At 38.9% G+C, this 72089-nt stretch overlaps 2 long non-coding RNA genes across 2 annotated transcripts; one reads left to right on the top strand and one right to left on the bottom strand.

Moving 5' to 3' along the window:
• Nucleotides 1-2809: 2809 nt before the first annotated feature.
• On the bottom strand, nucleotides 2810-8919 carry LOC107783819 (uncharacterized). Its single transcript, XR_012710296.1, has 2 exons — nucleotides 8760-8919; nucleotides 2810-3452 (listed from the first exon to the last, which is right to left on the bottom strand). It is a non-coding gene; the product is annotated as an uncharacterized LOC107783819 (long non-coding RNA).
• Nucleotides 8920-39189: 30270 nt separating this feature from the next.
• LOC142181601 (uncharacterized) lies at nucleotides 39190-53942 on the top strand. Its single transcript, XR_012710297.1, has 3 exons — nucleotides 39190-39676; nucleotides 47971-49765; nucleotides 53615-53942. It is a non-coding gene; the product is annotated as an uncharacterized LOC142181601 (long non-coding RNA).
• Nucleotides 53943-72089: the final 18147 nt, after the last annotated feature.

Here is a 72089-nt window from a genome sequence, read left to right on the forward strand (position 1 = left end):
TCTTCATAGTTTGCCATAGAAGCCTGATTGTCACTGATTCATCATTTTCTCCCTGTTGATTGTTTGATTTAAGTTGATCAGGATTGGTTCCCAATTTGATCAACATATTTCATCTGATTGACACCCCTTTGTGATCTGATTTTAAGTTGAACTTAGGCTGAGAATCGGATATAGCTGTAGAAATCTAGTAGATCAATCAGAAATCAGTGTTAAGTTTAAGCTTATATAGTTGGTAAGTTCAGACAAGTAAGGCTTAGGGTAATACAGTAATATGCAAGGGTTAAGGGGTAATTTTTGGGAGTTTAATAGGATTTTAACAGTTTGTAAGCTTACGTTTTCCTAGTGGTCATTTGTTAACCTTAGTTTAATTGTCAGTGGGGTGCATAACATGAGAGCATGGGTTTATTTGAATATTATAACCCCTCCCATAACTCTTGATTTAAACAAACAGAGACAATACATGCTAGCATGGGGAGCAAAATAGTTTACATCAAGAAAAGGCACTTAGGCATGGGAAGTTAAGGGGCAGGGGCAAATATAGATCTGTTTTGGTTCGAGGCAAACCTTAGAGGTCTCTTGTGGGTTATAAATAGGCTCATTTAGAACAAAAAAGGGGGCTGAACACTGGGATTTCAGATTTTAAAAAAAAACAAAAACTGGGATGGTCTTTCAACCTTTAGAAGGTCAGTTTATTTTCAGAGCACATAGGCTGGATTTTTCACACAACAAGTCTAGAGAATAGAGTTGAATAGGCTGGCTTTTTTTACCCTAAAAAGCTAAGTAATCAGAAGGTCATTTCTAGGCTAAAACTTTAAGACACTTCACAGAGATATAGAGTGAGATTTGGCTGGAATTTGAACATAATTTCCAGAGATATTGAGGGTTTGAGGCTGAGCTTTACACTAAGAGCCTGGATTGTTTCTCTTTGAGCTTTCAAAAATCAGAGGCTACTTCCTTCTTGCATCTGGTTCCTTCTCTGCTTTGCCTGTGCTTGTTTTTTTGGTATTGCTGGGCTGCAAATTGGATTTCCTGCTTGGTTTTAAAAATATGTCACTGGTTTTTGTTGCTGTTGATTGCTGGTTTCTGTTGTTGTTGTTGCTGTGAATGCTACTGCTGCACTGATTATTCCTTTTCATCTTTTGGCTTTCCCAATACCAGGTACACAACTGATATACTGTCAATGTAAGCTGAAAGTTGAAACATGAATATAGAAATGAAGAGCTGAAGTTGCCTCTTTCGAATTTGCTTTAGTTGTATATTGAACATTAAGTTGTATATATAATAGTTCATGTCTTCTATTAGGATAATGAAGGTATTTATCATGTATAATTAGACATCCACATATGGTAACTTAATGGCTCATCATCTGTGTATGCCGGTAGCTAGAAAAGAAGTGATGGTGTAGTAAGCAATATCTTGATTATTTCAGTTGTGTTTGTTGAGTAGCATATCTTCCAAACGTACGTTAGGCACTAAACTGTCCATTGCTAGATAATCTTACCTCATTTAGCAGGCTGCCTCATTATAACTTTCAACAATACCGTTAGAGTAGATAGCACAGGTTTACATTTCAGCCTTATAAATGTCGAGCCTGAGTCGAATGAACTAACCAGGCCCCTATCGGAAGAGAAGTGGCCCAGGTCCAGTCAATATTGTGTGCGTTGGGCCTGGGCCCATAATATCCAAACGACTGCCCATATGCGCGTTCATGTTTCGGATTTTGCGAATCATATTCGGAACCCAACTATAACTAACTCGTATGCATGTAAATAAAGTTGGACCCTTTTCTTCTTTCATTTTTAGAGACAAACTTAATAGAAAACATAGCCATTATAGGACGACCTTTAAAATAAAATGAGGCGCGCCTCGCCAAATAAATTACAAATCGTGGGGGCCCTCAATAAACACATAACCATTGGTTAGACTTTGGAGTTGGCCGTTTAGTGAATTTTCACGGCCTTTTTCTAAAATAACAACACGTTAGTCTCTTTAGGAGGCGTCTTAATTAATCTTACCTTCTTAAATACGGGTGTGCATTTATGTGACTCAAATCCAAATCTCAACGGAGTCGAAATGTGTCTCTAATCACAGGTACATTGATTGTGATGTGGTTCGAGATGCGTGTCCACGACGTTGCAAATTCCTTTTAAAAAATAATAATGAATGAGACGAGCCTCGACAAACAAGAATACTCAAAGTGCGGGGCCCTCAACGGATAGTTTTTTCGAATGCATAGATTTCGAGACAGGCCGCATAGCGAACTTTACGGCTTTTTCTCAAAATAACAACGCGTTAGTCTTTAGGCGCGTATTTAATAACGTTATTTTCCTAAACTTGGGTGCACATTTATGTGACCCAAATCCAAATCTCAACGAAGTCGAAACGTATCAAAAATTACGGGTACATTTATGTGGCACAATTCGAGATGCATTTTCACAACGTTGCAATTCTTTGATTAAAATAATGATAATGATAAAAGCGGTAAAAGAGTTATAATTTGCATATTAGTGCACAATTGTTAAAACCAGATAATCAAGCCGAATATGACAGTTGAGCGACCGTGCTAGAACCACGAAACTTGGGAATGCCTAACACCTTTTTCCTCGATTCGGGATTAAACTGGTGACTTGGGACACTCTAAATCTCCCAAGTGGCGACTCTGAAATAAATAAACAAATCCCGTTTCGATTGTCCTTTAATTGGAAAAACTCCTTCACCCCCGCGGGGGCGGAAAAAGGAGGTGTGATAGTGCCTAAAGGCGAAACTATAATCTTAAAGGTAACTTGCCTTCCTATATGAGAACAACATCTTCATTAAAATTATTCAGAAACTTAGAGGAATAAATAGGAAGATAAATTACATATCTTGCATTATAGTTTCGCCAGTACGCCCTTTAGCAACTCGTCTCAGGAGAAGAAGACAGAGAAAAAAACATATCTTGCATCTTCTCCTCCTTCTCTACGCCCAACTATGCAGCGGTTCATTCACTATACCTGGAATCATCACTATACTCCAATCAACTAACGAACTGGATATAAATAGACGTGGTTGTTCTATTGCCACTGGAAGGCATGTATAAGTATAAAGTCAACAATACCCTCAACTATAAATTTAATGACACTAAGCTCACACGTCGAAACTCTAGCTCAATATTCCATCAATAATGATCGAATTAAGCCAGTGATACCAAACCATAGATCCAATTAGATGAACCAAAAATCCACTGACAGTGTACCCAATCAGTTGCCCGATTGAAGAACTCACTCCACACAAGCTTTGCATGTCACTGGCAAGAGAAGGATGGCTTATACTGTTCTCTGTGACACAGGCATCAATAGTAACATCTGCTATTGCCTGCGTAGCACTACCACCCATCAGGCACAACAAAGCAGATGCAAGTTGTAAGTTGTGGCCGAACGACAGACTGAGCATGGCAAAAGTACCAAGAAAACCTAAAGAAAAAAGGGAGGCAAGTCAAAATTCTCGTCTGTCTGTTATTTGACAACTCGACATCTGAAATTAGATAAAGTAAATTCTTTAAACCAACTACAAAGAAGCAAGATATTTCTACATTCTAGAAAAGATAATTAATCAGTCACTCAAAGATGACTCAATACCAAACTAATGGGGATCAATGATATGAATGATCTATATCCGTTCCACTCTATTTAGGATTTTTTTGTTTCAATACCATATAATATGTCTTTTCTATAGTACAGATGCACCAAGAAATACAATGTCATTTTTAGCAGAAGCACAACAACTTATAGAAATGTATATTTGCGATGATCACAATGAGCAATCAAATATTTTAGAATTCAAAATAGATATAAGCTGGTTTACAAAACAATGACAACAAATATCATCTTGCTCACCCTTTCGAATTTCCCTCTATGTCTATATGTGCATATCCAAAAGAAGCTACAATGAAAAGGTAAATCAGAGACAGTGCCGTTGGATAACACCATACAAATTCTTCCATCTCATAGTGATATCATCTTATTATTACTAATGCATTGGTTCTAGAGGTAGACAAGCTACCAGACGTAGACCAACTACTGGAGAATTAAGTATATAGCTTACATCTAGTATGAATAAGTCGAACTCTTCACAATTGCAGAACCAAGATCAACTTGAAAAAATAGAAAATATTAGAATCAAAGTAGGTTAAATCCATAATCACTGAACAAAGTAGCATGTCCTTGTCAAAAAGTAACTGATATTTCCTACCATAAGTGGACCAGAACAATAGCTAGCACGTGCTTTAAACTTATAATAGCATATTTAACCATAAATTTATGGTTTAAATTTAGTAATATAGAGCAAAGATTCCCAATTGAGTTCAATGATATTACTCATATACACTTAGGTTGTTCAATAGGTCATCACATAGACAATTAGGAATGATAAGTACAAGATCAAAGGCTCGAAATTACAATTCCAAATAAATAGTTACTTCAACCCCCTCATTCTTCAATCGCCCACTACACAAAAGAAAGGGCTAAAAAGGGTTTTAAAAGAATAAACTTTACAGCTTTATTGTATTGTAGCAAATAGCCATAAAAGATAGCTAAACAAAATAGTAGGAAAAAAGATACACATGCATAATCAGTAAATCAAAAAATTTCCTGTTTATGATTTAAGCACCTAATGTTCTTCTACTTAAACTGATGTTTATCTGGCTATGTAGAGGCATTGCCTATTCACCTAGTTGTTGTATTTGAACAAAGAATATCTTTGAAAGATAGGTCGGTATGCATCACATACTCATATAAGGGTGTATACTAAAGTAGAATATTCCTAATTCTATTCTTTCTTTCTTTCTTTTTTATCTAATTCTATTCGATGGTGGCTAAAAGTGTACTACTCTATCTAAACCAACATTCAATACTTTAATCTGGAATTATAGATCTCCCTTAAGAAGATAAATTAGGGTTGGCTGAAGTATTAATTTTGTCCTTTTTTTATTACCTTCATTTCAGATTATGTAATATCAAGAGTTCTAATCTAATCTAATGCACTTTTACTTGAAATAATTGTTTATCATAGCTCAAATAATAGAGGTTGATACATAAATCTGTGAGAACTGACAAGTGTATTGATTATGAATCTAACATAAGAGATTGAGTTTCATACCAGATATTTATGCAGTTCACACGGTGTGTGATCTATTTTGAACTTCTGAAAGTAGAAAGGCTATTCATGTCTTTTAAATCTTAACAGGTAAGACGAATGAGGTATAACGACCCAAGTCTCTATGTACAGTAAAGCAACAAAATTGCATTGGGTCTTTTAAGATATGAGGTGAACCTTACCTGAAACCTCCTAAATCCATCTCCAATTCTAGCAGTGTATTGAGAATTTCCAAATAGGAGTAAGCACAAGATTGGATAGTTGGATAGGAAAACTCACTTTGAGAGCGTTATAAGATCTGGTCTTTCTTCACATATTCAAAACAGTTCTACTAAACACCAAAAACACCCCAATCAAAACTTTTTGCCACAAAACATAAAGGTGAACAGAAGAAGTAACTAAAACAATTACTACTTAGTAAAAATTGCGGAAAAGATCCTACAAAGCACCATGTCAAAATAGGGCGTGAAATCTAATGTTGATGGATCTAATGGGAGAAGCATAGAGACGATGCGAGATGAGAAAATTGGCGTTTAGAACTTAAATATTGGTTTACCAAGTGAGAAAGAATCTTTGAGAAGATAGATCATACAGCAAACGTGGTGGTTCAGATTAGAAGACAGGTAACCTCACATAAGTGAAATGTATGTAGTACCCCTATTTTGTATTGTAATACCAAGAAACGCATCGCAGAAAAAGAATCACGGGAATCAAATTGAAGCAGATTACCTGAGCTAAAACCCAATAATTGAACCCTAAGGAAACTTATGTGATTCCAGAGGCTACAATAGAGAAAGAGTGAGAACAATGCTCTGGAAACCTAACAGACCACCAAGAGTACAGATATGACCTGAAGCGTAGAGAATGTATATATAAGATGAAAATTTCCACCAGGAGTATTAACATCAGACAACTTATTAGTGAGATTCATCCTCATAAATGCCATATTCCAAATAGACCGGATACATATTACTTAAAAAGAAATAAACCTATCAGCAAGTTTCAACTGTTATGATACTATCTTATATTAACCATCATATTACTTTCATATTACTTTATGCGTGAGGTAGCTTCTAAAATAAGACATACCTGCACGATCAAATACAACAAAGATATTGTTAGAGTCTCTTTAATCCAACATGAAAAAGGAAAAAAAAAAAGATATGCGAACAGGCAAGCCCTTACAGATCCTGATCATTGTATTCACATTAGCACCATGTTGGGTATGTTCAACCTCTTAATCTGCTGCGGAAGGGAAGATCTCTTAATAATAGAGAAATACAGTCTGAACTCATGGCTCTATTGGAAGGTCATAAACTTAAATGAGCCTTTACACAACAAAAAAGTTTATGACTACTATCCAAGGTATAAAGTTCTCGATTGACAAAAGTGACATGTAAGATGGCTATTTCAAATAGATTTTACACACAATTTTACCTTCATATATAAAGAAGACAGTCAAACAGGATATGGTTTGTGGTTGGATTGGCAAGATATAAAAACTAATTCTTTAACTTAAAGAGCAAATTGATAAACTCTAAAATGTATGGTATTCCAATGATCCTTTACAGAAGCACTTGATGCCTCACTGGACCAGACTCAAGACTCAATATTCTTACAAGAAAGAAATATCCTTATTAAATGTGAAGCTGACAACTAATTCTGTATGCATTACGGCGTAGTCCAGCTAACATAGTCAAGAAAATTAGCAAAAAATAGTTTTTCTTCTAGCCTCTAAGTTAAAACAATTGCGAAAATAATTAATTATGTTATTTGGAGGACCCTTTCAATAAAATCCATGGTACAAAGCATTCCTATATTTACAGTTATTAGAATAAATAAACTAAAAGAAGGCTTTCCTATCCACCTCCACTCTAAAACACACATCAAGAACCTCCAACCATAAAGATCAAAGTAATTCTTTTTCTTTTGGGATGTATGGAATATTTGCTAGTTAGGGACTAAGAACTATCAAAGTAAAAGTCACAAGCAACAACTATATGCATACTAAAAAATGTTCAACTGAGAAAGCACTTGTAGCTTCAATACTCATCAATACATATAATCAGCAAAATGATATCCAAAATATTGATTCAACATGTTGATTTCTTAATGACTAAAGTCAATTTTAATAATTTTCTAATCCGTTGTATATTCTCTTATTACTCTTAGCAAGTAAAAATATTCACTTTATTAAGGTCAAACTTATTTGCTTCATAATAGTCCAACATGCTGCATATAGGGACCATAATGGTTAGATTCACTATATAAAATTTGATATGTATCCAGTCTATTACCATTACTCTAAACGTCATTGTATGTAGGTATAAATCCATTAGTCATTCTCATTATATAGATCATCTCTTGTAACACATGAAAGAAAATTAGACATAGGTGAATAGTAATCCTTTTCAAATAAAGTTCTTTGTTCATCAACACAACCATAGTGCCCTATGCATCAACCATTTCAAGAAATTAAGAAAACTAATTACCACAGACTTTTTTATAATAACTAACATCTAACGAATACACTCACAGTAATCATTGACGCAAAGATAGATCATCAAAGTCATTTAACGGGAAGAAAACACACCAACAAAACATATATGAAACTTGGGAATAGACTACTATTTAATAATTAAAAACTTCCACATCAAAAGTCAAGATTTTCAGCCACATTAGTGTGTGAAAATACCTAGGACACCAGAAATTTACCAATGAAAGTACTCTGTTTCTTTAATCAAAATCAAGTTGCTCCTTGGGCTCATTGTTTTTGACTCTCAATTGCCATTTAATACTAAAAGGTTGTTAAAAAAATTATTAAGACAGTAAAAATTTTAAGACACTTCTTTGATAAGAGCTTTAGAAACACCTTCACCAAATTGATGCTTCAGTCTGTTAAAATATTATGATTAACCTTATTTTTCTCCCATTATAACAGCCTTCAAATTGCAAAATTAACAAGTACGTGAAGCACCCAGGAAAGCACAAACCTTCAAAACTCATCAAGGTTAGAGTTTAAAAATGCAGTTTTACTACACGATTCTATTACAAAATTAAAAATCATGAAAAGTACCAAAAAAAAAGAGAAGGGAAAAGAAAAAATCAGAAAAGAAACAGATGAAGAGAACATGCAATAACCACTAAACTTCAGAATTAGCCAAAAGAATACAAAGGGGAAAAAAGAGAAAAAATGAGAGAAAAAGATATCAGGAACCATTAAATTTCAAAGCTAACAATAATGACCCAAAGAAAAAGAAGAACCAAGGAAAAAAAAATACATACAGCTACACTTTAGAGCGAGAAGACAAACATTTGCAATACAAGTTTTGAAAGAAATTGAATACTCAAAGCTGAACTCTGAATTTCAATTCATCTCCACAAAAAAAAAACAAAGAACGTTCTCCCAATTTCATTCATCAAAACCCTAACTCGAAAATTTTCGGATCTTCTTGAATATAGACAAAATCTGTCTTTAATTCAGTTTATTTTCATGAATTTGCGGTAAACCTCTATTGCCATTGATACAAAAAGAATTGTATATGGGTTGAAACAAATTGGAACAAAAAAAGGAGAAAAAACACATAGATATCAACAAAATTAATTTTAAAGAGTAAGAAATTTACCTGCAAGTTGAAGAGATTTGAGAAGACAGTAGAAAATCTGAGTAAGCTCTGAGTAAGCTCTGTAACTCCATTGTATACGATATATTAGAAGAGAAAAAAAGTGAAGCATACATGTGGGAGTAGCTTAAAAACTACACGTAGTATCTGGGGAGCACACAAAAGAGCATGTATAAAACTGTTGTGAAATAACTGAATTGCCCTCAAGCTTCTTTAAAAAGATTTGAAGCAGACATGTCGAAAGTCTTGCTCTTCTAAAGTATAGAAATAATAATATATAATACAATAAAGTAATATAACCTTACTATTAATAAAGTTGACAGATTCACCCCTAACCTATGTCGAATGGGATCGTTCTTTTAAACCTGCATTTGGGTACCCACTACCACCTTCTCATTTACCAGCAGCAAGGCCAATATACCATCAAAAATCATAGAAACCCACTCTCTTCATCAATAACCCCTCCTTTTTCATCAAAAAGAAGAGGGAAGAAATGTATTCTATGAGAAAAAGAATTCCTGATGTACTTGTACTAAATGAGAAAGAACTAAAGAAATCGCAAAGTTACACAAATTTTGGACCTGATTTTGACATGAAAAGTAGCGACCCAGCTAAAAATGTTGATTGTGGAGGTACTGCAGCTTTTGCCTCATGTCTTTCTGCTCAAAAAATATTTAGAAACAAAAGTTTACTAATTTCCTGCTACAACCAAAAATGCACACTTTTATATAGAGACCAGTCTAAGGGTACGTTGAGCTTTTCTTGTCATGAAAATATAGGTAGTATGTGTTCTTGATAACCTCATTAGGGACAAAAAATAAAACGAATGTTTTACACCCAAATTTCTCCAATATCACCATAATATTAAAGTGCGATGCAGATGGTGCCGGAGCTGTCAAAATTCTCGGAGCAAATCAGAGAACTTATCTCTATACATAAATATTACGTACATGATTTGCTTAATAGATTTGGTAAATATAAATTCAAAAGGTAATTTTGAAGCAGCTGAGCCAAAACCACTTCACTCAAGTTGTTGTTAGCATTGCAGATGCTTTAGTATATAACACGTAGTGAAAAGTGTAGTGACGTTATATATATGGGTAAAATTGGTTAGTTACAGTTGGCGGAATGATGAGATGACACGTGGAACCAAAGATAGGTAAAATGTGAGTCAGCTGGCACCTGACGCGAGTGTGTGACTGGTGTTAGACGGATCCCGAAGGCAGAGTAGCTGACAATAAAGATTCAATGATTTGATATCGAGTAGCATTTAATGAGCAACCGTTATAAAGAATATAAACATTCAAGAGCAATTGTTATGCATATGTCAATGACAATTTTATTTTCATTCAAGAGGAACTTGATTTGAGGATCTTGTCTCCCTCAATAGGGCTATAAATAGGAGGATTAACAACCATTGTAGGGACATAAAACATTCTTCACACAAAAGCTATAATCTATTCTCTTATTACGCTCAATTGAAGCACTTAAACGTTGCATTTAGTCTTGTCATCGGAAAGGATACGTCCTTAGTCAAACTTGTTATCTTCTTTAATTTCATTTGGCAATCTTTTTTTCGTCCTAATTTATTTATCATCCTTGGGTCAAATTGATTCGCTTATCTATAAACCATGTTATAAATTCAATATACCATTTTACGGATAAACAGTTTGGCACCCACCGTGGGGAATAGGCAACTGCATAATTACTTTGATCCATTCGTTTTTTTATTAACAAGTTTTGAATTTTTCCAGAGTAAAAATCAGTTATGGCAGCTAACAATGTCAACGATATTTATAATGTTGGAGCATAAGATGAATGGAAAGATGTGTTTCAACATGATGATTCAGCCAACGAAACTTGCAACGAAGGGGATGAAGCAACCTTGGTTTGTGAAGGATAATATCCTCAGCATGTGCGGGGCCTAACTCCTGATGATGCAGAGGATGAGCATGTTGTCGAAACACTCAAAATCTTGAGAGAACAATAAAAGACGATTATGGATCACCTCTCGAAGCAAGATCGTATGATGACAGAATTAAAGTAGGCATTATCAGGTGCTTCCAATAACGTTAATGGAAGGGCTCTGGTTCCTCCCAATGTTCCCACAAATCAGATGGTTCAAAGGACCAATAACAACACGCCGAGGGATGAAGTCGATTTTGACAAAATGGGAGGGACCAGTAGCGGATCTGGGAACAATAACTTGAATGATCCTTTCAAAACCGAGATCATGAATTCATGAGAGAAATGAATGAATGAATGAATGAATGAATGAATGGACCATAATGCGAATGAGTTACATGCTCGGATGGATCAGATCCCAGGTGCGCCGCTAGTGCTAAAAGGGACAGATTCGAGGAAGTATACACAGTTGTCGTTTAAACCAAGCACGGTACCAAAGTTAATCCCAAAGAGGTTTAAGATAACGGATATTCCGAAGTATGATGGGACATCGAACCCATAGGAGCACATCACGACCTACACCACAATAGTAAAAGGAAACGACTTGGCTTAGCACGAGATAGAGTTAGTTTTGCTGAAAAAGTTTGGTGAAACCCTCACGAAGGGTGTCGTGACATGGTATTCTCTCTTACCCGAGCATTCAATCAATTCTTTTGAAATACTCGCAGATTCGTTCGCCAAAACTGATGTTGGAGCAAGAAAGTTCTAGGCCAAAAAAGCAGATATATTCAGAATTTCTCAAGGAGAATTCAAGCTGTTGCAGGAATTCGTAATCCAGATCCAAAAGAAAGGATGTTGCTACCAACGATTCCAGATGAGTGGGAAGTAGAGGAATTCATGAAGGGTTTCAATACACTAAATTCTGATGCCTCCCAAAAATTAAAGGAGAGCCTGCTCGAGTTTCAAGCAACCACATGGGTGTGAGCACGTGATTTTTGCCTTATATGAATTACTCCCATAAGTTCAAAACAAAATAATTTCTTTCAGTGTTTGCAGTTTTGGGGATTTTCGTGGCATTTTCTGTTAATTGTTTGCACTTTGTTTGTGCATTCTAATTAGTGAAAAATACAAAAAAAATATGTTGCATTTGCATTTAGGGTTAATTTTACATTTTAGTATCAATTAGAAAATTAATTGTTGCATAAAATGGAAAAATCACAGGAAATTTAGTTTAATTTGCACTTTTAATTTTAGCTTTGATTTTGAGTAGTGTTTTTTTGTTTTTTTTTGTTTTTTGTTAATTTGTTTTAAATTAATTGTGTTAATTATCATTCTAGGTTTAATTATTTTTTTAGTTTTAGGAATTAATTTTGATTTTAATTAATTTTCGAAAAAAAGAAGAAGAGAAAAAGGAAAAGGAATTTTGAATTAAGTTTGTATTTTTGGGCCAGCTTTCAAATTAAACCCCCAGGCCCAAATTTTCCAGTGCAAAACCCGGCTGACCCAGTCCATAACCCAGCCCCTGACCCGTCCAACCCGATCCGGTCACCCTTTCATCCGAAATGACATCATTTTGTTATTATTTGATCTCGACCGTCGAGGTTAGTTGATCTGACGGTCCAGAACTAACTTCATTTTAATATATAACGGTCCTAAGAGACTATTACCCCCTACCCCTCACTTGTCTCTCTCAATACCCATCCCAGAGACCAACGAGAAACCCTAGAAGCCGCCGGTGGATTCCCACCGCCATTGGTGGCGGCGCCACCTCAAATCGACACTAGACTTACATTAAATGTTCCCCTCTACCACCCCATCCCAGATATCCGTTCAATTTCCTTCAAATATACTCAGAACCTCTCGAATCTCAGTTTATAGGTGGAAACGTTAGCACCGCCACAGTTTCTCCGGTGGCGGCGCCTCCTTTGTTCAACCCCAAATTGACACCCTAGGACCGTCTTCCCTCCCTCATTCCAAATCCTCACTCTGTGTCCTTCAAATCACCCAGGAACTGTTCGAATCTTAAATCCAAATAAACCCCTGATTCCCAAGAGGTCCCCGGTTCATTTCTGCTTGAAGATTTGGGTCCGTTTCGAGGTTATTCGTGTGTTCTTATTAAGAACACACGATTAACATCGTAGCAGGCCAGAAAATCCGAAGAGTTTGAAGTTTCAAATCCCATTCCTCAAATCGCTCGAGTCCTAGTAGGTAATCTCGTTCTGTCTTCTTTGTTCAAATTAGTTTTCTTTCTGTTTTTCCCTCTACCCATTTCTCTAATTCTTCTTTTCTCCAGAATTCTTATTTATTTTTTATTTTTATTTCTTGTTTCCATTCAGTCATGCATGTTTAGTTTTGGAAATTGTTTTAGTCATTTTGGTTAGTGTCTGTTTAGCAAGACATTTGGTTAACTGGTTAATTGTGAAAATGTTCTTTGGGCCTACGATTTGTTTGAGCTTGCATATTGTATTCTGCTCATTAGTTCTACCTATAGTTCTTGTGTTGGGGCTTTTGAATTAGAATTGGGGCCGAGGGGAAGGGATTGGTCCAGTTTTGAATTGGAACCTTGGGTCAAATTGACCCCAACTCATATGAGTTCAATGTAAAAACAAGGCAATTAAGGGTTAGTTTGGGTAAAAGACATAGGGAATCTCTGAGTTAACTGCTAAGAAGTTGCCTAGAAGTTGCAGAATGTACTAACTTGATCCACAAGTCAGTAATTCGGGGCCCTTTTAAGCAAAAGGAAAAGCTGAAAAGGACTAAAATGAAATAAACTAAACCCCAAAGCTGCCCTAGTGACTTGCCTATAAAGGCATAGTTACTTGTAGCTCAATTCAGATTTTTAAGAGCTAAGAATCCTAAAAAATCCTCAACGGCTGAAAACTCTAGGAAAAACACTGTTCCATTGAATTTTAGCTTGATAATCTGAAATCCTTCTCCTATTGAATCAATTTCCTGAAGGTTTGGACTTCGAAATGGCTTGAGATTTAGTCATTAAGGCTAGGTTTTGGTGTTTGCTTGTTTGAAAGTGTGTTTGATACTGGAATCTGGTATGCTAAATTGTATTTTCTGGGTTTGAGCAGTTTTTGGTGCACTATTTCATTGGATTTGAGTTCGACTCTGCTGTTTGTTACTGCTGCTGGACCTTTGATTACCTTGCTGTTGTTTTCTTCACATTTTCAGGTATGTAAAGACATTTGAATCCTGAGTAAATGTAGATCTGAAGTTTTATGGAATCAAGCTGAAATGGCTGTTTTGTTCCTTCAAGCAGAGGCTATTGGTCTTCCTGCGATTCCTGCACATTTTTCTCGTTAATTATCATGAGTAGTTAGTTATATAGTTTATAGTATATTTCATTTTTAGCCTTTGAGTTTGCACTTATGTGTTGTAAGTGATGTTGGACTATTGGACTGTTACAGTGATGGTGTTGAATAGGTTTGAATATAGTGAATTGTCTCCTCTTTATTTGATATGAATAGTCATTGTTTTGGGGTATTAATCTCATGCTTAATTTGGGTTTGAAACGCTAGGGGGTAATCAGGGTATTACTGAAGCGGTATCAAATAACAAGTGGGTGATTCTAGACAGAGTGTATGTAGAAGTATAAAATATTCAGTCAATTGGTATATGTGCAATTAAGTTCATATAGAGTTTGTATGATGAAGTTATGGGGTGGTGACTATTTCATTTCTTTTCTTCTTCAATTCAAACTTTGCTGAAATGTTGACATATGTGTGTTTCATCCGTTTGTTTCAGTTCAAGTCAGTGCTAAGCTTAGTCATTATTCTCATAATCTGAACCTCTCACTTCAAATGTGATGTTGCATTAGCTTTTGATATTCAATTGGGGTGTGTGTATTCTTTTGTTAATACTGAATTGGTGGCTCGAAACGGGATAAACGAATACGTTGATTTTCTTTAATGAACATGTAAGTCTGTTGTAAATTAATGGATCTAAGAAGTTAATCAATGAAAAGGGGATGAAGGTTTCATTATAGCATAATATTGTGGTTTGATGGGGATTACCATTTGTCTTAGCTTTGTGTGTTTTTCTGGATCTGAGAGCCTGAGCTCTTCATTATTTGTTATGGGTTTGAGCTCCTGAGTTTCCATTTCTTGTTGGAACTGGGGCTCGTCCAGGCCCAAACTCGAAGGTTCAAATGTGGCTTTGCCTTATGTAGTTAATTGGATTCGATCTCTACCATTCTATTCATTGTTTCTTTTGAACGCCTGTCCTGGGGATTCAAACTAGGGACCTTACTCTTTGCTGAATCTGCTTGTCTCCATTTGGGCTCATTTCTGGGCCCAAGCCTCACAGTTTCTTTGAATATGATTTGGGCCGCAATTTCGACTCATGTAATGCCCAGTTCAAGCGCTAGCTGGGGAGCCCGTTTGTGGCTTTTGATTGTTAAATAAATGACCCTTGGGAACCTTTAACCATATTTAGTGTTAGTCTTTTAAATGAATTTGGGGCGTGCCATATTAGGGACAATAATAATTTATGGCCCTCGAAGTTTAGTTTGAGCTTTCCTTAATATTGGATTTGAGGTGTGCCGCGCCAAATAAAAGCTCAAATGCGTGGCCCTCGTCTAATCATTCCTTTTAAAATACTTAGAATTCAAGGCGTGCCATTTAGCCTATTTTCATGGCCCTCACAAAGTTAACACACACGTAGTTGCTTTAGGCGCGTGATTTTAATAATATTGCCTTCTTAAGCTCGGGTGTGCATTTCATGTGACCCAAATCAAAAATCATAAAACGTTGAATAAAATATGTTTAGGATTGCGGGTGCATTTCATGTGATGCGATCCAAAAACATATTTTAAACAACATTCAATCTTCTTTAAAATTAAATAAAAGCAGTTTTAAAGTTAAAATTTGCACATTGGTTCAAAATGTTCTAAAATCAAATAATTAAGCCGATTATAACAGTTGAGCGACCGTGCTAGAACCATAAAACTCGGGAATGCCTAATACCTTCTCCCGGGTTAATAGAATTCCTTACTCGGATTTCTGGTGCGCGGACTATGAAACAGAGTTAATCTTTTCCTCGAATCGGGATTTGAACCGGTGACTTGGGACGCCATAAATATCCCAAGTGGTGACTCTGAATCTTTTAACAATAAATCTCGTTTTGATTGTTCTTTAATTGGAAAAACTCCCTTACACCCTCGCTGGTGTGGTAAAAAAGGAGGTGTGACAGCTCTGGCGACTCTACTGGGGACCGAACCCAAAATCTCTAGTTCAGGGTTCAAGAATCTGAGCTTAGAATAATTGTTATAGTTGGCTTTATCCATTATTTGATTTTGTTACATAATTTGGGCCTAATGTGCTAATTGATTGCTTTTACCGCTTTGATATTCCGTGAACTATATATAAACTGTTGCGAAATCCCTCTTCTCTCTGAGTCTTCTAAATCATCAAGAAGTGTACACTTTGTGTGACTTCTTTTCTGTTAGAGTCATATTCCATATTTAGAACGAGGTTCGGACAAGTTGCAAAGCCGGTGAAGCTTCTGTATTCCCGGTACGCTGCCCCCCTTGGCTCGAGTCGTCCACTCGAGTAAGCCAAGTCTAGAACAAATAAACCCAGGTTTAAACCTAGTATAACAATACCTCATGCCGGATCCCTAGTAGGAACGTTTGTTTGCATCATGTGCATTTTGACTTTGGAGACTCAACACAGGGGTTGGGTCTGTGTAGGACAGGTGCACCCGAAACAAAAAGACCATCCTGATACATTTTACTTGCTACTTGTGCATTTATTTGCTTCGGACCTGCATACTGACCGGCGTATGAATATTGGGAAAAGTCAAAAAAAAGGAAATAGCAGTATAGAGGGTTAAGAGGATTGATCACCTGTTTTGAGAGAAACCAAATGTCCAAATAGTGCTGAAACTCTGCCGAATTTTTGAGAAAAATGAAATAAAAAAAAAGAAAGAGTTTTGTTTTAAAAATGGTTTGTTTTACTCGCCCGAACTACGCCAGTTTGATTCTCACAGGGTGTGAGATACGTAGGCAACCCCCACCGAGTCCAACTTCCTTTTGTAAAAATAGCCCGAAAGAACAAATTTTACTTTAATTTGAAAATAATTAGGGTGATGCCATTCTTGTCAGAAATAGCCAAATGTCCCTAAAAGGGCGCCGGAAGGCTGTTTTTGCAAGAACAACCACTTTTGGTCACATTTAAAGGTTTTGGCTGGTTAGCCGACACAGCCTTAAAATCTTCGTTTCCGAAGTGCTGAAAGGCCGTGTTGGCAAGGCTGGATGTTTTGTGAAAATTTTGAAAATGGTCATTTCTTTTAAGTCAAAATGAGTCATGATTTTCTTTTAATTAAAATTACCTTAATAAATGTGCAGGATGAGCACAAATCAAAATGAACCTTTCTCAGTCCGTGAAAAGATCCCTTTGGAGCTACATATGTGGTGGCATGATTTGGGGGGCGACAGAAGGAAAGTTGTTACAAAAGCATTGGGCGGTCTTATTGGGCTTTTGAATGTCAAGCCCAGAAAAGACGTGATTGAGGCCTTGATACCGTTTTGGGACCCAGCACATAATGTGTTCCACTTTGAGGATTTCGAGTTAACTCTTACGCTAGAAGAAATAGCAGGCTATGCCGGTTTCGAAGGGAATCACAGAAGTCAATACCCGGTAGAACCAAGAAAAGTGACCCCTCACAAATTTTTGGACTTGTTAAGCATCGGTCGGGACATCCGAGACGGAAATCTGGCCAAAGGATTTTGTACCTTCTACTTTCTGTATCGACGTTACGGGAATCCCCATGGCTTCGAAATTCCAGATACCGGTCTTCCTCATACTGGAAATCAATACAAGTGGGAAGCTCGGAGAGGATTAGCTTTCATAGTGGCGTTCCTGTGTATTTTGGTTTGCCCGAGAAACAACGGGAACATAGAGATGGGGCTAGTAGGGATAGCCGACTTTATGATGAAAAAGGCAAATGGGACTATAGTGCCGTTGATCTTGGCAGAAATTTACCGAGCTCTCACTCTTTGTCGAAAAGGAGCGAAGTTCTTTGAAGGGTGCAATATGTTGTTACAAATATGGATGGAGGAACACCTTTGCCACCGTCCCGGATACTTGAATTGCGGTATGACTAGCCTTGAGTGCATTGAAAAACATGAAAAGCGAGTAGAGGGTTATGCGTTTCCGGATGGTACGGAAGCATGGCATGCTCATTTGAGATCTTTGACCACAAATAAGATTGAATGGACATTCGGGTGGCTCTCGGTCAACAAAGTAATCTATATGTCGGCTGAGGTGTGTTTTTTGCTATTTATGGGTCTTCGGAGTATCCAGCCTTATGCTCCGCACGAGTCCTATGTCAGTTAGGCTAATACCAGACCATCCCACACAATGAAGACTTGAGTCGGCAAGTCATTGAGTTGGTGCCAAAAGCTGCCTTCCCAGAAGAGAAAGTGCGCCGGATTTGGCATCAGTGCAGATTCTTAGGGCCTAATAATCAAGTACGAGATCTATCCATAGGCGAGGTGGAGCCTAGTTATACTGCTTGGTATGGTAAAAGATCCCGAGTTCAACATGAACCTGATAGGTCCGCAAAGAGACCCCATGTCCAACAATTCACCGACGGAGCACAAGTGCAATGGGACTGGCTGACCAAAGAAAACGAGTACAGGGCTACCATAAGCAAATTGGAAAAGCAAGTCAGAGAACTTCAATTCGAGAATAGCTTGCAAGTCGCGGCGGATGAAGGAGAAAAGAAAAAGCTAGCCAAAGAAAATGAGGCCCTTCGAGCTAAAATTCAGAAAATGAAAGTAGCGGCAGAAAATCAAGCCCGAAGCGACAGAGATGAAAAAACTCATAACTAATCTGAGGCATAAAGTAAATGACTATAGTTTTGATTTGAACAAAGCAGAAAGTGAACTAGCCAAGGCTCGAAAGTAATTGGCTAAAAATGCAGATGAACGAGTACGCTTGGTTAAGCAGTTGAGAGAAAGGTACGACGATGAGGTTGCAGGGTTAAAGAAAAGGGTCATCGCCACGGAAAACAAAATGAACAAACAGGCAAAAGACTTCAAAGTTGAAAGGGAACATTATTATACAGCATTGGCGCAATTAGAAATAGATTTGCAACAACTGCAGGAGCAAAATCATGTGGCTGAGCAAACTTTGGAAGCCAAGGCCCAGCAGATTAGGCATTTGTTACAAGAAAAAGGTGTCATAAGAGAGAGAATTAGAAACATCGCTGACAACATCGTTATGAAGTGCCAGATCTGTGAGGATATGACTCGCACTACCTTCTTTGCAGCAATAATGACATTTGTTAAACAGATAATGAACGACTTGGATCGACTTCAAAGGGAGCTTGCATATAGGCCTGCGGCGAGACCGAATGATGTCCCGTGGGCACCAGGAGCATTGATGTATTCATGATTTTTCCGTTTGAGTCTGCATTTCCCTTTTGTTAGCATCTGTCAGTCATGTTGAGTTTGTATTTTCTTTCTGCTAGAGTCTGTCAAATTGTTTTCGATTCTGTATTTTCTTCTGTTGGAGTATGATGTCTATTTTCGGAGTCTGTATTTCATCTTTGCATCGAAATCTGTTAGTCTTTTGGAATTTATTAGTTTTGAGTTTTGTAATGGAAGCATTTGTTTTTTTATTATGAAAACTAAAAATCCCCAAAAATGTCTTATTTCACACTTATCTCCAAGAACTACGCTTGGTCTGATTTATGCGGGATCATGATACGTAGGCAATCTCCATAGGATTCGACCGTAACCAAATAAAAAGAGAGAGAGAGAGAAAATAAGAGGAAAAACTAGAGAGTAAAGAAAAGAAAAGAGCGGAAAAACAAGAAATAAAAGAGAAAAAATAAGAAATCAAGACAGAGTAAAAACAAAGAGAGAACAGAGGCAAGAGTGAAAGGAAGGAAATGAAAAAGAAAGAAAAAGGGGGAAGTTTGCAATTAAAAGTAAGAAAAGGCCGGGATGACAAATGCAACCGATCAAATACATAATAAAGACGGTTAACTATTTAGGTGCATTCATGCCCAATATGCGGTTACCAATCTGTTAAAGCCTAATCGCTAACAAGGTTGTTGTTTGATGCGTTTAGTTTAGGCAGGTGGTTAGTTGATTGGCATTCTAGCAACTCACTCATACAACACCCAATCGAAAGACAAGCTGAATATGGCCAACCCAGAACCGGAAACAAGTATTGTCGACCCATCGAAAGAAGTGGAAGAATTGGACGTTAATGCATTGAGGGAAGAAATGTATAAGATAAAGCAACATATGGCTGAAATGTACCAAGCCTGGGCGAAGGGGCATCCACCACCGGTTTATCCTGCAAACACTGCTTATATCCCACCATCAGCCCAACCTCCGGAGCCTCCTACTGTGAACTCATCTCCAGCCTTTCCCCTCTACCAACAATGCCATGGTGCCATTTCCCATACCTCTCAAGCTCCACTACCCAAACAAGTCCCATACCCTCCCCCACCAATTACACCTGTTTTTGTGGCACCTCCACCTGCTACATTACATCGATCTTCCAATGAACCTCTGTTCCAGACTCACGACAACTAGTACTATCCCCCCGAACCTACCTTCAAAGTTTCAGAACCATATCCTTACACCTCTCATCTTGATCTCTCGGTAGAGACCGAGAAACCACCCAAAAATCCCGAGCATGAAGATATGATCAGAAAGGTCAAAAGCTTAGAACAGTTGTTCCGAGATATGAGGGGGTTGGGAGGTCAAGTAAATGTGGCCTATAAGGATTTATGTCTGTTCCCAGATGTTTAGTTGCCAGCGGGGTTCAAAATTCCCAAGTTTGATCCGTACAATGGGTGTGGTGACCCAGTAGCACACTTCAGAGGATTTTGAAGCAAAATAAGAGGAGCAGGTGGAAGAGATGAATTGATGATGGCATATTTCAGCCAAAGTTTAAGTGGATCGGCCTTATAATGGTATACCAGACAAGATCACAACAGGTGGTACACATAGGACGATTTGGCCCAAGCTTTTGCTTACCATTTTTAGTACAACCTCGAAATTATCCCCGACCGTCTGTCGTTGACAAAGCTTGAGAAGAAGCCCGGTGAGAGCTTCAGGGAATATGGATTCCATTGGATAGAGCAAGCAGCGAGGGTTGACCCTCCGATGAAAGAAAGCGAGATGGTTGACTATTTCTTGCAGGCTTTGGAACCCACTTATTTCGGTCACTTGGTTTCAGCAGTAGGTACGTCCTTTAATGAAGTCGTAAAAATGAGAGGCATGATTGAGGAAGGACTCAAGTCCAACAAGATCATGAGTTATTCAGTCGGGAAGAAGAATAAGGAGGATGTTGCGACAATTGAGTCGGGAGCTTGGGTTGGATCCAGGAACCTTCCCCGTTACTACAACCAGCCGCGTCCCTATCCCCAAACTTACCCCCATACTCCATATAACCCACCACGATACTATTACCCACCGCTAGATCCCTATTTTTCTGTCCATCACGCACAAACCTATACCCAACCTCCCGCTCAATCGCAATGGCATGCGCCAACTCTACAAAACCCATAACAAGCTCCACAAAATAACTATCCACCCCCAAAAGCCTACAGAAATCCTCCTGAAACGGGTTTTCGACCCAACCAAGCCTTTAAGAATGAGAGGTTGCAAAAGCAAAAAACTTTCACTCCATTGGGAGAATCATATGCTAGTCTATTCCACAGACTGAGATAGTTGGGTATGTTGAATCCGATCGAGGCTAAATTGTCGAATCCACCTCCCAGAAATCTTGACCACTCGGTGAGTTATGAGTATTGTTCAGGGGCCCCAGGACATGATACAGAGAAATGTTGGAAATTGAAAACAACCATTCAAGAACTCATTGACACCAATCGGATTGAGGTCCAAGCTCCGGAGGTACCCAATATCAATCAGAATCCCTTGCCAGCCCATCATGAAACAAATATGATTGAGATAGTGCATAAGGGAGGGGAGCCTAAGAAGCCTTTGCAAACCGTCATGATGATTCAGGCTAGTGAAGCTAGGCCATTTGAAAAGTTAACAAGTGAGAAGTCTGTGATCAAGTTGAACAGGGAAAATAATGAACCATCTGTGGAGGTCAAGAAGGGGTCCTCAAGTGACGTTGCAGGAAAACATGAAAGAGCAAAAGTGGTTGTGCCAGGAGTGACGAACAAGCCTGTGATAATTGTGAAGGGCGCCCCTACAGATCCTGTCATTATCAAATCGGTAACTCAATTACCGATAGTCAACAGCAAGGTAGTCCCATGGAATTATGAACGAGTGACCGTGACTTACAAAGGGAAAGAGGTTAAAGAAGAAGTGTGTGAGACTCATGGTTTGACTTGATCGGGGAGATGCTTTTCCCCCGAAGAGTTGAGAAAAGCTAAGACCTAAAAAGATAATCCAGTGTTGGTGAAGAAAGCGGTGACCGAGGAAAAAGTAGAAGAGTTTCTAAGAAAGATGAAAGTGCAAGACTATTCCATTGTGGAGCAGTTAAGGAAGACACTAGCTCAGATCACGCTCTTGTCATTATTGATCCATTCAGACGAACACCGTCGGGCTTTGATGAAAATCTTTAACGAAGTCCACGTTCCTGAAAAAATCTCAGTAAACCACTTGGAAAAGATAGCTAGCAAGATATTTGAGGTAAACAGTCACTTTTTCTGATGATGAGTTGCCCGTGGAGGGTACCGAGCACAATAGAGCCCTCTATCTGAAGGTGAAATGCGAAGATTCCGTGGTTACTCGGGTACTGGTTGACAATGGGACTAGCACAAACATTTGTCCTCTCTCCACATTGAACAAGTTGAAAGTGGAGGATGAAAGAATTCACAAGAACAATATTTGCATTCGGGGATTCGACGGTGGAGGGAAAGATTCAGTCAGGGACATAGTGCTTAAGCTCACAATAGGGCTAGTTGAATTTACTATGGAATTCCAGGTGCTTGATGTGGCTATTTCCTATAATCTGCTATTGGGACGACCTTGGATTCATGCTGCCAAAGCAGTCCCGTCTACTCTACATCAAATTGTCAAGTTTGAATGGGATCGACAGGAAATTGTCGTACACGACGAGGATAATTTGTGTGTGCCCAATGATGCCATTATTCCGCTCATAGAGGTTGAAGACGACAAGGGGCCATGGGTTTATCAGGATTTCGACACAGTATTGGTAGAGAAAATTCCGGAAGGGGAGTGCGTTCCAACTCCAAAGGTAGCTACTACATCAGTCATGGTAGCCGTTGAAATGCTGAAAAATGGTTTTGTACCAGGCAAGGGTTTGGGTGCATCTATGCAAGGTGTTGTGCAGCCAGTTTCTCTTCCAAAGAATCTAGATACTTTTGGTCTGGGGTTCAAGCCTACAGTTGCAGATGTGAGACGAGCCCGCAAAATGAAACAGAAAGCATGGGCATTGCCAAAGCTAATCCCGCATCTGTCCAGATCATTCGCTAGGTCGGGTATCAGAAAGTAACTGTTGTCAAAGGTTCCTGGATCACTGATTGGTGCCGATGGAGACTTGGAGAAGGGGTTCGAAAGGTTATTTGCCAAGGTTAACATGGTTGAGGCTGGGGAAGGGTCCAGCAAGGCAGATGTGCAATTTGTGGGACCACATGCAAAAGTCAACAACTGGGAAGCTACTCCTCTTCCTACCCGGAGGGAGTCTTGGTAGTGGTTTTGATTTTCTTTTAGTTGTCTGGATTATTCCAGGGTCTGTAATTCAGATATTATGTTTCGTCCAGTTGGATATGTTAAAACCCTGTTATCTTTAAATTCAATGAAATGCAATTGTTCCTTTCCCTTCATTTCTTCTAATTTTATTTTTGTTTTCTTCTTTTGTATAGTTCTTTTTATGCTGACATCAATGACATGACATGCATGAGGAATCTTCAGCCCAGTTTTAAAAGCCGATCTAACTCTGAAATAATAATACAAGAAATTGAGTGTGATGACGAGTTGGAATTTGATGATGATGATGAGGCCTATGAAGAAATTAGTAAGGAACTAAGTCATTTCGAGGAAAAGCTCAAACCTAATTTGAACGATACAGAAGAAGTTAATCTAGGGGACCAAGATAATGTCCGTGAAACTAAAATAAGTGTCCATCTGGAACCTCAACTTAGGGAGGAGATAATTAAAGCACTGTTCGAATACAAAGATGTTTTTGCATGGTCCTACGACGATATGCCGGGTCTAAGCACTGATTTAGTGGTTCACAAGTTGCCCACTAACCCGGCATTCTCACCTGTCAAATAGAAGCTGAGAAAGTTCAAAACGGATATGAGTATAAAGATCAAAGAAGAGGTCACCAAGCAGTTCGATGCCAAAGTCATTCGGGTCACCCGGTATCCCACCTGGTTAGCCAATGTTGTGCATGTGCCGAAGAATGATGGCAAGACCAGGGTGTGTGTTGACTATCAGGATCTCAACAAGGCGAGTCTAAAAGACAATTTCCCATTGCCGAACATCCTTATCTTGATTGATAATTGTGTCAAACATGAGATTGGTTCTTTTGTGGATTGTTACGCGGGTTATCACCAGATCTTAATGGACGAGGAAGATGCATAAAAGACGGCATTCATCATGCCGTGGGGAACGTACTGCTATCGCGTCATGCCATTTGGCCTGAAGAATGCTGGGGCAACCTATATGAGGGCAATGACAACAATATTCCATGATATGATACACCAGGAAATCGAGGTGTACGTGGATGATGTGATCGTGAAATCTAGAAAGCAGTCTGACCATGTCAGGCATCTGAGGAAGTTCTTCCAAAGGCTTCGCAGGTACAATCTCAAGCTTAATCCTGCAAAATGTGCGTTCCGTGTTCCATATGGAAAGTTGTTTGGGTTCGTAGTCAGCCGCCGGGGAATTGAACTGGACCCATCGAAAATCAAGGCTATCCAGGAATTGCTACCTCCGAAGAATAAGACCGAGGTGATGAGTCTATTGGGAAGATTGAATTACATCAGCCGGTTTATTGCTCAGCTCATGACAACCTGTGAGCCAATCTTCAGACTGTTAAAGAAAGATGCTACGGTCAAGTGGACAGACGAATGTCAAGAGGCATTTGACAAGATAAAAGAGTATTTGTCAAATCCACCCGTGTTGGTCCCGCCAGAACCAGAGCGACCTTTGATTCTATATTTGACGGTTTTGGACAATTCATTCGGCTTTGTATTGGGTCAACATGATATCACTGACAGGAAGGAGCAGGCCATCTATTACCTCAGCAAGAAATTCACGTCGTACGAGGTTAAGTATACTCATCTTGAGAGGACATGTTGTGCCCTAACTTGGGTGGCACAGAAGCTGAAACATTATTTGTCATCTTATACTACCTACCTCATATCCCACTTGGATCCATTAAAGTATATATTTCAGAATCCGATGCCCACAGAAAGGTTTGCAAAGTGTCAAATCCTGCTCATAGAGTTTGACATTGTCTACGTGACTCGAACTACAATGAAAGCATAGGCCCTGGCGGACCATTTGGCCGAGAACTTGGTTGATGAAAATTATGAACCTTTGAAAACTTATTTCCCCGATGAAGAGGTGATGTACATTGATCAGTTGGAGCAAGTTGAGAAGACGGGATGGAAACCTTTCTTTGATGGGGCTGCAAACATGAAGGGCGTGGGGATAGGAGCGGTGCTTATTTCTGAAACAGGGCAGCACTACCCTGTTACGGCTCAACTTCGTTTTTAGTGTACCAACAACATGGTTGAGTACGAGGCATGCATTCTGGGTTTGAGGTTGGTGTCCAAGAAGTCTTGGTCTTGGGTGACTCGGACCTTCTGGTGCACCAGATTCAGGGAGAATGGGAAACACGGGATTTGAAACTCATACCGTACAGACAATGTTTGCATGATCTTTGTCAACGGTTTCAGTCAATAGAATTCAGGCATATCCCAAGGATCCATAATGAAGTCGTCGATGCTTTGGCTACTCTGGCGTCAATGTTACATCATCTAGATAAGGCTTATGTAGACCTTTTGCAAATTCAGGTCCATGATCAACATGCTTACTGTAATATGGTGGAAGAAGAACTTGATGGGGAGCCATGGTTCCATGATATCAAAGAATACATCAGGATGGGGGTATATCCGGTACAGGCCACAAGTGATCAGAAAAGAACAATTCGACGATTGGCAAGTGGATTTTTCTTCAGTGGAGGGGTGTTATACAAAAGAACTCCAGATCTTGGATTGCTAAGATGCATAGATGTCAGACAGGCCACAGTTATCATGACTGAGGTACACTTCGGAGTTTGTGGACCGCATATGAGTGGGTACGTTCTGGCAAAGAAGATTCTCCGAGCAGTTTATTACTGGCTCACTATGGAGCGAGATTGCATCAGTTTTGTGCGCAAGTGTCATCAGTGCCAGGTGCACGGAGATTTGATTCATTCCCCACCATCTGAATTGTATACAATGTTGGCACCATGGCCCTTTGTAGCTTGGGGCATGGATGTCGTTGGGCCAATCGAGTTAGCAGCATCAAACAAACACAGGTTTATTCTGGTAGCCATTGATTATTTCACCAAGTGGGTTGAAGCGAAAACTTTCAAATCTACGACCAAGAAAGCAGTGGTCGATTTTGTGCATTCAAATATCATTTGTCAGTTTGGGATTCCTAAGGTAATCATCACGGACAATGGAGCTAATCTCAACAGTCATCTAATGACAGAGACCTGTCAGCAGTTTAAGATTATGCATCGCAATTCCACCCCATATCACCCTAAAGCGAATGGAGCAGTCGAGGCAGCCAATAAGAACATAAAGAAGATATTTCGAAAAATGGTAGAAAGGTCCAGACAATGGCATGAGAAGCTACCTTTCGCATTGTTGGGTTATCGCACTACTGTTCGCACTTCAGTAGGGGCCACTCCTTATTTGTTGGTGTATGGCACGGAGGCAGTAATACCCATAGAAATTGAAATCCCATCCCTTCGGATTGTCACTGAGGCAGAAATTGATGACGTTGAATGGGTCAAAACCTGCTTGGAGCAATTAAGTCTGATTGATGAAAAAAGATTAGCAGCACTATGTCACGGCCAATTGTACCAACAGAGAATGGCAAGTGCATATAACAAGAAGGTACGTCCACAGAAGTTTGAAGTGGGTCAGTTAGTGTTGAGACGTATCTTGCCTCATCAGGCTGAAGCAAAAGGAAAGTTTGCCCCAAACTGGCAGGGGCCATTTGTTGTAACTAGAGTGTTGTCCAATGACATATTATATTTGACAGATGTAGAAGGAAAATGTGTAGAAATGGCTATCAATTCTGATGCAGTCAAGAGATACTATGTATGATTTCTTTGTTTGATTGTACTTATTTGTATTTGGCATATTTTAAAGATTGAAATGACGAAGGCGTTTTGTTCTGCTATCTAAACACTTTATCCCTCATCACCCTTTTTGAGCCTTATTTATTTTCTTTCTTACCCCTCTTTCGGAATCAATAGTGAATATCAGAAATACAAGCGTAAAATATAAGAAAAGGAAGAAAAGAAAAGAGAAAGAAAGGAAAGAAAAAGAAAAGAATGAAAAAAAAGAAGAAAAAGAAAGAGGAAAAGAGAAAAGAAGAAGAAAAACAATAAAAGAAAAAGAGAGAAAAGCAAAAGAAAGAAAAAAGAGAAGAAAGAGAAAAGGGAAAATTACAACAACAAAGTAATTTCTATAACATGAACTACGTTCGACCTGATTCCTTTTAAGGATACGTAGGCAGCCTCACGGTTCGGTCTCATCAAACAAAATCCAAAAGCCCCCAAGCAAGAAACTGGGGCAGAAGTTGTGGTTGTTGTGAGAAACCTGATTCCGAAAGTTGTAATTCTAACCCATTTGAATTGTTTTGAGCCTTTTATACCTTTTCTTTCCAACCCTATCAAAAAGCCCACATTACGGTCCAAAGAAAGACCTTCTGATCAGTCGTTGAGAAATGCCAAGTCGAGCATGTAAAGGTAATTCATGTCAGGGGCAACACTCTGGTTCAAGCATGAAAAATAAAAATGAGAGAGTCTTATTGGTGAAAACCTCCATAGGAACCGTAAGGCGATGAGAGTTGAGAGAAATAAAATGAGAGAGTCTTATTGGTGAAAACCCTCACGGGCACCTTGAGGCAAAAGCGAGTTGAAAAGTCAACAAGTGAGAAAGGTCTGTTGGTGGAAAACTGTTTCAAGGCACCGCAGGATGAACAAGGTCAAGGTTTGGGTAAAGTAATCAGGTCATGGAAATTCTGAGGCGACAAAGTACAGCAACTGAAAGTTGATTGGTTGGATAGATTGGGCCGATTAATCCGAAATGCATGTCATGATCATTGGTACCAGCCGTTCCACTCAGATAAGTTTCTTTTTCTTTTTCCCTTTGTAGCAGTCATCTGGTTTTGGATTCTTCTTATCCTTAACTTGCAAAGTCATTGCATTTCATTTTCTTTTGGGTTTATTTGTCTAAGATGTTTTAATGTTAGTCTTGTCCCAAGTAAGTAGAAAAGAGTTTCAAAGCTCACTACCAACTCCCAAAATTTCAAATCACAATGTGGTCAGAGCATATTAAAGACAGCATGATGAAAGGTGGGGTACAAGGAATCACCGGAAGTTTCATCGGTGGAATGGTTTGGTAATATCATGGAAGATGCAAAGGTTCGGATAGAGGGGTCAGAGGTGTAAAACAACAACATGGGTATAGAACACTCGGTTCGTTAAAGGTCATGGGATTTCAAAGTCAGTCATAAAGTCAAAGTGGTTCAGGGCCAGTTCGAGAAAGCCATTCAGAACAAAACAATGCAGTGGAAAGATCTTCAGCAAATTTTCTTTGATTGAGACAGGGGCAGAAAATTCGTTTGTTCTGGAGAAACTCTCCGTAGGGAAAAGAGCAAGCATCAAAATAGGATTGACCGTAAACTTTCAGGACCCTCCTGGAAAATGGGACCTAGTTTAAAGTTCTGAAATAACATAATCTAGCATAAATGTATCCCAAAGGAATATAAGCAGGTTTATATGTTTGCATGTTCGAGATAAGATTCAATTAGGAGTTTCCAAGACCCTCCTGAATAATGGGACTTAGTTTAAGATTTCAATTAGATAACAATATTTAGCGTAAGTTTTGTTTTAGGGTAGTATAATTCAGCTATAAAAGTTGTCACTCTTAAGATAAGACTTGATGTTTGATTTTTCAGGACCCCCTGGATAATGGGATGTAGTTGTAAGACCTTCTTAGATAACATGATTTAGCAGGAGTCACACCTTTAGAAGATATAATTTAGATTTTTAAAGCCATCATTTAACTAGGAATATTCAGGATCTTCCTGGATAATGGGACTTAGCTTTCAATTCTTAGTAATACTTGGTAATATGATTTAGTTTTACACTCACATTGGTGCCCAGCCACCAAACTGGGGCAGAAAATTTTTCTTGGTTTTGTCTATTTTGAAGTCAGGAGCCCGACTGGAGAGCAGGGAATACATTTCAAGTTCAGCGATCAGGAGACTGCCTGGAGAGCAGGGAATACATTTCGAGTTGATGTCAAGAGCCCGCCTGGAGAGTAGGGAGCACATTTCAAGTTGAAGTGAGGAGCCCGCCTGGAGAGCAGGGAATACATTTCAAGTTGAAGTTAGGAGCCCGCCTGGGGAGCAGGGAATACATCATGTTTTGAAGTCAGGAGCCCGCCTGGAGAGCAGGGAATACTTTCAAGCGCAGCAGTCAGGAGCCCTACTGGAGAACAAGGGAGTACCATTTAAGTTTTTGCTTTCAAATTCTTTGTTTTGTCTATGTTGAAGTCAGGAGCCAGCCTGGAGAGCAGGGAATACATTTCAAGTTGAAGTCAGGAGCCCGCCTGGAGAGCAGGGAATACTTTCAAGCGTAGTAGTCAGGAGACCGCCTGGAGAACAAGGGAGTACAATTTAAGTTTTAGCTTTCAAACTCTTTGTTTTGTCTATTTTGAAGTCAGGAGCCCGCTTGGAGAGCAGGGAATACATTTCGAGTCGAAGTCAGGAGCCCGCCTGGAGAGCAGGGAATACATTTCAAGTTGAAGTCAGGAGCCCGCCTGGAGAGCAGGGAATACATCACGTTTTGAAGTCAGAAGCCCACTTGGAGAGCAGGGAATACTTTCAAGCGCAGCAGTCAGGAGCCCGCCTGTAGAACAAGGGAGTACCATTTAAGTTTTAGCTTTCAAATTCTTTGTTTTGTCTATGTTGAAGTCAGGAGCCCGCAAGGAGAGCAGAGAATACATTTCAAGTTGAAGTCAGGAGCCCGCCTGGAGAGCAGTGAATACTTTCAAGCATAGCAGTCAGAAGCCCGCCTGGAGAACAAGGGAGTACAATTTAAGTTTTAGCTTTCAAACTCTTTGCTTTGTCTATTTTGAAGTCAGGAGCCCGCCTGGAGAGCAAGGAGTACTTTCAAGTTGAAGTCAGGAGCCCGCCTGGAAAGCAGGGAATACTTTCAAGTTTAGCAGTCAGGAGCCCGCCTGGAGAATAAGGAATACATCACGTTTTGAAGTCAGGAGCCCGCCTGGAGAGCAGGGAATACTTTCAAGCGCAGCAGTCAGGAGCTCGCCTGGAGAATAAGGGAGTACAATTTAAGTTTTAGTTTTCAAATTCTTTACTTTGTTTATTTTGAAGTCAGGAGCCCGCCTGGAGAGCAGAGAATACTTTCAAGCGTAGCAGTCAGGAGCCCGCCTGGAGAACAAGGGAGTACAATTTAAGTTTTAGTTTTCAAATTCTTTGCTTTGTTTATTTTGAAGTCAGGAGCACGCCTGGAGAGCAGGGAATACATTTCGAGTTGAAGTCAGGAGCTCGCCTGGATAGCAGGGAATACATTTCAAGTTGAAGTCAGGAGCCCTCCTGGAGAGCAGGGAATACATCACGTTTTGAAGTCAGGAGCCCGCCTGGAGAGCAGGGAATACTTTCAAGCGCAGCAGTCAGGAGCCCGCCTGGAGAACAAGGGAGTACCATTTAAGTTTTAGCTTTCAAATTCTTTGTTTTGTCTATGTTGAAGTTAGGAGCCCGCCTAGAGAACAGGGAATACATTTCAAGTTGAAGTCAGGATCCCTCCTGGAGAGCAGGGAATACTTTCAAGCGTAGCAGTCAGGAGCCCGCCTGGAGAACAAGGGAGTACAATTTATGTTTTAGCTTTCAAACTCTTTGTTTTGTCTATTTTGAAGTCAGGAGCCCGCCTGGAGAGCAGGGAGTACTTTCAAGTTGATGTCAGGAGCCCGTCTGGAAAGCAGGGAATACTTTCAAGTTTAGTAGTCAGGAGCCCGCCTGGAGAACAAGGGAGTACAATTCAAGTTTTGGTCTTTCAAAATTCTTATTGATATTCGATAATGTGATTCGTTTTACACTTACACATGGGCCCACATACCCAAACTGGGGCAGAAAAGTTTCTTTGTTTTTGTCTATTTTGCTAAAGTCAGGAGCCCGCCTGGATAGCATGGGAATACACTCACGTTTTGAAGTCAGGAGCCCGCCTGGATAGCATGGGAATACATTCACGTTTTGATGTCAGGAGCCCGACTAGATAGCATGGGAATACATTCAAGTTCAGCGATCAGGAGCCCCCCTGGAGAGCATGGGACTACATATCAAGTTCAGCAGTCAGGCACCCACCCGAAGAAGGGGAAAACATCTCAGCTTACAATTCAAGGTTGTAACAAATGGATGTCACCGAGAGAATAGAGGACAACAAGGCAACAAGAAACACAAGAGCAAGTTTGAAGATCTAGATAGGATTTTGTAAAGCATAGATCATAGTCTAGTCTAGCTTCTTTTATTTTTTTGACATGGTGTAATAAGGGGTTCAGTAAGCAGTAGCAGCAACAGCAGCAACAGTGAAATCACAGCTTCATGGTAGTCCCAGCTACCAAACATTCCTAAACTACACTGACCTGATTCCTTTTTAGCCAAGGATATGTAGGCAACCTCGGAAGCAGGGTGCAGTCAAATCTTTCAAAAATGCTTCCCACGGAGTACTCAAACGGGCAAAAATCCCTCGTATCCGCTCACTTTATCTTTGCACGAAAACTCTAAGTGTTTCCGGGCAAAGAGGGGCAGTTGTGAGCACGTGATTTTTGCCCTATATGAATTACTCCCATAAGTTCAAAACAAAATAATTTCTTTCAGTGTTTGCAATTTTGGGGATTTTCGTGGCATTTTCTGTTAATTGTTTGCACTTTGTTTGTGCATTCTAATTAGTGAAAAATACAAAAAAAATATGTTGCATTTGCATTTAGGGATAATTTTACATTTTAGGACCAATTAGAAAATTAATTGTTGCATAAAATGGAAAAATCACAGGAAAATTTGCACTTTTAATTTTAGCTTTGATTTTGAGTAGTTTTTTTTGTTTTTTTTTCGTTTTTGTTAATTTATTTTATATTAATTGTGTTAATTATCATTCTAGGTTTAATTAGTTTTTTTTTAGTTCTAGGAATTAATTTTGATTTTAGTTAATTTTCAAAAAAAAGAAGAAGAGAAAAAGGAAAAGGAATTTTAAATTAAGTTTGTATTTTTGGGCCAGCTTTCAAATTAAACCCCCAGGCCCAAATTTTCTAGTGCAAAACCCGGCTGACCCAGTCCATAACCCAGCCCCTGACCCGTCCAACCCGATTCGGTCACCCCTTCATCCGAAACGACATCGTTTTGTTATCCTTTGATCTCGACCGTCAAGGTTAGGTGATATGACAGTCCAGAACTAACCTCATTTTAATATATAACGGTCCTAAGAGACTATTCCCCTACCCCTCACTCGTCTCTCTCAATACCCCATCCCAGAGACCAACTAGAAACCCTAGAAGCCGCCGGTGGATTCCCACCGCCATTGGTGGCGGCGCCACCTCAAATCGACGCTAGACTTACACCAAATGTCCCCATCCACCACCCCATCCCAGATCTCCATTCAATTTCCTTCAAATATACCCAGAACCTCTCGAATCTTAGTTTATAGGTGGAAACCCTAGCGCCGCCACAGTTTCTCCGGTAGCGCCGCCGCCTCTGTTCAACCCCAAATTGACACCCTAGGACCGTCTTCCCTCCCTCATTCCAAATCCTCACTCTGTGTCCTTCAAATCACCCAAGAACTGTTCGAATGTTAAATCCAAATAAACCCCTGATTCCCAAGAGGTCCCTGGTTCGTTTCTGCTTGAAGATTTGGGTCCGTTTCGAGGTTATTCGTGTGTTCTTATTAAGAACACACGATTAACATCGTAGCAGGCCAAAAAATCCGAAGAGTTTGAAGGTTCAAATCCCATTCCTCAAATCGCTAGAGTCCTAGTAGGTAATCTCGTTATGTCTTCTTTGTTCAAATTAGTTTTCTTTCTGTTTTTCCCTCTACCCGTTTCTCTGTTTCTTCTTTTCTCCAGGATTCATATTTATTTTTTATTTTTATTTCTTGTTTCCATTCAGTCAAGCATGTTTAGTTTTGGAAATTGTTTTTGTCATTTTGGTTAGTGTCTGTTTAGCAAGATATTTAGTTAACTGGTTAATTGTGAAAATGTTCCTTGGGCCTACGATTTGTTTGAGCTTGCATATTGTATTCTGCTCATTAGTTCTACCTGTAGTTCTTGTGTTGGGGCTTTTGAATTAGAACTGGGGCCGAGGGGAAGGGATTGGCCCAGTTTTGAATTGGAACCTTAGGTCAAATTGACCCCAACTCATTTGAGTTCAAGGTAAAATCAGGGCAATTAAGGGTTAGTTTGGGTAAAATACATAAGGAATCTCTGAGTTAACTGCTAAAAAGTTACTTAGAAGTTGCAGAATGTACTAACTTGATCCACAAGTCAGTAATTCAGGGGCCCTTTAAGCAAAAGAAAAAGCTGAAAAGGACTAAAATGAAATAAACTAAACCCCAAAGCTGCCCTAGTGACTTGCCTATAAAGGCATAGTTACTTGTAGCTCAATTCAGATTTTTAAGAGCTAAGAATCCTAAAAAATCCTCAACGGCTGAAAACTCTAGGAAAAACACTGTTCCATTGAATTTTAGCTTGATAATCTGAAATCCTTCTCCTCTTGAATCAATTTCCCGAAGGTTTGGACTTCAAAATGGCTTGAGATTTAGTCATTAAGGCTAGGTTTTGGTGTTTGCTTGTTTGAAAGTGTGTTTGATACTGGAATCTGGTCTGCTGAGTTGTATTTTCTGGGTTTGAGCTATTTTTGGTGCACTATTTCATTGGATTTAAGTTCGACTCTGCTGTTTGTTACTGCTGCTGGACCTTTGATTACCTTGCTATTATTTTCTTCACATTTTCAGGTATGTAAAGACATTTGAAACCTAAGTAAATGTAGACCTGAAGTTTTATGGAATCAAGCTGAAATGGTTGTTTTGTTCCTTCGAGCAGAGGCTGTTGGTCTTCCTGCGATTCCTGCACATATTTCTCGTTAATTATCATGAGTAGTTAGTTATATAGTTTATTGTATATTTCATTTTTAGCCTTTGAGTTTGCACCTATGTGTTGTAAGTGATGTTGGACTGTTGGACTATTACAGTGATGGTTTTGAATAGGTTTGAATGTAGTGAGTTGTCTCCTCTTTATTTGATATGATCACTGTTTTGGGGTATTAATCTCATGCTTAATTTGGGTTTGAAATGATAGGGGGTAATCAGGGTATTACTGAAGTGGTATTAAATAATAAGTGGGTGACTCTAGTCAGAGTGGTGTAGAAGTTTAAAATATTCAGTCAATTGGTATATGTGCAATTAAGTTCATATAGAGTTTGTATGATGAAGTTGTGGGGTGGTGACTATTTCATTTCTTTTCTTCTTCAATTCAAACTTTGCTGAAATGTTGACATATGTGTGTTTCATCCGTTTGTTTCAGTTCAAGTCAGTGCTAAGCTTAGTCATTATTATCACAATCTGAACCTCTCACTTCAAATGTGATGTTGCATTAGCTTTTGATATTCAATTGAGGTGTGCGTATTCTTTTGTTAATACTGAATTGGTGGCCCGAAATGGGATAAACGTATACATTGATTTTCTTTAATGAACATGTAAGTCTGTTGTAAATTAATGGATTTGGGGAGTTAATCAATGAAAAAGGGATGAAGGTTTCATTATAGCATAATATTGTGGTTTGATGGGGATTACCATTTGTCTTAGCTTTGTGTGTTTTTCTAGATCTGAGAGCCTAGGCTCTTCATTATTTGTTATGGGTTTGAGCTCCTGGTTTTCCATTTCTCGTTGGAACTGGGGCTCGTCCAGGCCCAAACTCGAAGGTTCAAGTGCGGTTTTGCCTTATGTAGTTAATTGGATTCAATCTCTACCATTCTAGTTGTTGTTTGTTTTGAACGCATGTCCTGGGGATTCGAACTAGGGACCTTACTCTTTGCTGAATATGCTTGTCTCGATTTGGGCTCATTTCTGGGCCCAAGCCTGACAGCTTCTTTGAATATGATTTGGGCCGCAATTTCGACTCATGTAATGCCCAGTTCAAGCGCTAGCTGGGGAGCCCGTTTGCGGCTTTTGATTGTTAAATAAATGACCCTTGGGAACCTTTAACCATATTTAGTGTTAGTCCTTTAAATGAATTTGGGGCGTGCCATATCAGGGACAATAATAGTTTATGGCCCTCGAAGTTTAGTTTGAGCTTTCCTTAATATTGGATTTGAGGTGCGCCGCGCCAAATAAAAGCTCAAATGCGTGGCCCTTGTCTCATCATTCCTTTTAAAATACTTAGAATTCAAGGCGTGCCATTTAGCCGATTTTCCTGGCCCTCGCAAAGTTAACAAACACGTAGTTGCTTTTGGCGCGTGATTTTAATAATATTGCCTTCTTAAACTCAGGTGTGCATTTCATGTGACCCAAATCAAAAATCATAAAACGTTGAATAAAATATGTTTAGGATTGCGGGTGCATTTCATGTGGCGCGATCCAAAGACATGTTTTAAACGACGTTCAATCTTCTTTAAAATTAAATAAAAGCGGTTTTAAAGTTAAAATTTGCACATAGGTTCAAAATGTTCTAAAATCAGATAATTAAGCCGATTATAACAGTTGAGCGACCGTGCTAGAACCACGGAACTTGGGAATGCCTAATACCTTCTCTCGGGTTAACAGAATTCCTTACTCGGATTTCTGGTGCGCGGAATGTGAAACAGAGTCAATCTTTTCCTCGAATCGGGATTTGAAACGGTGTCTTGGGACGCCATAAATATCCCAAGTGGCGACTCTGAATCTTTTAACAATAAATCCCATTTTAATTGTCCTTTAATAGGAAAAACTCCCTTACACCCTCGCGGGTGTGGTAAAAAAGGAGGTGTGACAATGGGCAGATGTCCACAATTACTATGAGTCAAAGATAAGGATAGAAGATAATCAACTTGGCTCTTCGGTGTCTTCCAAAAGACGGGGTCATGATAAAGGATAGAAGATAAGGGGTCATTTTCTACTATACAAGAGGACCGATGGGCGTAGCAATAAGGGATTCTAGTCATCGGATTCGCTTCCGACAGAAGGACGGATCATGGTCAGAATAAGAGATCATTGTAAGAGAAAGAGGTGCCAGGTTCCCGAGATTCCACATATCCTAGGTTGTCAGATTACAACTTTAATAGGTAGAATTGGTGTCAGCAATGAGGAATATCAAAGAAGCATGGTTTTCGAAACCAATCTGATCGGATCCTAGCCAAAGGGATCCCAATATATAGTGTGAAATGCACATAACTCATAGCCATAGGACTGGGGACTGCCGACATCTACATGAATAGGTAACAACTATATTAAATAATGGTCACCTTAGAGAGTTTCTATGCGACCGCGCCAAGATATGCTATGGTAGAAGCCGAGACAATGCGGAGCCCTCAAAGACAGCAGCAAGGTCACCTCGGATGACAAACAACATGATCTTAATGTTTTAGATTAATAGGGTGACATTTTTGGCAGTAAAAAAAATAAAGATATCGGTGACTTATGGCACGAGAATCTGAGAAGACACAGAAGATGACATTACCTTCACGGAGGAAGATGCTGACGGGCTCCTTCTTTTGAACAATGACGCTTTGGTAATTTCTCTTAATGTTTTAGATTTCAAAGTAAGCGTATTTTGGTTGATCTGGAAAGTTCAACCTACATCATACAATGGAGGGTTCTTGAACAAGCACAGTTAACCAAAAAATCATTCCCGGCAACAAAACTTCTAACTAGATTCAACTTAACAAGCTTGACTAACCGAGGAGAAATTTTGCTACCCATACATGCTAAAGGAGTAACAAAGACCACCTTATTCGAAGTGGTACATGACAATATGGGGTATAACGTGATCCTTGGAAGGTCGTGGATATACGAGATAAAGGTTGTGCCCTCGACTTATCATCAACTATTGAAGTTCCTGACACTAGAAGGGATCAAACAGATGAAAGGAGACCAACTGGCGGCAAGGGAGATGAATGTTGTAACCATTTCCAGTAGCAATGACATATAAACCAGCAAATAGCAATTACAGGAACCAATGCCTTCTCCCATCCAAATCGAAGATGATATAAATAGGGAGTCATCAGAATTATATCAGGTACCAAGATATTTTCAGGTACCAGAGGAGGTGGATGCGACCAAATGAACCACCGAAGAGCTCGAGCGTCTTTGATCGAGGAATTTTTGGAAAGTAAAGTCCATTAAGGAACGGGTTGAGTCCCGAACTCAGGTTAAAACTTATAGATTTCCTTAAAACTAATGTTGACAGCTTTGCCTGGTTGCATTCATATATGATAGGTATTCCATTGGAGGTGGCGGTCCACAAACTAAGTCTTGATCCAAACTTTCCACCGGGAAGGAAAAATACTTATAGCAAAGGTCAGGAATAGGTTTGTTAAAGAATAGGTAACCTGATTACTTAACATCGGTTTGATTCGAGAGGTAAAATACCCGGAATGGCTAGCTAACGTAGTAATAGTGCCTAAAAGAATAATAAATTTAGGATATGTGTAGACTATAAGGAGCAAAATAAGGCATGCCCTAAAGAGTCATTCTCATTGCCAAACATCAATCAAATGATCGATGCTATGGCTGGGCACGAGTTACTGAGTTTTCTTGATGCTTATTCTAGGTATAATCAAATTAGGATGAACCCGAAAGATCAAGAGAAGACCTCTTTCATCACAAACTTTGGCACATATAATGTGATGCCTTTTGGGCTTAAAAATGCCGGAGCCACTTATCATAGGCTTGTTAATAAGATATTCAAAAAATAGATAGGTAAGATGATGGAAGTATATATTTACGATGTGTTAGTTAAGTCTCTTGACGCAAGTGATCACCTGGAACATCTCCGGGAGACGTTTGACATTCTGAAAAAGTACAACATGAAGCTCAATCCAGAGAAGTGTGCCTTCGAAGTTGGCTCTAGGAAATTCTTAGGGTTTCTGGTCTCACAAATTGGGATTGAAATGAACCCTAACAAAATCAAAGCCATCGAGGATATCCCGGACCAGTTAATAGGTGTGAAAGAAGTACAGAGGTTAACCAATTGGTTAGCCGTCCTAAGCAGGTTCATCTCAAGGTCCTCAAAAAAGTGCCACCACTTCTTTTCACTTCTGAAAAAGAAGAACAACTTCGCGTGGACTCCGGAATGCAAACAGGCACTGAAGGGGCTAAAAAGGTACTTATCCAGCCCTCAATTGTTATCAAAATCAGGGGAAGGTGAGCAACTATTAATTTATCTAATGGTCTAGGAAGTAGTGATAAGCATCATCTTTGTTTGGGAAGAAGAAGGTACAAAATTTCTTGTTTATTATGTTAGTAAGATACCATCAAGAGTGGAGACACGGTATTTGCACCTCGAAAAACTGGCCTTAGCTCTCATAGTTGCCTCTCCTAAGCTTAGGCCTTATTTTCAATGTCATTTAATAACTGTTGTGATAACCCTTCCCTTAAGGAATGTATCACGCCTCCTTTTTCCTCGCGGAGTCCGGGTTTCAATATTCATGGGGGAACAACTCGTTTCTTTTTGGGAATTGGGTATTTGAATTTGAAGAGTCGCCACCTAATGGATTAAGGTGCATTAGGGCACCTAGAGCGATTAACTCATATAACTAGTTTGCAATACTAGAGATTAGGGTAAGGGCTCGAAATAACCTTGAGGGGAAGGTGTTAGGCACCCCTCGTAGTCCACTGTAGACATGTGATTTTTGACCCTCCCCAAGATTTTTTATATTTTAGCATGTAAATATTTAATATAGGCCTAATATCACTATTTCAACTAATTTTAACTCTTTTACTTTATTTTATTAGAAGAAAATAAAAACTACAAAAACTAGTTTTATTAATGTTTTGTAGTCATTTTTAATCTTGAAAAATACCAAAAAAAGGTTTATTCTAACAGTCAGTCTTATTTTAACAAATATTTTACTTAAGTATGACTAATTAATAAATGAGGTCGTATGTTAATCTCGTTTGCGGGGAAAGAATAAAACTTGGGCTCGAGCAACCCATTTTTAGGACTTATTCCGGACCTAACCCATAATTCTCAAGCCCGCAATTCTTAGGCCCATACCCCTAACCTAATCCCTACCCCTATATAATAGTATATAGAACCTAAAAAAGGGGGACCTACAAAATATTGAATCTGCCGTTTCTGAAAATGGGGATACACATTGACGCCTAAGAACAGAGAACACCCCATAGATAGTTGTTTTCATCATCGTCTACACACCTAAACTTCATCTCTCTCCAAAAACACAGAGCAAGAGCTACAGTAAATCCAGCCGCAAACGACCCTAAAAGACTCGAACTCTTTCATCCTCTTCCTCTCACCCATCGACATCAACAAACATACAGTAACATATAGTCGAGATTGACGAGAGAGAGAGGTCAGTTCAGATTCAAATCCATCGTTGTTTGTCGTTTTGGTCATGGTTCGTTTTCGATTTGAGTCGTTCTTCTTAAGGTTGTCGATTAAGATTTTCGGAAGCTGTTGAGCTTGAGGATCGGCTGCTGCTGTTTGCTTCCGTGCTGCTGATCTGCTCAGGTTCTTCTTCGTTCTTGTTTTGAGATTTTTCGGCGAGTTTGGAGGCCCGTAGATCCTGGCAAAGTTTTTTGCATAAGGTTCTTTCTTCTTTTTTCTTTAATGTGTAAATTTTTGATGAAGTTGCCTCATGTACATATTACTTTGGTTCGTCGAGTTGAAATTTGTGTTACTTTGATTCCGAACTTCGCATGTATCTATATACCATTTTTCTCAAAGTTGAACTCTATTTTAGTCCTCTCGATTTTTGTTTTGGAAGAGTTTAAGAAAGCAACTGTTAGAACCTAACTGTTTTTTTTATATTTTTAAAATATTTTATGTTGTGGTCTGAAGAATTCTCCAAACATATCTGATTTTATCAACGGAAAAGAAGAAGCTATTTTCACTACTTTTGTGGTCAACAAAAAAGACATTCTGAATATTCACTTTTGTTGATTGGTGCTTTTAATAAAATAATGAGAATATATATTCCTTTATGACTGGATTGTTGTATCGTAATTGCAACTTGAGAAAGTTTTTAGATATGGACTGGATTGGTGTTCTTTTAGTGATTTTTCATTCCTTTTTTTAAATACTGTAATTCTTTATGGCTTTTCTAATCATCAAGCAAATATTTTCCATTTATATTCAGATACTTTACCAAGTTTGGTTTCATTTTGAAACAATCCAATCAATTAAAGTTTGTTGTGTTTGATGGGGAATTAAGAATTGAAGGGGATGGTGAATTGTTTATGAATTAGATTGGATTGAAATTGATCAAACATTGCTGGGTCTTGGTTGTTAATGTGTTAGCTTTGGTTGTTAGTGTCTTTTTTTTAAAAGAAAGAGGCTAAACGTGCTTCTTAAAAATAGGCCCAGTTTTGAACCATTTCAAGATTGCCGACAATTTGATAAGTTGTAGGTATCTCTAGTAATTTAGCAATGCAATTGATCCAATTAATAATTGGTAGAAGCTAAACCGTTTTTTTACAATTAATCTCCATAACGCACGACCCTCATTTAATTAAATTTAAATTCTTAGAAATCAAAGCGTGCCATTTAGTTGAATTTTCCATGGCCCTTGCAAACTTGAAAGTGCGTAGTTGCTTTAGGCGCGCTATTTAATAATTTACCTTCCTAAACTCGGGTGCGCATTTATGTGACCTAAATGCAAATCTCAACAATGTTGATAAAATATGTCAAGGACCGCGGGTGCATTTATGTGACGAGGTTCAAGACGTGTTTTTAATAACGTTGCAACCTTCCTAAAAAATAAATAAAAGCGGTTTTAAAGTTAAAATGCACATAGATTTAACAGTGTATTAAAATCAGATAATACGCCAAATATAATAGTTGAGCGATCGTGCTAGAACCACGAGACTCGAGAATGCCTAACACCTTCTCCCGGGTTAATAGAATTCCTTACCCGAATTTCTATGTTCGCGGACTGTAGTACAGAGTCAATCTTTTTCTCGAGTCGGGATTTGAATCGGTGACTTGGGACACCATAAAATTTTCCCAAGTAGCGACTTTGAATTTAATAAATAAATAATCCCGTTTCGATTGTCACTTTAAGTTGGAAAAAACTCCCTTATACCCTTCCGAGGTGTAGGAAAAAGGAGGTGCGACAGCTCTGGCGACTCTGCTGGGGACTAAGAACCCAGAATCTCTAGTTCAGGGTTCAAGAATTCGAGCTTAGAATAATTGTTATATTTTGCTATATGTATTATCTGATTTTATTACATGTTTGGGCCTAATTTGCTAAACGTTGCTTTTTACCGCTTTGATATTATTTGAACTGTATATAAACTGCTATAAAACCCCTCTCTTCTCTCTCCCGAGGAGTGCACGCTGGTCGTGGCTTCTTTCTGTTAGTGTCATATCCCAAATAGAACGAGGTTCGGACAAGTTGCAAAGCCGGATGATCTTTTGGTTACCGGTACGCAGCCCCCCCTCGGCTCGAGTTGTCTGCTCGGGTAAGCCAGGTCTAGAACAATACACCCAGGTTTTATACTTAGAATAACTCAGCCTCATGTCGGATCCCTAGTAGGAACGTTTGTTTGCATCATATGCATTTGACTTTGGAGACTCAACACAGGGGTTGGGTCTGTCTAGGACTAGCGTAAAATCAAAAGACCATCTTGATGCATCTTACATGCTACTTGCGTATCTGTCTATTTCGGCTTGCATGTTGACTGGCTTCTAGAATATGGAAATAAAATGAAAAAAAAAGAAAATAAAGAAAATCAAAAAGAGGAGAAAGAAGAAAAAGAAACAAAAAGTGAGAGGTAAGTATTTAGAAAATTCTAAAAATTTGCCAAAATTCTGGGGAAAAAAGTCATTTCAAAACGAGCCAAAATTTTCAAGTGTCATGTTTTCCAGTTCCGTCAAAATTGGGGAACTACGCGGGTCTGATTCTCACCGGATGTGAGATACGTAGGCAAACCTCATCGGTTCTGGCCCATAATTTTCAAAAAATCCAAAAATATTTTCCTTTACTTCCTCTCTGGAAAAGTCTTTTTTTTTGGACCCCAATTTTCAAAAATCCAAAAAAAATTCTTTCACTTCCTTCTTTAGAAAAGTTTTTCTTTGAAACCCCAACTTTTAAAAATACAAAAAATATTTTCTTTTAGTTGCTTCTCAAAATCAAAAAATACAAAAATATTTTTATGCTTCTTTCAAAAATTGAAAAGAAAATTCAAGATTCAAAAATACTTTCTCTTTCTTTAGAAGTACTTCTTTCCTAACTTCAGAATAAAAATCCATAAATACAAAATTATTTTTCTTCTTCTTTAGAAGTTTTTCTATCGAAATTCCAAAAAAAAAAAACAATAAAAGTCTAAATTCAAAAAAAAAGGAAAAAAAATCTTTCTTCTTTAGAAGTCTTTCTTTGCAAAAATGTTGAAGAAAAATCAAAATCCAAAAAATATTTTCTTTCTTCTTTATATGTCTTTCTTTCGAAAAGTTCAAAATCCAAAAAAAAAGTTGGGTTATTTACTTTATTCCTGATCTTCCCGAACTACGCAAGATTTGATTCATGTTTCCACATGATACGTAGGCAACCCACATCAGGTTCGATCACCATTAAAAAGAAATGAAAAAAATGAAAAAATGTTGATAATAATAAGGAGCGACTGAGTCCATTCTAACATGTTTTGTTTTGAATTGTGAAGAAAGTTGAGGTGGTCGATTTGTGGTAAGCTAGAAACACAAGATCCAAGGAAAAATGATAAATGACATTGAAGCTGTTACAAGTGCTCAAGAGACTCAGGGTCAGAGGGTTCAACAAAAGTCTACTATGTTTAAGAAAAATAGAATACTAAAACAACAAATGACCGAAATGTGTCAAGCATGGGCTAGTGGTCAAGGACAGCCTCGTCATGAGTCACAATTTGCTACACAGCAAGAGCAGTACCACTCTCCTGAGTACTACTCGTACTCGTTTGATCTTCCTGTAAACATTGAGAAGCCTGCCCGAAAGATGGTACAGGAAGAAATGACCCAAAGAGTGAAAAACTTAGAACAACAGTTGAAAAACATGCAAGGGTTGGCAGGTCAAAAGAGTGTTGTCTTCAAAGATCTATGCATGTTCCCCGATGTCCACTTGCCGCCTGGTTTCAAGACTCCCAAATTTGAAAAGTATGATAGACATGGAGATCCTATAGCCCACCTGAAAAGGTATTGCAATCAAATGAGAGGTGTGGGAAGAAATGAAGAATTGTTGATGACTTATTTTAGGGAAAGCCTTACCGGAGTAGCCTCCGAATGGTTTATGGATCAAGACACGTCTCGCTGGTATGTCTGGGATGAAATGGCACAAGCCTTTGTCAAACAGTTCCAATACAACATTGACATTGCCCCAGACCGCAATTCCCTTTCAAACTTGAAGAAGAAACCAACTAAAAGTTTCAGGGAATATGCCATTAAATGGAGAGAGCAAGCAGCTAGAGTTAAGCCACCGATGGACGACCACGAGCTAATCACTGTCTTCCTTCACACTCAAGAGCCAGATTATTTTCAAAACATGATGTCCGCAGTGGGCAAATCCTTCTCGGGAGCAATCAAAATGGGAGAAATGGTAGAGAATGGTCTTAAGACAGGCAAAATTATAAGTCAAGCAGTTCTTAAAGCTGCAACTTAGGCTGTCCAGGTTGAATTTGATAATTTCAGTGTCACGAATGAGAAACACGAAGAAATCATGATGACATCAGGGTCGAAAAGAGGTCCTAGGAGAGCATCTCGATGGTATGAGCAACCTCATCAGGTTTCCCATGATGCTCCTGAATACTATTATTATCCACTTCAGAACCCTCAATACTCTGTTGCTGCACCTTAGTATGTTGCCCTGCCACCAAGACACCCCAGAAGGCGAGCACCAGCACTGCAAAATCTCCACCATCCTCCACAAAATTTTCAAATGCCCTATAACCAACATCCAAGCCAGGGGTATAGAAGGAAACAAAGGCTGAAAGATAATTTTACACCAATAGGAGAGTCCTACGCAAGCTTGTTTGAGAAATTAAAGTAGTATGACATGATTGCACCTATTCCTCCAAATCGTGTGGACCGCCGTGCAAGAAGCTTTGACCCTTCTAAAAGGTGTGAATACCATTCCAATGCCCAGGGGCACAATGTTGAAAGCTGTCGGGATTTGAAAAGAGAAATAGAAAGGATGATCCAGGAAAACCTGATTGTGATCCAAGATAGTGACACCCAGAATATCGCGCAGAATCCTTTACCTGCACATAATGATGTACACTTTGTGGGGATGATGCCTGGTGACATGGAGTATGAGAATCCTCTCGGGAACTTGCCATCTGAAGTTAATGATTTTGAAATTGGAGAAGTCCATGGTGATTCTGATGAGCAAATTTGCGGCTAAATGTCAAGCTTAGCAATTGAAAAGTCATTCCCTCATCAATAGGAAGGAATCTTTGTAGCTTGTTTTGATGTTTTTTCTATTATCTACGTTATTTCAGGGTTGTGATCCAGATTTTATTTATTTTATTGAGTCAAACCCTTCTGTCCCTCCATTCTGTTTGTGTGAGTCTTGTCTGTTTGTTCTGTTGCTATTTTCATTAGCCAGGTTATTTTAGGGTTGTACTCGGATTTTAGGTTGCTTGTTTAGTTGTCAAACCCTTCCATCCTTATTCAATACAGTTTGTCCTTTTGTGTCATTCTATTTCTATGTCTTTTCTCGCCAGTTCTAATGATATGACATACATGCAGAAATTTTGGCCAGATCTTAGAAACTGATTTAATTTGGAATTGGATAACAAAAGAAAAAAAGAAAAAAAAACACTTTTGAGGATGAATACAGAGTTGAAGTACTTTGGAACTAAGGTCGAGTAAAATTCACCTTCAAATCATTGTGAAGATCGGGCTTGAGGATATTTAATCAATTGAACTTTGTTGGAAAGTTTGACATTAAGGGATGGAAAGTGTTTTGTGACCACGGCACACCAAGAAGACAGACATGTTCATCAATACTGTGATCGCAAAAAGATACCATGTTTGACGTTCTCGAGGTTGGGAGGCCCTTTTTCTGCTACCCAAACACTTTATATCCATTTGCTACCCCTTTTGAGCCTGTGTTATTTTTCTTTGACTACCCTCTTCTGGAATCAAGTTTAGAGAAAAAAAGGGAAAAAAATCTATGTCCCAAGAGTACAAACTGGGGCAATTCTTAGAAAGTTCAAGTGAAAAAAAAAGATTTGTCAAAGGTCCATACCCTTAAAATAATAGAAGCTGGGCAACTTGTTTTGAAAACAAAAAGAAAAAACAAAGAAAAGAAAAGAAAAAACAACAGAAAGAAAAATGAAAAAAAATTTAGTTAGGTCAGATGTTTGAACTATGTTCGACCTGATTCCTTAAAAATAAGGATATGTAGGCAGCCTCACGGTTCGGTCCAACCAAATAAGAATTCAAAAAAAAATCCCCAATAGCTGAAACTGGGACAAAGATTTTTATTTCACTTGTAAAAGAGTCGGTTTCAAGAGTTGTAAGTCCATAACCCCTCATTTTGAGTTTACTTTGAGCCTTCATGCCGACCTTTCTTTCCAACCCTATCCAAAAACCTTCCAAATAAAGACCTCCCGATATGCCTTCAAGAATGCCAAGAGAAGCATGCAATGAGCAACGGCTGTCATGCGACATAGAACATTGTCAAGTTGCTCGCACAAGAAATTAAAAGAAAAGAAAAATATGGAAAATGAGAGAGTCTTACTAGTGAAAACCTTCACGGGCACTATAAGGCGACGATATGCAGAAAGAAATAAATGAGAGAGACTTGTTGGTGAAAACCCCTAGGGCACTACTTGTCGAAAGTGAGTCGTGAAGCTGATGCGAAGAATTGGCATAAGCAAGCCCGACTTCAAAGGTCATAAGAATGGTAAAAGGGAAGATTGGATCAGTTTGGTAGATCGGTCGTTAAGTCCAAAATGCATGTCATGATCATTAAGGCTAGTTTGAAAAAAAGGAAAAAAGAAAAGAAAAAAGAACTCTTCCTTCTGTATTTCCGACAGGGGCATTTCTTGTTAATACTTGTTTCTTTGCATCATTGTGTCCATCACTCCGAGTCGGTCCTTGTCAAAACAAGCAAGAAAAGATTTCAAAATCTGCTACCAGCTTTTCAATTGCATAAAGCAAATTTGGCCAGCACACTCAGTTTTTACTGTCAACATGCCTTGAGGATTCATGCAAAGGCTCCCCTTAAAGACTCTTGTAAGCCTACTTGGTGCAAGCAAAGATAACTGGTGATTCTCTCTGACAGACAAATTGCTCAAAAGCAGGAAATCATTCAAGATATCAGAAAGGTCACCTAAGCAAAGATCTCTAATTGGGATAAGGCTGTTTGAGCTACAAATACAGATGGTACTGGTGTGAAACAATCAGAGTTGGTGCAGAACAAAAGTCTTTTGAGACCGACTCACGCTGATTGAGCAGAAGCCAAGCTGCCCAAGACTCATGGCCACAAACCGACCACCATTTTCAAAATTGACCAATTTTTCTTTGTGTGAAACAGGAACAAAGTAGTGCAAGGAAAGTGGTTTAAAAAAAAGAAGAAAAAGAAAAGAAAAAAAAAACAAAAAAAGAGAAGGAAAAGAAAAGAAGAGAAGAGACTACAAAGGGAAGTTTCTCAAATCTTTGCCTTTGTTTGTCTTGCTATTGTGCATAAAATCTTGCCATTGATCTTTACATTTTTCTCCTAGGATAAAAAGTCCTAGTCTGATGAATTTTCTCCTAGAATCGAAATCTTAGTCTGATGAATCTTTCTCCTAAGATAGAGAACCTAGTCTGATGAACTTTCTCCTAGGAAAGAAATCTTAGTCTGATGAATCTTTCTCCTAAGATAGAGACCTAGTCTGATAAATTTTCTCCTAGGATCAAAATCTTAGTTTGATGAATCTTTCTCCTAAGATAGAAGACCTAGTCTGATGAACTTTCTCCTAGGATAAAAATCTTAGTCTAATGAATCTTTCTCCCAAGATAAGAAAACCTAGTCTGATGAATTTTCTCCTAGGATTAAAATCTTAGTCTGATGATTTTTTTTCTCCTAAGATAGAAGACCTAGTCTGATGAATTTTCTCCCGGGATCAAAATCTTAGTTTGATGAATCTTTCTCCTAAGATAGAAGACCTAGTCTAATGAATTTTCTCCTAGGATCAAAATCTTAGTCTGATGAATCTTTCTCCTAAGATAGAAGACTTAGTCTGATGAATTTTCTCCTAAGATAGGAAACCTAGTCTGATGAATCTTCTCTTAGGATCAAAATCTTAGTCAGATGAATATTTCTCCTAAGATAGAAGACCTAGTCTAATGAACTTTCTCCTAGGATAGAAATTTTAGTCTGATGAATTTTCTCCTAAGGTAAAACCTAGTCTGATGAATTTTCTCCTAGGATCAAAATCTTAGTCTGCTAAATTTTCTCATAGGATAAACGTCTTAGTCAGATGAATCTTTCTTCTAAGATACCAAAAAAAAATAACAAAAGCAAAAAAAAGAGAAAAAAGACCTAGTTTGATGAATTTTCTCCTAGGATTAACGTCTTAGTCTGATGAATCTTTCTCCTAAGATAGAGAACCTAGTCTGACAAATTTTCTCCTAGGATATTTTTTTTAAAAAAGGAAGTCTGAATTTGAAAAAAAAGGGGTCATTTTTTTTAGTTTTCTTAAGATTATCAATGTTTAGTTTTCCTGAAATCAGGGGGGGCCGCCTGGAGAATAGGGTCAGTTTTTACTTTAGTCAAGCTTAGTTTATAGTTTTCCTAGTCTATTCTTTAGTTTATTGCATCAATAGTACAAATGGTTTACAATTTTGCTAGCAACTCACAAATCTTCCTAGTACAAACTGGGGCAGAATTTTTTTTTTGTTTTATCTGTTTTGTTGTAATCAGGTGCCCACCTGGAGAACAAGGGAAGAAAACGCAAGTTTCAAGGGAAAGCAGTTTCGAAGGAAGACAACTCGAGTTTCAAGGGAAAGCAGTTTCGAAGGAAGACAGTTCAAGTTTCAAGGGAAAATAGTTCAAGGTGCAAGGGAAAACAGTATCAAGTAACAAGAGAAGACGGTTCAAGTTCAGCAATCAGGCGCCCGCCTGGAAAATAAGAGAATTCAATTCAGAATGCAATACAAGTCAGCAACAAAAGAAGCTCGCGTCAAGAATGCGAGTCAGCAGTCCAAGATGATCAACACAAGTTAGTCACAATCCAGAATAAAAAGAAAAAAAAAAAACAAAAAGAAAGACAAGAAGTGAATCCAAATACAAAAGTTAATGAAAGATGTGAGCTGCTCAAGACAAGGCTGAGGTCACAAGCCCTGCATGTCTCATCTTGGTTTGAAAAGTTAAAGAAGATTGAACCAACACCTGCGGCTAACAAGCATCAAGATTCAGATCAGGGTCCGCATGAAGAACCAACCAAGACTCAAGATCAAGCTTCAGAAGACTCATAGATAGGAATCTTGTAACTCGTAGCTGATAGGCTTAGTTAGTCTTTTTTATTTTTGATTTTGATGTAATAACGGGACCGCGGACCGGAACCTCAGCGGAACGACACCTCAACCGGCTCTCCACCTCGGTACTCCATCACCTCATTCACTTCTGAACTACACGCGGCCTGATTCCTTTATAGCCAAGGATATGTAGGTAGCTCAAATACCAGGGCTCGGGCACATTGTCCTTTCTTTTGGTCTCCTTAAATAAGGGTCGGGTCAAAAAACCTGTCTAGTCATTCTTTGTCTGAAAACCCTTCGCGTTTCCAATCAAAGAGGGGCAGCTGTAGACATGTGATTTTTGACCCTCCCCAAGATTTTTCATACTTTAGCACGTAAATATTTAATCTAGGCCTAATATCACTATTTCAACTAATTTTGACTCTTTTACTTTATTTTATTAGAAAAAAATGAAAACTACAAAAAATAATTTCATTAATGCTTTGTAGTCATTTTTAATCTTGAAAAATACCCAAAAAAGGTTTATTCTAACAATTAGTCTTATTTTAACAATTATTTTACTTAAATATGACTAATTAATAAATGAGGTCGTATGTTAATCTCGTTTGCGGGGAAAGAATAAAACTTGGGCTCGAGCAACCTATTTTTAGGACTAATTTTGGACCTAACCCATAATTCCCAAGCCCATAATTCCTAGTTCCATACCACTAACTTAATCGCTACCCCTATATAATAGTATCTAGCACCTAAAAAAGGGGGGACCCAAAAGATATTAAATCCGCCGTTTCTGAAAATGGGGATACACATTGACGCCTAAGAACAGAGAACACCCCATAAATAGTCGTTTTCATCATCTTCTACACACCTAAACTTCATCTCTCTCCAAAAAATAGAGCAAGAGTTGCTGTAAATCTAGCCGCAAACGACCCTAAAAGACTCGAACTCTTTCCTCCTCTTCCTCTCACCCATCAACATCAACAAACATACAGTAACATATAGTCGAGATTGACGAGAGAGAGAGAGGTCAATTCAGATTCAAATCCATGGCTGTTTGTCGTTTTGGTCATGGTTCTTTTTCGAGTTGAGTCATTCTTCTTGAGGTTGTCGATTAAGGTTTTTGGAAGCTGTTGAGCTTGAGGATCGGCTACTGTTGTTTACTGCCGTGCTGCGGATCTGCTCAGTTTCTTCTTCGTTCTTTTTTTTTGAGATTTTTCGGCGAGTTTGGAGGCCCGTGGATCTCGGTAAAGTTTTCTGCATAAGGTTCTTTCTTCTTTTTTCTTTAATGTGTAAATTTTTGATGAAGTTGCCTCATGTACATATTACTTTGGTTCGTCGAGTTGAAATTTGCATTACTTTGATTCCGAACTTTGCATGTATCTATATACCATTTTTCTCAAAGTTGAACTCTATTTTAGTCCTCTCGATTTTTGTTTTGGAAGAGTTTAAAAAAGCAACTGTTAGAACCTAACTGTTTTTTTATATTTTTAAAATTTTTTATGTTGTGGTCTGAAGAGTTCTCCAAACATATCTGATTTTTTCAACGGAAAAGAAGAAGCTATTTTCACTACTTTTGTGGTCGACAGAAAAGACATTCCGAATATTCGCACTTGTTGATTGGTGCTTTTAATAAAAAAATGGGAATATATATTCCTTTATGATTGGATTGTTGTATCAGAATTGCAACTTGAGAAAGTTTTTAGATATGGACTGGATTGGTGTTCTTTTAGTGATTTTTCATTCCTTTTTTTAATACTGTAGTTCTTTATGGCTTTTCTAATCATCAAGCAAATATTTTTCATTTATATTCAGATACTTTACCAAGTTTGGTTTCATTTTGAAACAATCCAATAAATTAAAGTTTGTTGTGTTTGATGGGGAATTAAGAATTGAAGGGGATGGTGAATTGTTTATGAATTAGATTGGATTGAAATTGATCAAACATTTCTAACGACCTGACCGGTCGTTTTGAGCTCTGGCACGTCATTCAGCAGTTTGAGGCCATGAGCGGCTTCATCTCAGGTATATTTACTTGTGTGTATGGTCAGAATTAAAATTCAAGAAGTTTGGAGTCAAATCTAAATGGAAATTCTCATTTTGAAAGCTTAAAATTGAAGAAATGAACCAGGATTGGAATTTTGAGTAAACGACATCGGAATTGGGATCTAAAGGTTCCAACAGGTTTGTATGATGATTTCGGACTTGGGCGTATGCCCGGATCGGGTTTTGGATAACCCGGGAGCGTTTTGGCACCTATTGTGGAAGATAACATTTTAGAAGAAATTGCATCAGTTTGGTTTAAAATGCATTTCAGTGTTATTGATGTCCGTTAGGGATTCCAAGACTGGGAGTAGCTCCGTATGGTGATTCTGGATTTGTGAGCGCGATCGGAAGTGAATTCGGAGGTCCGTAGGTCATTTTGGAGCCGTTCGGCTAAAGATGGAAAATTGAAGGTTTTTGAGAAAATTTGGCCGGAAGTGGAAATTTTGATATCGGATTCGAAATGCGAATTTTATGGTTTGGATAGCTTCGTTAGGTTATTTGGGACTTAGGAGTGTGTCCGGAATATCTTTGTGTTGAAATATATGAATTATGGGAAAAATTTGAAAATTTTTGATATTTAATATTGTTAAAGTTGACTTTGGTCAACATTTTTGGTAAACGGACCCGGACCCATGATTTTTCGGACACGAAAGGTCCACAGAAAAATATGGGAGTTGAACGTGTTTCCGGAATCGAATTCTGAGGTCCCAGGTTCGAGAAATGAATTTTTTCGTGAAATTATTTTCTGAAAATGTTTAAGGAAAAGGAAAAGGAAATTTGATCAGAAAGTAATGGTATCGGGCTCGTATTTTGGTTCCGATGCCCGGTACAGGTCATATATGTTGGTTAAGAGCTTCCTATAAAGTTTGGTTACAAACGGACGTTGTTTGACGGGTTTCAGCCTTAAATTGGAAAATTTGAAAGTTTATGAAATTTGAAAGAATTCTTGGATTTAAGGCTCAAATCATTGATTTTGATGTTATTTTGGCGATTTGATCGCTCGGGCAAGTTCTTGTGATGTTTTAGAGTCAGTGTTCATATTTGGTTTGTAGCCCCGAGGGCTCGGGAGTGTTTCGGAGGTGTCTCGGAGTGATTTCGGACTTAGGAAAAATTGCAGAAAATTCTGCTGTGCCCAGAAAATTTTAGGTGCGAGTAGTCTAGTTTGGAAGCTCATATCTTGTAATCTATAAGAAATTAGAAAAGGTGCAAAACACGAAAGTTGTATTCCATATATTCTAGTTTTAGTTAAACCATTCGCGATTTGGATATCATTTCAGAAAGTTACGATGGATCGAAAAGGGCTGCTGGAGCAATTTCGGCAGAATTTACGATGCATTTTAGAAGCTCATATCTCGGGATATATAAAGAGTTATATGGTGTACAACCTATCAAATTAAATATCTTTGAGTCTAGTTTCTAAATCTTCAAACCGTTTGTCATTTGGATATTTATACAAGACGTTATGGGTGTTTAAACAGAAGGTGTCCGACAAGGAACAATTTTAATAGGATGTACAACTTGTATAGCACAAGTGCAAGATACAACTCGACGAAGCACAGGCATATTCTTTTATACACAGATTTAGCTCACTTTTCTTCATTTCTTCAAAGTATGGACGATTTTTGGGGAGCTTCAAGAGGGGATTTTCATCATCAATGTGAAGGTAAGTTATCCCCACCTATTTTGAGTTAAGTACATCAATTATGTATGGATTTGAGCATGACAATTGTAGAAAAATTGAGGCTTTAGGCCTAGGGATTTGAAAATAAGATTTGGTGATTTGAGGGGTCAAATGAACTTCGATTTTGGTAAATTTTATATGTACGGACTCGTGGCGAGACGAGGAATCCGGTGATGTGACTTTAGTAATTTTTTGAGAAGTGGGCCCGGGGCTCGGGTTTTGCAAATTTCGTGATTTTCGATATTTTTCGAGTCTTTTTGATTGGGTTATATTCCCTTAGCCTATTGTAATATATTCCTTGTGGTTTTGGCAAGATTCGACGCATGAGGAGGTCGATTCGAAAGGAAAGGGCATCGCGGAGTAGACTTTTGGCCATCTTGATGTGAGTAATAGATGTAAATGCTGTTCTGAGGGTTTGAAACCCCAGACTTTCACATCGTAATGCTATATTGAGGCGTGACACGCACTCCATGGCGAGTGCGGGGTCGGATACTATTGGGGATTGTGACTTGGTCCATCCCGTGTGATGTTTATACTATACTGGTGATTGATACACATACTTCATTGATATTACTGGGCTTGATGCCATGTTTGGGGCCTTGTGCCGATTTGTAAAATCCTTCGAGGATTGATATTACTGCTTAGCATGATTTGCATATCATTTAATTTCAGTCCAAGGTTTTAAATGCTGTTTTGCAAACTCAGCCATAATTCTAAGTGTTGAAAACTTAAATGATATTTTTAAATGTATTCCGGGCTGGGAACTTCTATTTTGTAAATGCCTAAGGGGCTTATTATATTATTTTCTGGACTGATTATAAAGTGACTTGAAACAGTGGTAACAATGACACTGTGTGATATACTTGAAACAGTGGTAACAATGACACTGTGTGATATACTTGAAACAGTGGTAACAATGACACTGTGTGATATACTTGAAATAGTGGTAACAATGACACTGGATGATATACTTGAACAGTGGTAACAATGGCACTGTATGATATAAATTGGTCAGGTAACAATGGCTGACCGGTCAGGTAACAATGACTGACCAAGATATTGCGCTTGGGCTGTAGGAGCCCCTTCGGAGTCTGTACACACCCCAATGAGCGCCGTCGACGATAAATAAATATGGATGGCTTGGGCTGCACGCCGCAGTGGGTACTGGAATGTACCATCATATGCATTGCATTGCATTCATGTATTTGTATTTATACTGGTGTTTAGCTGCTCAGTTCCATATGTTGCTGTATATTCGGATTGTAGCTTACTTTGTGTATTTACTGGATTTTCTTATCTTCGGACTGTAGTTACTTTTATTACTCACTGGGTCGGAGTACTCACTTTACTCCCTACACCTTGTGTGCAGATCCAGGGCAGTCTCAGGCTCAGTAGATCCAGTTGATCAGCAGATCCAGCCTCTGGAGTATCGAGGTAGCTGCACGGCGTTCGCAGCTATTGATCTTCTCCCTCCTATCCTATCTCTTTATTTCCGCATTATCGGACTTTGGATATACCATGTATTAGGATGATATTCTGTATTCTAGAGGCTCAGATTCGTGACACCGGGTCCTAGTGAGATTATATTGTGTATTTTGTTAAAATCTTCAGTACTTTAATCTTGCTTAATTGATATTTCTTTCCGCTATTTTTGATAAATCGGGTTAAGTGTTGAATAATGGTCGGACTTGCCTAGTAGTGTGTTGGGCGCCATCACGATCGGGATTTGGGTCGCGACAACATTGCTGGGTCTTGGTTGTTAATGTGGTAGCTTTGGTTGTTAGTGTCTTTTTTTTAAAAGAAAGAGGCTAAACGTGCTTCTTAAAAATAGGCCCAGCGTTGAACCATTTAAAGATTGACGACAATTTGATAAGTTGTAGGTATCTCTAGTAATTTAGCAATGCAATTGATCCAATTAATAATTGGTAGAAGCTAAACCGTTTTTTTTACAATTAATCTCCATAACGCACGACCCTCATTTAATTAAATTTAAATTCTTAGAAATCGAAACGTGCCATTTAGTTGAATTTTCCATGACCCTTGCAAACTTAAAAGTGTGTAGTTGCTTTAGGCGCGCTATTTAATAATTTACCTTCCTAAACTCGGGTGCGCATTTATGTGACCTAAATCCAAATCTCAACAATGTTGATAAAATATGTCAAGGACCGCGGGCGCATTTATGTGACGAGGTTCAAGACGTGTTCTTAATAACGTTGCAATCTTCCTAAAAATAAATAAAAGCAGTTTTAAAGTTAAAATGCACATAGGTTTAACAGTGTATTAAAATCAGATAATATGCCAAATATAACAGTTGAGCGACCGTGATAGAACCACGGGACTCGAGAATGCCTAACACCTTCTCCCGGGTTAACAGAATTCCTTACCCGGATTTCTGTGTTCGCGGACTATAGTACAGAGTTAATCTTTTCCTCGAGTCGGTATTTGAATCGGTGACTTGGGACACCATAAAATTATCCCAAGTGGCGACTCTAAATTTAATAAATAAATAATTCTGTTTCGATTGTCACTTTAAGTTGGAAATAAATAGTCATTATTCATTTTAACTATGTGACGTCCACAACGGTGGGTCCCGGCCGAACTTAAGCTATGTGAATTAGTCATTTTAACAAATAAATAGTCTTAACAAATATTTACAAATAAAGGTAGTTTACACACTCTAAATACATATATGATCAAGGAAATTTAGAGAATGAAGGTAAAAGAGGTTTGGACAGCTTTAAACACTCATATATGTAAAGAAAAAGGAAGTTTAGATAATTTAAACACATATAAGTATTGAGAAAAGGAAGTCCAAAGTTGATTAGCCTACAGGATCAATTTGTGCAATGCCCGGTAATCCTCCTCAACTAGAGGGGCTACACGTGACATTAGCGTGCAGGTCATCATATCCTTTTACTACCCATTACCCCCTCTAATGGTTATATAGTGAGTTTGATTAACGACCTATATGCGTGCTGCTACCCGTCCCTTCCTTGTGGTCCTGGAGGAGCTTAGGAACTCAATCTGGGTAGTTCTTGACAAACCTAAGGTATTTAAAAGGCAAAAATCTAGGCGACAAACAAATAACATGTAGGACAAGTAAATAGGGAAAAAGCAGTTAAAAGGCTCATGTTTACCTCCGCATATATATAGGCAAATAAACAGCACGTCTTAAACACAAATTCAGGTCATTTCTAGAAGAATCCTAGCACAGGATATCTAGGTGAACATTAAGACACAGATCTTGCAACGATATTTTAAAACTCAATGGTAGGGTGCAAATCCGTTTTCCTACTGACTTTAAACCTGTAAGACTTAAGTAGTTTATACACAATTGAAATGCATTTTCTAGTTTTATGTAAGGATATTAATCACCTAAGGCTTGCCTAGGCGTGGGGACTATACGTAATCACAATTACAGGAACTGTTTGAATAGTTTGAGATTGTTCAACCTATGAGCATGCTGATCTAGGTGATACAGGTTATAACAGGTGCTTTATATCAATTTGTATTTAGAGACATGATACCTATACGTGTGTCTGCTTTAAACCTTTTCATGGACAGCCATCGATTTAATCGAAATAGACGTGGTTCAAATAGATGCAAACAGAGTTCCTAAGAACATGGTATCTAATACATACAAGAATGGCAGTTTTATTAAGTTTATTTGATAGCAGGATATTTATGTGACAGTACTTGCAAAAAAACAAGAATTGAGCATGCAACATGCTGAAGCAGTAAACATGAAGGCCCTAAAACAGGTTATCTAATGCACAAGTTCAACATGGTTTAAATGCAAATAGACACAACAATCCTAGAACGTGGCTTCTAATGCAGATTTGTAGAATTTAAAGCCTATAGCATATTTTCTACCTAGTTTTACCCACAGTATCATACAACTGCCCTCCCGTTTCACTAGTTACCCCAATATCTATTTACAAATAATTATTACAGACCAAGATTGAATAAATTACATAAATGCAATATAGATTAAACTATAGGGAGCCTGATGTAGGACCAAAGCAAACCTGGGAGTACCAGGCCTTCAGTAGTCTCAAATGCTAGAGATTTCATTGCCAAATTTGTGTCCAGATGTGTCAGAGTTCCCTAAGGACCTCAAGGATCCCGGACAGTGCTCACACCTAGACTTTTCTCAAATAAAGACTGATTATGTGCAGTGTAGAAGAGCCATCCCTGATATGCCAGAGTTCAGAACAATCTCAAGGATCTCTAAGCAGTACACATACCAGAGGAGCAGAACTTAACAATCTAAGAGTAAGTGAGAGTGATTGACATAATTTGAAAGAGTTAGTGAAAACAATTTAGGAGTGAAAAAGGTTTTTTCTAGAATAGACCAGTTTTAAGAAAATAATGAAAGCCAGCTTTTTTAAAAGAATACTGACAACATTTGAAAATAGTTCAGAAGAGAGCAAATTAAGTAGACAGCCAGTCAAAAGGTTCAGATTCACAAGTACTATAGCAGGCAGGCTTGCACACAGGGGTGAAAGGGGATTGGGAACATATATTAATCTCATTGAGGGTACATGAATAGGGGCAGGGAGACATGTAGACAAAATAGAACACTTAGGATCTTCATAGTCTTACTATATTAACCAGGATAGTAGGCAATTAGGACATGGAGAAAAGATGTAGAAGACTGAATTAAACACACAAATAGGGTGATCACATAGTTGAGGGATTAAACATGAATTGCAAACAAGCAAGCATCAGATAACAAGTGAAGTGTAGACATGATAATTATACATTTGAACATGGTAAAATTTAGGTATACTAGATAAATCAGTAGATAGGCTAATATAGTTAGACATGTTAATCGCACATTGAACAGAACAGTGCTAAGCAATACAGTGGACAGACACAAGAATGGAACTTATAATTGATGAACTTAAGGCAGTAATGAAATACATAGGGTTTAAATTTTAAAAATAATCAGGGACATACTAGTTAGGAAGAGAAAAACACAAAATGCAAAGCAGAGGTTGAGCAATATCTAGCCTTGGCTTACAGCCGGCTAGACTAATGAATACCACAAGTAGTAGAGAAGAACAGATAGCTTTTAGAGTGTAAGAGTGTTTTTTTTGTAAACTAATGTTCGTGTCCCGAAGTGAGAATAGAGGAGAGTATATATAATAGTTTAGGAGCGGAGAAGAATAAGGTAAAAGAAATCAACACTCAGCAATAAGGGAAATTACAGGATCAATTACACACAAAATCAACAAGTCTTCCTTTAATTGAGGATAACTACTCAACGGTTGAAGGACATGAGTTATTTAAGGAAAGAAATCAAATCGGACCTAAGTAAAGAGGTAAACAAACAAGAGTCTAATTAAGGAAATAATCATGAAGAATCAGTAATATTACAAGCAATTAAATAAGATAAGAAGAATAATTAAAGTCGTAAACAAGGGAATAAATCAAGAATCAACACATAAGTTTTAACCGAGCAAATCAGTAAATCAAAATTCAAAATAGTACTGATTTAAAGAGGGAAAAAATATCAGTTTCCACAAATAGACAAGTAGGCTAAATAAAATTTCATAAACACACAGAAATTAGCCAAGAGATCGACTCAAAAACCCTAGTAGAGATGAACTAGGATAAAAGTCACAAGATACTGAATTAGACTAAGGAGAAATCATGAAAGTCAAAGCACAGAACGAAACAATGCAACGAGTGACACAGAAAAATCTAGAAACGAAGCAAAAGTATAAGAAAATTGGGGCTTTAGCATAAATCGACTAGGGTCCAAACAATCTTAACATGAATCCGTCAGTAACATATAAGAACAACGATTAAACACTCGAAAATAAGAAAAGCTTTGAGAAGGTGAGTTCAGTAAACCATAGAAACGGAGAATCAATTGAAATACCATAAGACTTTCGTGAAAACATGTGAAATAGGTTCGATTTATCTCAGATCTGGACAGATCTGAGAAGGTCAAAGGATAAAAATTAGGGTTTTAGAAAAGCAATAGAGACGAACATAGACTTAGGAAACCATGGATTTAAGACGAACGTGAGAAAGATCTTATTCAAGGTCGAGCCAAATAGCCTGAAATGGGCAAGAAAACCCAAAGGTGTAAAGCAGACTTGCTCTAGACCCTTGAGAATCTCCTCAAGGATCTAGAAAATGGAGATACCATAGCAAGTAGGAGGCCAATATAGGTTTGAGACAATGGAGAAACATCGTAGAACGAAGGGCTAAGCCGGTGACGGCGCCTGAAGATTAGGTTTTGGGTTGAGAGCATTTGAGAGAGGAGGGAACAAGTGACGGCGGGGTATGGTGGGGAAATGATTTAGGTTAGGGGTCGTTTAGAGTTAAAAATGGTAAGAACCAATGTGGACCGTTGATCTCAGATATCAACGGCCAAGATTAGAAGGGTATGGGTTAGGTTTAATTGCCTTTGGGCTTGGGCAAATTGGGTTACAGATTTGGGCTGGTTTTTTTGGGTCCAAAAATTAGTATTTTCTAGAGGCTAGATTTTAAATACCCAATTAATTTAATAAAATAATTTTATAAAATAATTTATAAATGACAAAAATATGATTTGTGCATGAAAATGCTTTAAAACACTTACTTAATATTGTTTAAATATAAAAAGTTATTTTCTATATGGATGATATAATTGTGCATATATATAGGCTATTGTTGCAAAAATATGCAATTCTAGCCTAAAAATGCAAATGTGATTGTAAAAAAGGCAATTAAACTATTTAAACATTATTTGGGAATAAATAATGAATTTAGGTGATTAGACAATCATAAAAATAATATGAGGAATAATTATTGTATATTTGTATAAATAAAAATACAAAAATAAATTGATTTAAAGCCCTTTAAAATTATAGAAAAATTATAAAAATACTTGTGCATGTTTGCAATGCATGTACAATATTTTCAAAGTATTTATGCATATTTAAAAATATATGAGGGAAAAATTGGGTATCAACAACTGCCCCTCTTTACCCAGGAAAGATGAAAGAGTTTTCGGGTAAAGAAATAATGGCCAATTTTGATCGAATAGGAAGTTTTGAAAGATAGAGGCCGGACTCTGGTTTTTGAGCTACCTACATATCCCTAATTTTACAGGAATCAGGCCATGTGTAGTTTCAGATCCATCGGTGGAATGTACCGATGAAGTCATTACAAGAACAGGTACAAAATTTCGGGATGGGTGAAAGAATGCTTATGGTGAGTGGTCAAGTTTGAGATAGTTGAAGGAACTGGAGCGATGTCTCTCCTACTAGGATAGTGGTTGCTTACTGGTCACCTGCAAATAAAGAGATGCTACGAACATGTATTTGTGCAGAAATTTAAACATGATGCAGATTCCCTTCGGACCATAAAAGTTGTCTTTGGACGGTGCAGATGGTGTCCTTAGACCATGATGTCTTGGGCCATGAATTGTTCAGAGAGGGATTCGCAGGCCATGAAATAATGTTCTTGGGTCATGAAAATGGTGCCTTCGAACCATGACGCCTTTGAATAATGATATCCAAATTTGAGAGATCCTCAGTCCATGACATGGTGTCTTCCGGCTATCAGGATGATGCCTTTAGACTATGACACCTTTGGACAAATTTGAGATATTTCAGCCTATGAAATGCAATAGTATGATATTTAACAAGACAAGGCTTAGTCTTGTGAGGTTGAGGGCAGAGCTTAGCCCGAAAGAGGAGCAAATAGATAGTGCCGGAGAGACAGCGCTTAGTCTCGATGAAAGAATGTAAATTAAAGACAGAGTTTAGCCTCATGCATGTATGGAGATAGAGTTTAGTCTCATGCAAATTAAGGCAGAGATTAGCCTTATGCAAATATGGGGCAAAGCTTAGCCTCATGTAAGATGCGGGATAGGGTTAGTCCCATGCAAATGGAAGGCAGTGCTTAGCCTTATGCAAATATGGAGGTAGGGCTTAGCCTCATGCAAGATATAGGACAGTGGTTAGTCCCATGCAAATGGAAGGCAGTGCTTAGCCTTATGCAAATATGGAGGCAGGGCTTAGCCTTATGCAAATATGGAGGTAGGACTTAGCCTCATGCAAGATGCGGGACAGGGCTTAGTCCCACGCAAATGGAAGGTAGTGTTTAGCCTTATGAAAATATGGAGGCATGGCTTAGCCTCATGCAAGATGCGGGACATGGCTTAGTCCCTTGCAAATGAAAAGTAGTGCTTAGCCTTATGCAAATATGGAGGCAGGGCTTAGCCTCATGCAAGATACGGGACAATACTTAGTCCCATGCAAATGGAAGGCAGTGCTTAGCCTTATACAAATATGGAGGCAGGGCTTAGCCTCATGCAAGATGCGAGACAGTGCTTAGTCCCATGCAAATGGAAGGCAGTTCTTAGCCTTATAAAAATATGGAGGCAGCGCTTAGCCTCATGCAAGGTTTGGGACAGGGCTTAGTCTCATGCAAATAGAAGGCAGATAATGGTAGAATGTTTCTTAGCTAGGGATACATTCAGTGTCTGGTGGCCCATTTGATAGTGATTTTCCTTCATGTATATATTTGCGAATGTTATTTCTATGTCATATGTGCTTGCGTTCAAACAAAAATTGTAAGTTTTGTAAAGAAGGAGGTTGGTTCGTGCCTTTGTCCGCTGGCCTTGCTTCTTTATACTGGATGCCTTGTTTGAGTTTCCCTGGGTAATACCTGGTTGTTACGAAAATAGAACTTTTGAAAATATGCAATTATTGATAAAAATAGAGTCATTTTAGAAACATAGCGAAATATCAAGTAATTTTAGACGAACTAGTGACGGTAACACATTTCAAAGACATTGTAGCTTTCTAGTATTAGAATTTTGAGGGTCCTCCTCAAAATGCTGCCCCAGTTTGGTAGATGATCCTTTGGCCGTTTGCAAGTAACGAAACTTGTTGAATCTTCTTCAAAATTTTGAGAACCCTTCTCAAAATTCTATTCCAGTTTCATAACCAATTACTGACTATCTAGCATATGAAGGCATTGGCTGGACTTGTTCCAGAATTTTGAGGGTCCTCCTCAAAATTTTGCCCCAGTTTCTAGTTCTAGAGAAATGAAATTTTTATTAAGATATGACCGAACCCACAGTGCTACCTACGTATCCCTTCTTAAATGAGAATCATTTCAAGCGTAGCTCAATTACATCAGATGAAGGAATATAAACGGTCTAAACATAATCTCTTAACTACGTCTGAATTGATTGGTTTCGGCGAAATTTCTCTGTCCATTTCTGCAAGTATGAGCGCCCCTCCTATTAGCACCATGTGAACTATATAAGGACCTTGCCAGTTGAGAGAAAATTTCTCTTTGGCTTCATCTTGATGTGGGAAGATCATCTTCAGCACCAACTATCCTGGTGCAAACTGTCTTGGCTTGACCCTTTTGTAGAAAGCTCTGAACATTCTGTTCTGGTAAAGTTGTCCGTGACATACTGCATTCATCCTTTTTCCATCTATAAGGGCCAATTGCTCATAACGACTCCTTATCCATTCTGTATCGATGAGTTCGGCTTCATGTATGATCCTTAAAGAAGGAACCTCTACCTCGGTTGGGATGACAGCTTCGATACAATAAATCAGCATATAGGGAGTTGCCCCGGTTGATGTACAAACTGTAGTGTGGTATCCTAATAAAGCAAAGGGTAGCTTCTCGTGCCATTGCTTGTGGTTTTCTACCATCTTCCTTAGTATCTTCTTGATGTTTTTGTTGGAGGCTTCTATGACTCCATTCATCTGAGGTCTATAGGCTATTGAATTCTTGTGCTTGATTTTGAAAGTTTTGCATATGGCTTTCATCAGATCACTGTTGAGATTGGCGGCATTATCAATGACAATAGACTCGGGAACTACGAATTGTCAAACAATACGATCTTTGACAAAGTCTACGACGATCTTTTTGGTTACAGCTTTGTAAGATGCAGCCTCTACCCATTTTTTGAAGTAATCAATAGCTACTAGAATAAACCTGTGACCGTCTGAAGCAGTGGGCTCGATAGGACCGATGACATCCATTCCCTTGGCGGCGAATAGCCAAGGTGAGCTTGTGGCATTGAGCTCATTTGGCGGTACTTTTATCATATCGGCATGCACTTGACATTGGTAGCATTTGCAGACATACAGGACGCAATCTGTCTCTATAGTCATCCAAAAGTAACCGGCACTAAGTATCTTCTTGGCCAGGTCAAAACCATTCATATGCAAGCCGCAGGTCCGAGTATGTATCTCTTTAAGTAGCTTAGAATCCTCTATTGCGTCGATACATCTTAGCAATCCCAAATAAGGAGTTCTTCTGTATAAGTTTCCTCTATTGTGGAAAAAGTGATTGGACAATCTCCGAAGCGTGCGTTTTTGAGTGTGGTTTGCATGCTCTAGATATTCTCCTTTTGCCAAATACTCTTTGATGTCATGGAACCAAGGTTTTCCATCTATTTCTTCTTCAATGTGGGCACAATACGCCGGTTGATTATGAATTCTCATTGGGATGGGATCAATGAAATTCTTGTCTGGATGTTGTATCATAGATGACAAGGTAGCCAATGCATCGGCAAACTCATTCTGAATTCTAGGAACATGTCAAAACTCTATCTTCGTAAACCTTTTTCTCAATTCCTGTACATGGTGTAGATATGGCAATATCTTAGAATTCTTGGTGGCCCACTCTCCTTGTACCTTGTACCTGGTGCACAAGAAAATCTGAATCACTGATCACTAGCAGCTCATGAATACTCATGTCGATTGCCATGTTGAGTCCTAGTATGCAGGCTTCATACTCTACCATGTTGTTAGTATATGGAAATCTAAGTTTAGTAGATATCGGATAATGTTGACCTATTTCTGAACCAAAATTGCTCCAATGCCCACTCCTTTGAAATTTGCTGCTCCATTAAAAAACATCCTCCAACCGTCGTATACTTCAGTAATGTTCTCTCCTACGAATGACACCTCTTCATCAAGAAAATATGTTTTTAAAGGTTCGTACTCTCCTCCTACAGGATTTTCAGCAAGATGGTCTGCCAATGTCTGTCCTTTGACCGCCTTTTGAGTTATATAGACAATATCGAACTTACTTAACAGTATCTGCAACTTGGCTAACTTCACGGTTGGCATAGGTTTCTGAAATATGTACTTCAGGGGGTCCATCCTAGATATGAGGTACATGGTATAGGCGCAGAAGTAATGCCTCAATTTCTAGGTCGTCAAGGTCAAAGAACAGCATGTGCATTCCAACAGTGAATATCATGCTTCGTAAGGTGTGAATTTCTTACTTAGGTAGTATATGGCTTGCTCTTTTCTCCCTGTCTTGTCATGTTGTCCCAGAACACATCCGAAGGTTCCATCCAATACAGATAGATAGAGTAGCAAAGGTCATCCTGGTTCTGGCGGGACCAAGACCTGTTGTGTGGACAGGTACTCCTTGATTTTGTCGAAAGCTTTCTGACAGTCCTCGGTCAAGCTTGTTTTGGCATCTTTCCTCAGCATCTTGAAGATGGGTTCACATATAATTGTCGATTGTGCTATGAAGTGACTGATATAGTTGAGACGTCCTAAGAAGCTCATCACGTCCTTTTTTCTCTTAGGCGGCGGTAACTCCTGAATAGCCTTAACTTTAGACGGATCCAACTCGATCCCTTGATGACTGACAATGAATCCCAGTAAATTTCCTGCGGGAACCTCGAATGCACACTTTGCGGGGTTTAGTTTCAAGTTGTACCTCCTTAACTTGTCAAAGAACTTTCTCAAGTCCACTATGTGATTTGCGGCCCTCTTAGATTTGATAATGACATCGTCCACATACACCTCTATTTCTTTGTGTATCATATCATGGAAGATGGTTGTCATGGCTCTCATGTAAGTAGCCCCAGCATTCTTTAGACCAAATGGCATCATCTTATAGCAGTATACCCCCTATGATGTAATAAAAGTTGTTTTCTGTGCGTCTTCTTTATCCATCCAGATCTGGTGATAACCCGCGAAGCAATCTACAAAGGATTGAAGTTCATGCTTGGCGCAATTGTAGATTAGAATGTGTATATTTGGCAGTGTAGTCGTCCTTGGGACTTGCTTTGTTTAAGTCTCGATAGTCAACACATACTCTGACTTTCCGATCTTTCTTCAGAACTGGTACAATGTTGGCTAATCAGGTCGGGTACTCAACCACCCTGAGGACTTTGGCTTTGATCTGCTTAGTAACTTCTTCCTTGATTTTCAGGCTCATATTTGGTTTGAATTTTCTGAGTTTCTGCTTCACCAGCGGACACATGGGATTGGTAGGTAACTTGTGAGCCACTATGGACGTGCTCAAACCGGTCATATCATCATATGACCATGCAAAGATGTCCTCATACTCCTTTAAGAAATGAGTGTACTCCTCTTTCTATGTCGGTGATAAGTGAATGCTGATGCGAGTCTCTTTGATGGTCTCGGCATCCCCCGAATTTACTACTTCGGTTTCGTCCAGGTTGGACTTAGGCTTATTCTCAAAGTTCTCAACCTCCCTGACAACTTCCTCAGGTATTTCATCTTCTTCATCCGAATCACTATCCTCATATTGTGCTGCCTCATTACATGTCACAGTCATCGGTGCATCAGTAAAAGTAATAATAAAACTGTAGAAAGAAAAAGTGTGGAAGATAATAATGAATAATAAAGAGCGATGCATTTGATTAAAATTGATAATATCCAAACAAGTACGACTCAATGAATCGAGCATTTATTTTGAAACAAGTAAGTCTTAAAAAAAACAAAATTACTAAAAATCTTAGATGCCTAGAATGGCTATAGAAATTAAATATGCCAAGCTACCAAGGGACTCGGCGGGTCCGGGATGGTGTGGCAGTCCAGTTCCTGAGAACAGCTCCCTTCTCCACAATCTAAATATTGAGGCCTTCTTTCTTCTCCTCCTCCTCCTTAATTATTGCACTACAATTCATGTCTTCATCCTCCAAGAACAGATTCCTCAGCCCAGCTAATGCTTCTTCTTCTAAAGTTCCCCGTATTGTATCAGCTTGGTGAACAGTTTGACTCAGATGTGGCACTGGTTGCTCGAGAGGGTAACAGGGTTCACGCCATAGAGGCGACCGATCATCATACTCTTGCCATGTATACTGGTATCCGATCCCGAAGGTAGTGCCATGACATTTCAGCTGTATTGGTTTGGTAATACCCTGGAGATTCTTCCCAAGCCCTTTGTCGGGTTCATACCCAGACCATGCCGGTATGCTTTCTATTTTGCTACTCCACCATTTGTCTTTCTCAATGGCATTGACATGTTCGGTGTGATGATAGGTTCCCCTTCTAGCCTTCTTCTATTCTCGATAACCGGGATAGTTTGACTGGTGTAAATGGGGTTACTCCCATTTCCGTAAATGATCACCTCCTGATGGTTCCATTCAAATTTCACGGCTTGATGTAATGTGGAAGCCCCAGCCCTAATGGCATGTATCCATGGTCGGTCCAATAGAAGATTGTATGAGGCTGATATGTCGAGCACCTGGAATTCAACGTCGAACCAAGTTGGCCTCATCTGCAGGCAAAGATTAATCTCGCCGATTGTGGCCCTTTGAGAGCCATCAAAGGCTTTCACGTTCATGCTTCCTGCCCGTATTTCATGGAAACCTTTGCCCAATCTTTTTAGAGTATCCAACGGACAAATATTGAGGTTCGAACCTCCATCAATCAAGACCCTGGCAATGAATTTATCTTCAAATTGCACCGTGATATGCAATGCTCAGTTGTGATTCAACCCTTCAGGCGGTAGCTCATCCTCATGGAAGGTTATTTTATGACTTTCCAGCACCCGCCCTACCATGTTGGCCATCTCTCCTCAGGTGATATTGTTGGGTACATAAGCTTCACTCAACACCTTTATCAAAGCATTCTTGTACGCCTATGAATTTTACAACAGTGATAGGATGGATATCTGAGCTGGGGTTTTATTCAAATGATCAATGACGGAATATTCCCTTGCTTGTACTTTCGTCCAAAGGTCATATGGCCCTATTTCAATGACAGGCTGCTTGGTAGTGGCATCCTTACTTGGCCCTCCCAAGTGTTCAGGTGTATAGATTCTTCCGGTCCTAGTCATTCCCTGTGCAGCATCGAATTCCTCTATTTTTGCTTTTCCTTTTTGCCTAGCTTCAACAATGTAAGTCCAAGGTATTGCTTTTGAATTGAAAGGATATGTGGTTGATACTGTCACTGTGAAAGGTGTGGTCACTTCCACTTCAAATGGAACAGGGGTAGCCGCAGGTGGAGCTACCTCTACATCAAATGGAACTGATGCAGTTACCTCAACTTCGATCGGTGACTAAGTCTGTACTACAATAGGACTGTGACTGCGGGTTCAAAGTCATCACCTTCTCGAATAAGCCCGATTGACCCCTCAGAATCTCATTCTTCATCCATCTCTATCACATGTATCCCGTCACCCCTATGATCCAGGAGAATGTTGTTGCGGACATTGGGTGCAGCCTCTTTTGCCTGTATGACCTTAATGTCAATCAGTGTCTGGATTTTGTCTTTCAATGTTCGGCACTTGTCAATGGTGTTCCCCTTCATACCGGAATGGTATGCATAGGTTTTGTTTGGGTTGACCCTTTGGGACGGGTTTCTACTACCACAATGGGAATGGGAGTGACGTAACCAGTAGCTTTCAACCTTCCATACAGCTGGTTGATGGGTTCAGCAATAGTGGTGTATCGTTTGGGTGGTTTGCGGTCAAAATTGGGTCATGGTCTTGGATAATTTTGGCGAGTTGGAGGTGACTGGAAATGAGATGGATGAGAATTATAGGTATGATAGACAATGGCTGGTTGGAAATATCTGGGAAATGAGGGTTGATATGTAGGTGGAGGTGGTTGATATGTGGGTGGAGGTGTTTGATATGTGGGTGGGGGTGTTTGATATGTAAGTGGAGATTTCGGGCCCTGAGCCACCATTACTGCCCCAACATCTTTCTTCTTTGTTATGTCGCCTAATTGTAATGCCTTGTTTGTGGCCTGTAATGTCTCAAAGTTTGTTACCATCCCGCTCTTGATGCCTTCTTCGATTCTTTCCCCAAGTTTGATGATATTAGAGAATTTATGGTTTTCAATAACCATCAACCTTTCATAGTATTGCAGATCCTGTGCTCTGACAAAAATAATTTCATTTGTTCCTCGTCCAAAGATGGCCTGCCTTTAGCTGCTTCCGACCTCCAACGAGTAACATACTCGCAAAAAGTCTTAGTGGGCTTCTTCTTAAGGTTCTAAATGTAGAAAAGATCTGGTGCATTTTCTGTGTTGAACATGAATCGGTCCATAAAATCAGATGCCATACTCACCCAACTGGACCATTTCTTAGGATCCTGGATGATGTACTAGGACAAAGCGTCTCCCGTAAGACTCCTCATGAAAAGCTTCATTCGGATCTTTTCATCCTTTCCGAGCCCGATGAGTTTTTCATAATAGGTCCTTATATGAACCCTGGGATCACCTGTACCGTCAAATATCTAGAACTTGGGAGGTTTGTAACCCTCCGGCAGTTCTACATGCGGCTGTATGCACAAGTCTTCATAGTTCAAACCTCTATCACTTTGCCCCCTTCGATACCCTGAACTCGACTTGTCAACTTCTTAAGTTCCTCAGCCATATTCTTGTTCAATCTACCCATCATAACCATCATCTTGGAATCCACCATAATCATTGTCAAATTGATCCGAACTCCCTTGGTTCTGTTGACCTCTTTGTCTTCTTTTGTTCACTAGCATGTTAACACCCTCCATAGCATTTACTTGGCGTGGATTTTGAACCTGTTGTAACTGTGCCTTTGCTAGCTGGTTCATTGTTATTGTCAGCTCTGCTATCGCCTTCCCATAATCATGTAGCTCTTTGTGCAAGTGAGTGACCGTGGGGTCACCCTGTGGCACATTGGCTCTACTTTGCCAAGCGGAGGATGTGTCAGCCATCTCGTCAAGAATGTCACAAGCCTCATCATAAGACAACTTTATGAAAATTACCCCAGCAAGTTGGTTCACTATGCACTGATTTGTTATGTTAATGCCCCAGTAGAAAGGCTGTTGTATCATTGCCTCAATCATATCATTGTTGGGACATTCCTTTACCATGGTTCTATGTCGCTCCCATATCTCATGTAATGGTTCGGTAGGCTCCTTCTTGAAAGCTAAGATCTCATCTCTCAATGCTGCCATGTGCCCCGGCGAGAAAAATTTTGCAATGAATTTATCTACCAACTCATCTCAAGTAGTGATGGAATGGTTAGAAATTCACTCAAGCCAATCCAATGCCTTCCCTCTAAGTGAGAAAGGGAATAGTCTCAACCGAAGTGCATCTTCTGACACATTAGTTTGCTTGCTCCCCCAATAGGTATCCACGAAACCCTTGAGATTTTTATAAGCATTCTGATTGGCAGCACCCGTAATATACCCTCGTTGCTCCAACAATGTCAGCATCACATTTGTAATTTGAAAATTGCCCACCCAGATTTGGGGTGGGACAATTGCACTTGCATATCCTTGGTTGGGAAGCACTTGAGGAGCCACTCTTGGAGGTGGCGGGGGAGGGTCTGGAATATTATCATTGGCCTGGCGGCCTCTCCTTTGTCCTTGAGGTACAATAGGAACCTCATCATCAACATTGTCATCTACCTCCTCCCACGACGGAAGATCTCCAAGAGGTGCATTGTTTGCTACCATTTTGTACCTGAAGTTGTGACATACACAAATTAGTAACGCAGAAGGAAAGAAAAACAATACACAAAACTATTTAGATAGATAGCCAAAATTGTTAGCTCTCCGTCAAGTGATCGGAGCCAACCCTGCACCACTACAAAGTAGCGAGAGTGGTCGAAGCAGCTTTTCCCTGAGATGGTCGGGATCGTATCCACAGGGAGCTAGAAGTGGGAATTGGATTCCTATCTAAACTAGAGATGCGTAATTGCTATTAATTGCACTTCCAATCATAGTTGGTCTTTTGATTACTTCTAATATTATGCTAATAAGATGCTAAATTAAGCTAAGAGTAAGATGCTTATCGGGTGTTCTAAATAGTTAAAGAGGCGCTAGGGAAGTGACTTTCTCCTATGTGAATACTTGACAGGTTCTCGAATCTAAGGCAAGGTTGTCATGTTGGGGAATACGATATAACCAATGCACGAAACTTCTCACTCTATACCTCTCGGTAGTTTGAGTGATTTTGCCTTAATGTCTCAAGACCAATTTGGTATGATAAGTTTTGCAAGCAATTTAGGTTCAAGTCGGGTATTACTATCTCTAGGTTTAACCCTTTAATTGGGGCTATCAATCTCTTGAATACGCCCCAATTCCTTGTTGGACTAATTTTCCTAGACTCAAACTCTCTTTCTCAAGAAGAGCCCAAGTCAAAAAAGCACAAATTAGTGTTTGCAACCACTAATTCAACATGGAAAATACAAATTAGTCCAAATATCAAACACCCATAGACATTCAAGCCTTAAAACTCAAGACCCATCAAATAACCACACTAGGGTTGAGCTACAACCCTAGCTAATGGGTCTAGCTACTCATAATAATGAAACAAAACAAAGAAATAGATGAGAACAACCCATAAGGTTTAATTACAAACTAAGATAAAGAAACTTCAGTGTTAAAGTAGCTACAAATTACTCAACATGGTCAAAAATCACCATTCACGAGCGCAGCTCAAAGTTAGATTACAACTGATGACCTAAAAATGGGAAAAGAAAGTATTTATACTAGGCCAAATCTTTTGGACAAAAATACCCCTGCGGGGGTACCGCGGACCGCAAAAAATGGAGTGTGGCTGCGGTGAGGCTTTTTGGTTTCCTATATCTGCTCTCTGAACTTTGCCACCGCGGACCGCATAAAATGCACCATGGCCGCTATGGCTTCAACTGCGGTCCGCACAAAAAGGATCGCGGGCCGCATTGGCATTAATTCTCCAAAGTCCCAACTCTCTGAACTCCTTCTTTGTGGATCGCACTATCTCGATTGTGGCCGCGATGAGGCCATTGTAGTCTGCACAAAATGCTTTGCGGTCGCATTGCTTGAGTTTCCAAAATATGCACCTCTCTAATCTCCTCTATGCGGACTGCACCAAATGAATGCAGCCGCAGTGGATTTGTTGCACTATGCCTGGACTTGTTCTTGGTACTTGTGCATGTTTCACTCCTTTTTGAGTTGGTGTTGACTAATTGTCACCTTTTTAACCAAACCCTGCAAACAAGTACAACATGTAAGCCTTTGGGACTATTTTGTACACATTTTTAATCAAAACTCAATTAAGAAGGGGTGTAAAATGAACCATAATCCCTAGTTAACAACTTTCCCAAACTTAAGCTTTTGCTTGTCCTCAAGCAAACAAAATAAGACCCACCTCCTTAAGAGTAAATCCAAGAAAATTCAGCTGACCTAAAGTGAACTCATCTAGCATTAATTGGGACAAACAATTTCCCTCAATTCAAATGAATCATTAACAACATTTGACCTTCTAAACACCATGGATTTAGTGCGACACAAGAGCATCAAGAGTTGACTCAACCCATCAAGGAAACTCTTTCTACTACTTTGGTCATTGTGGAACCCAAACTCCCACATCTTCAACTCTCCCTAAGCAAACCTCACCTTTAGATTGAAGCACTCAGAGCGAGGATAGTGGAAACACACTCATCTCTCTCAATGAAAGGTCACAAGTCCTGCTCTAAGTACCATAAGCTTGCCCCTTATGTGAGTCACCACTAATGTAAGCTTCATTCAACTCAAGATCATATAGGGCTTTTGTGGAAATATAGTGAAGGCTTTTGGTTTAGGGTAGGAAATGTTTGATCAAAGTAGGTTCCATCTTTCCTTTAGCACTTCATTTGCTTTATTTTGGCACATATTCTCTTGACTTTTTAAGTCATTTAACTTCTTTCTGAGGGGTTAGAGAGACACACTGTCACTCTTTCTTGTTTATTTCAAACCTTTTTCTCCTTTCTCAACTTTCCACACCTTTCATCTCTTTACTTTTATTGAATCCCTTCATTGTTTTCTACATTGATCATCCTTTTTTCCTTTTGGATTTTCTTTCTTTTTCATTGCCTTTCCTTTTCTTCATTTTGTACCTTTTACCACTTTGTTGCATTCCTCGTTTCTCCCCCAAACTTATATTTTTGCCTTGTGCTAAGGAAAGATCAGGTGCCAAGAGAGGGTATTTTTAGAACGGATAAAGGTTTGTATCATGGTTTTTTGAAAGAAAAAGGTCTATGGCTCAAAAGGGTTGACTAGGGATATTATCATTGGTAGGCTATGGAAGTGTTCAAGATATCATTCGGATCAAGGAGAGCCTATAATCACTTATCAAGTCAAATTACACTTAGGATTTCGCCTAGAAAACATTCAGGGCAAGTTCTAGACTAATGGCTCGGGACTTGGACTTGCAATCCAAATTCTCACCACACAAGCTATGGGATTGCTAAAGAAACAAAGTTGGGGGCCTACAACAACCTTATCTAAGATTTGAGCAACACAATGGTCCTGAAAAACCACTTGATGATTATCGGCCAACACAAGAGTCTCAAGGTCACAACTTTCACCATCCTATACACAACAATTTGTTTTTGACCATAAGATCAAAGGCAAATGTGTTAGGCCCAAGTGAAGCTTTGCCTGAGGTACCATTTACTATTTACACAAAAAGCAAAAGGAAAACAAACTCAAACCATTAAGAAGGTTGTCATGCCATCCATCATCGGGAAAAGCCACCCGGTTCGCACAAATTCCACCTTTGGAAAGAACCGTGGCGTTAAGAAAACCAAAGGCTTATTGCATGAAAAATCTCAAAACAAGAAGCTACGAAAAAAATAAGAAGC

This window comes from Nicotiana tabacum, chromosome 6 (genome assembly GCF_000715075.1).
Source record: "Nicotiana tabacum cultivar K326 chromosome 6, ASM71507v2, whole genome shotgun sequence".
In the NCBI taxonomy this organism is placed as follows: Eukaryota; Viridiplantae; Streptophyta; class Magnoliopsida; order Solanales; family Solanaceae; genus Nicotiana; species Nicotiana tabacum.